Genomic DNA, 72,089 nt, shown 5'->3' on the forward strand with positions numbered 1-72,089 from the left:
AAAATGAACCAAGTGTAAATTTAAACCACTCACCCTAATTATTGCTGCATTTCCTCATATTTCATCTTTCTTCCGTATCTCTTATTTAGTCTTTACTCTGGTATGTGGCAATGTTTCCTTTGCAGGTTTATTGAAAAACAAATGTGTATGACTTAACAGGCCTGTACCACAAACCAGGCCTATAGATTACAGGTTACATATACATAGGATTAATGAACCTTAGCTAATGGTTTGTGCATTCTTAGTTTGCTGACATTGTTAATGAATTCCTGACTTGACCTCGTTATTAAAGCTGGATTTGCATGATTAGCCAGGAGCATAGGGACGCGATTTTATGAATATCTCATCTCCTGCCTTTTAGCCGTTTAAAGCAAAAGTTAGAAGCTTTATTCGTGGCCCTGAGCAGTAGAGGAGAAAAATACCAACAGAAAAAAATAAGAGAGTACAGTACCAATTTAGGAGATTCGCACTCCACCATTGGTCTGATGGCAACACCACACACCACATTTTTCACTTTGGCTTAGCAAATGCTTCTTGGCACTACTATTACTGAAAGAATACCTGTTGCACAGTATGCACAATGCAAACTAATTTATTCAATGTGCCTTAAATAATTTAACAGGTGGCACAATCATATTTCATCATAGGCGTGCAACCACATGATAAAGTATAGCCCATATCAGTGCACACATTAGTGATTTGTGATAGAATCCATTTGCGCACACTGTTGACTTCAGCAGCTTCACACTGATGTGCATTTGGAGAGCTACAAAGAGGACATTGTTTCATTTTGGTGGTCTGTTTCCATAGGCATAATTAATAACGATATGCTTGCTTGTCATACATCATGCAAGACAAACAAAAAAGAAAATCTCTCTTCCAACGTGATTCCAACCATTATGAATTATTCTGTATCCATCTACCTGGCTCAGAAAACACATATTAGGTTACTATTTTGTTTTCAGTGAGCCCAAACATCCCCATCACTCATATTTGGTCACCTATTCAACAAAAAAACAAGACTGTTAACTCCAGGCAGTGTTCATCTCACCCTGCTGCCATGGAGGAAATGATAAATGGGCACAATAAAACCTCTTATAATATTGGCATCATAGTAGGTTGTGAGGCCATCTCTCCCTCCTGTGCACTGGCAGTGACAAGCACTTCAATCTGACTCTGTCAAGGCTCGCTGATTGGCGATGGTGTGATTCCCCTCATTCAATTACTTAGACAGGGATTAATTTACACCCATGCCCACCCCCCTAATAAATAAGAGTTTTGTAACAATGAAGACTTCAGAGTAACCTACCGCTGCTGTTTACTTAGCAGAGTACGAAAGGCAGGCATTTCCCTGGGGTGAACTTTATGACTGTAGGGTGTGCAGAGTGATTTCCCTAGGTAGCAGTGTGGTTTACAGGATCTGACCAAGCTCTGGCCACAGGTACAACGTACTGTTTAAGCTGTGATATAGTCAAATCTGGAGGGACTGGTGAGGAGCTCTGTCATCACACACACCATCACTCTGGTCTGTTCTCAAGAAATAGGGTCAGTGGCAGCTACTCATAAAAAAAAACATAAAATCTCCCACATAACCACTGGCCATAAGGATTATAAAAGAGCCTTCCCATGTTACGAAAGGCCATGAGTACATATATGTCAAAGCATTAAAAAGAAAAGCTTTATGCTCAGGTTGATAACACACAGTTATTACTGGACAGAGATTATGGTGTTGTATCTCGTCAGCCATGAGCATGTTTTTATTGCAAAAGTACACGTGATGGACACTCATGACATTGAGATCAATTGAGTCAACACACTAACATCTATGAGTAAGCGATCTCTCAGCTGAACAGAGGAAGGAGAAGAGATCCAGTCCAATATCTAGATAAGATGGTGACCATGGATGTCAGTCTTCTACAAAGCACATCAATACTGGAGACTGGAGAGTTTTTTATTGTATTCTCAAGCTAGACCATAACTGGCAGCATTATAAAGGTAACTCACATCTATTTTGAGAAGTAATAGAAGTAATTCACATTGTGCTATACTGACATATTTCATGTGTGCAGGTGGGATGCCATAATCCATGTTTTTGAGTGCCAGAGACAGACTGAGGCATCATGGACTCCTGGATCTTCCCATCATCGCCCCCAAACCTGTCGGAGCCCCTCATGTACGACAGCTTCATGCAGGGCAACGAGTCGAGCGTCCACGGGAACTACACCGACCACAGCTTCAACAGGACCAGTACGGTGGTCATCACCTGCATGTACTTCCTCGTGTGCACCGTGGGACTCTGCGGAAACGCCCTTGTCATCTACGTCATCCTGCGCTACGCAAAGATGAAGACCGTCACCAACATCTACATCCTCAACCTGGCGGTGGCCGACGTGCTCTTCATGCTCGGCCTGCCGTTCATCGCCATCCAGTTGGCACTGGTGCACTGGCCGTTCGGTCCCGTGCTCTGCCGGGTGGTGATGACCGTGGACTCCCTCAACCAGTTCACCTCCATCTTCTGCCTGACGGTCATGAGCGTCGACCGCTACCTGGCCGTGGTGCACCCCATCAAGTCCACCAAGTGGCGCAAGCCGCGCATGGCCAAGATGATCAACCTGGCGGTGTGGGGCGTGTCATTGCTGGTCAACCTGCCCATCGTCATCTACAGTGGCGTGATCACGAAGCACGACGGCTGCTTCTGCACCATCGTGTGGCCTGAGCCTCAAGAGGCCTACTACACGGCGTTCATGTTCTACACCTTCGTCCTGGGCTTCTTCCTGCCCCTCATGGTGATCTGCCTTTGCTACTTGCTCATCATTATCAAGGTGAAGTCCTCAGGCATCCGCGTCAGCTCCACCAAGAGGAAGCGCTCGGAGAGGAAGGTGACTCGCATGGTGTCCATCGTGGTGGCGGTGTTCGTCTTCTGCTGGCTGCCTTTCTATGTCTTCAACGTCACTTCGGTGACGGGCACCATCAGCACCACTCCCATCCTGAGGAGCACCTTTGCTTTTGTGGTGGTGCTGGGCTACGCCAACAGCTGCGCCAACCCCATCCTCTACGCCTTCCTGTCGGAGAACTTCAAGAAGAGCTTCCAGAATGTTCTGTGCCTGAAGAAGGTGGGCGGGCTGGACGAGATCGAGCGCAGCGATAGCCGGCAGGATAAGTCTCGCATGATGAATGATCCCACGGAGACCCAGAGTACTCTGCTCAATGGGGACCTGCAGACCAGTATCTGAGAGAAAGGTGATGGACAGGCAGAGATATACACATACACACAAACACACACACACTCACACAGCCTTCTCTCTGAAATTGGAAATGGTTTCTGTCAACTATCAACCTCTATGAAGTCACATCAGAGGAGACAAAACACTTCAAAGAGGAACGTGTCACTTTATTAAGGAGGACAAAGGCCCGTTAGAAATTAAAAATTGAAAAGATGTCGAACTGCACTGTTCCTCTCTCTGCCTTTATTTTCACACAGTGACACATTGTTGGGTTTCCCTGGCTGTAAACAAATCCATTGTAACATAATCATAAGTTCATACAAATGTGTTTGCTCTGTGCTGTATTTCCCTTGAAAGCTGCACTGATTGTCCTCAGTGTATTGACACTGAGGGAAGGCGGATGGTGAAAGGACACTAACACCTACATGTTCCCCTAGGCGACATGGATTTTCCCTGGAGACCCAGGACTACATACACACTTTCCTTTACAGCAGAGGTCATGTGCTAAGTTTCCATAGTTCTGTATTATGTAGAAATAATATCATAACTGTGTGCCCATGTGCTGTAAAACAATAACATCCTGCAGATACAGTTGGCAACCTTATCATTTCTGTATTTTTGCTCATTCGCACGTTGTTTTGCTGAGTGGTTTCACTGTAGATAGCTGTGTGGGACGCTCTGTTTTGAACCTCTGAAGTGTATTTATAAATCAGTGATGATTTTCTCAGTCACATAATGTAATGAATATCAGTTCAATGAATTAGTGTGTTCTGCAATACAGCAGTCTCATTTCTCGTGTGAGCACTGTACAGTTTTATTTGTGATACAAATGTGAATAACATTGTTCAATCAGTGGCTACACTTTAAAGTGTAATATTTAGTCCCGTATCACTTTATTCCCACTTCATCATAGTTACATGAATAATTATATTACTTTAATGGTACTGGCTTGGCCAATATACCAAGCCAAAATCTAACCAAACTGCTGCTAGAGTGTATAGATATTAGTTATACTACTTTAGGTAATCATTTTTAAAATGTTGTGGTTGCTCTTCTAAGTTAAGTAGTATTATATACAGTAATGTTACTGTATACCTACTCCTGCTGGTTGATTCTGTTGAGTACTGTATGTCATGGCTGTAAATTTAGCACTACAGTTATTTAACATATCCAACAATGTTGCTGTCATTGTTTGCAGCTGTTACAGAAACTCTTAACTGCTATAATCCAAAAAATGCTAGGCTGCAAAACTAATTCAATAGCCAAGCATATGCTGAGTTATGGCTCAGCATCGTGTTTTTGTGTCACCTGAGGACATAAAACAGAATATTTGACATATGATGAGCTCATTCCTGTTTCCTATCCGCCTCCCCAGGGCTGTACCGTGTGTCAGAGGTCAAAGGTCACCTGGTGACACACAGACCGCTGTGTCCCTGCAATTGGGAGGCCAGATTTCAAGCTCGGGCTTTGTCCCCAGCTGTCTGAGAGACGTGAATTTGAGAAGGGCTAGAACACTGATCCCCAAGGGGCTCTGGTGTTCCTTCTAGTTATCGTCATCACTGTACTCCACAACTCATCCTGCCGTCCTGTGTGGCTCCCTGTCTTATAGTAGTAGTAGTAGTTTGTTGACTATCTGTACAAGTTGATAGACCTTTACCCTAAATGTGCAGGTTCATTCAAATATATGCCAAAGCCAGTGATAGAGATTATGATTAATGTGCTATGAACCCCCGCAGCGCCCTCAGACCATATCTGTGTGTGTGTGTGTGGGTAATTATACCGTTAGATCTCGACATAGCCAGCCTTCTGCAAAAATGCAACGTACAATATGTGTGACTGTTGCTAATAAAAACATTCAAGGCAAGTAAGGAATCTGACGGAGCCACTCTAGGCATGTTCTTCTGAATATGAATATGCTATGATTATGACACTGCACGGAGTCTCAGTTCAGACTCCACCAGAAGTGAGTGCATTGCGAGTGCTCAGCCATGACTGATCTAATTCCATATCCAATATCTGTCTCGGCAGTATTGCTGAATTTGTTACCTGGGCTGTAACATCTTATTACACAAAACCAGTGGAAGACGTGGCACACCTCCAGTGACCTATATTTCCATAGCAACAGTGACCAGGAGACTTGGTCCCCTGGAAACATTCATTAGCACCGTAATAATAATAATAGAGAGGCAACCTCTGTGGACATGAATTATGAATGTAGGTATTGCTCAGACATCTGAAGCAAAAAACAAAACATTGACAGGATGTATCAAGACCACCGTCCACCGAGCTGTGAACCCAAACACCTCATTTACATTTAGCCTAACAAAATATATATATAGTATATTTTGGTGTTAATGTGCAGAGTGAAATTTAAGCCAGAGCTAACTAGACCTCTTGCTTTACTCATGGTAGCAGATTTTACAGAGAATAGGGCAATGCCATTGTTAACTGTTAATAAATGCAGGCTGAACATGAAGTTTACCATCCAGCTATTGTAGAATTGTTGCAAATTGTTGTGGCAAAGTCCTTGATTACAAATATGACAGTTGTAGCTTTTTTAAAAATAGCTGTATTGCTTAATCAAGATTACATCGCTGACTTTCTACTTGGTGTTTTATTATTTTATTGCATTAGTGTGTGTTTTTCCTTAGGGTTTCCTTAGAAACACTTTCCCTGTCCATTAAAATACATTACATTCTCATGTGTGTTCCTCCAATCCCTTTTCTAAATGACACTAAAACACCAAGTTTGATGAGCAAATACTGTGGTATCGTGTATAGTTGTGCTGAAACTAAATAAAGAATAAGCGGCTTACAGCAAGTCATCTCTTGGTGCAGTATTGCAGTGCCACTCCATATGGAAAGCTATTTCTGCCAAAAGGAAATCTTTAAATAACAGGCCAATTAATTTATTAAAAAGCTGTTTAATTAATGTTGATATGTTTACATTAATTTGCCAAGATTTAAGAAAATATTGTCATATATTTAGCATTTCCACTTTACCATTCTTTTCAGAACAATTACAAGTCATTACAAATCAAATATATAAGGTCAAGCTGGTCACATGTAACATGGCAGGTAAAATGCATGTCAGCTAACTGCTGTGGAAAGAAAGATGGAACATATTATAACAAGACATCCAATATGGTGTATTATCGAGCATAAAATTGTATTTTTTGATTGTGAAATAAATTGTGAAAAGTCCCAATTATGAAGACATTTTGTAATGTGTAGCTCCTTCTTTGCAATTTTGTTAAAACGTCTCTGTATTTTCCTTTACCATATTTATTTCTGGCTGATATGCACTGACATACCCACATAAAGGAGACCTCCTCATACTGCTAAGTTTGGTGGTTTGATCTTCCTTTTCAGTCCTCACTGTGCTTCCTGGTTTGACCACAGAGTGGCACCACAATGAAAGACATAACTACTGCTGCTCTGTGGCCAAAAATACAACACTCAATTGTAGTGGGCAGCCCGAAAGTGAAAACGTCTATACCAGTGTGTAGCAGGATATTGCTGAGAAAGAGCCACTGTTCTCAGTCTACCAACCCTCAGTAAAAACAAGGCCCTACTGCCTTTCTTTTGACTGGTTCTGCAATGAGAACACCTTCACAGTTTAAGTCCTTTTCTTTCAAGCAGACAGCTTTAAGAAGCACACATGGAGTTAGTGGAGGTCAGATATACTATAGAACATTAATTCTGGCAGCTATATGGGCTTAATCAGTCACGGTCAAGGGAAGGATGTGAACTAGAGAAAAGACAGTGCAAACACATTCCAGTTTTGTTCTGAGTTTAATCACTGAAACGGACAATGAAGCTCTCCTCTTCCTTTTCGTTTCAGCTGCGTCCCTGAATGTCCTTGGGTGGCCTTATCTGCTCCATGATACATCAAAGCCTTGGTGCGACCATTCCACAAGTCTGTGATTTTACTGTCCCAACCCCACCATTTCCCTCCGGCTCAGGGTTCAAGAGGTTCTGCAGCAGACCAGAGGATATGCATGTTTGTTTTCAGTTACAGAGCAGCTAAACAACCAGGGGTTGCGGCATTTATGTGGCATTAGTTTGTGATAGGTCAGGGCCCCTCATCTTATACATGAGTGAATAACTTTTTTTTTTCAGGTTTTTTCCATTTTTTTTTTACATACACAATCAGTGATATTCAAACAAAATAGACCACAACACCCTGGTGTGTATGTGTATTATCTAAAGTCTGACTTGACAGCATACTGATTGAATAGAGCACTGGGTTTACTGCACTGCAGAGGCAAGACACACCACGAACCACACTGGTCTCCACCAGCCACACAGTTGCCATGGAGAAGATAACACTGATGGATTCAAAGCCGGGCTGTGGCCGCACAGTGCCCATGTACGTGCAATTTGTTTTGCCCTCTTAAATACCTCCCTCGATCGCCCTCCCACCCCCAACTACAGTACAAAAATCATGATCAATGGAATCTTAAGACAAAAAAAAAAGATAGGCAGCAGGCCTCGAGGCATTACTGAGGGCAATCTTTCACAAATTTTAAGATTATCGGATTATGCCCTGTCGCATGCGGTGTTGTTAAGCGGGCTTCTCTTTGCACTGAGCATTCAAGGTGTTCAATGAGGAAAGACCACAGCATTCTCACAAATACAGGACCTTTTCTGAAGGTAATGTATTCAGTGTTTTCTTCAGAATGCCCTAAGAAACCCATAGCTCACATTCAACATACAATTTATCAACAGCTAAGGTGAGCCAATTTAATCACCACCATCATTATACCAACAATTCCACAAGAATGAATGAATAATACGCCCAAAAACATTTTTCAGTACCAGGACAGCAAGGGACATATGACTGTACTGCAAAAACAAAACAAAAAACAAAACAAATATGAGAACATGGACACTGAAAAAACAAAACAAAAAAAAAAACAGTAAACAAAACTCAAAATTCAAAGAGTTGCTAAAAAAATAGATATTCCCTGCCCTCAACCAGACTTAAAAACAAAACAATCAACAAAAGAAAATAATAGAACATGGGCACACTCAGGTCCAAGTCGGTTTAGTTTCCATGGCAGCGCTTCCCCGGCAACTGGCATAGGTAGCGTCTCTAAGCTCTCCCATGTTTTCTTTTCTCTTAAAAAATAGATGTATACTAGATTCATACAGTATTTCATAACTAAATTCACAAATGATAAGAATCATAACCATACCTTTAAAAAATGTTCTTGCAAAGTTTATAATACGTTGATTTTGTTTAGTTTACTTTTTTTGCATTCAGTTCCATATGCATATGACAATAAACAGTTTGTCTTCCATCATGACTAAGTTAAATGCTTGGTCAGTTGAAACGAGAGCACCATGGGAGAGAAATGGGGGGGAAGGGGGGAAATGAAAATACTGCAATAAAAATCCAGATGTGCCCAATCGACATGACTGTAAGTCACGCTCAGACTCTGCCCCTGCAGCAGGAAGGGGGGGGGGGAGAGAGTGAGGGGCGGGGCCTCTTCCCTCTGCCCAAGCCTGGAACTGACAATCCCTAACTCTTCCTCCTTCCCTCCTCTTCCTCCATTCAGTTTTGTCAAGTAGATGCCGAGAAGTAGCTCAGTGCTTTTTTTTTTAATTTTTTTTTTTAAAGGTTGCATGATTTCACGCGTCTTTGTTTATTTTTGTCAACTCTACCTCCCAAGTGGGAGGAGCAGACTGGTAGTCAGAGAGTTTCAGGTAGGTTTGTGTGTTTGTGTTTCGTCCTCTGTCCCCAGTCCCTTGACTCTCTCGTTAGAAGCGGTGTTCTCCGTGGTCAGCGGTCACTGGGTAAGGCTACTCGTACTCAAGGAACTGTTTGTGGTAGAATAAGAGATACCTAAAAAAAGGAAAAACAAAAAGATTAGATTCAGAGTGTAATGTCTGCACCATCAATCCTTTGCAGTATTGATAATTTCTCCGTCTTGTTTCCATCCTTACCCTTCACTATCCAGCACATCCTTGATGCTGGCCTTGGTGATTATGGCGTCGTCACATTTGAACCACTGGTCCTTGTGCTGGCGGATGAAGCTGGTGTAGTGGCCACTCTCTAGTGTGCCTTGGTGGTTCACCACCGCAAACAAGGAATACCTGTCAACGCAAGACATAAAGAGGGTGAATGGTGCATCTAGAAAAAAATGCAATAGGCCTACAAGGCTGAAAGCATGTGCAAGAGACGAGCAGTTCAATAGATCAATACGACAAGAAAACACCTATGGCCCAATACCATACGCAAACTCGACAAAAGGTGGAAACAAAAAACAATATACCTGCATGGTATGGTGAAATTTATCTAGCCCTCCATTTATTTATTTATTATTTCATTTTTTCCCACAATTACACTAAAGAAAGCAGAAACTCTCCCAAACTGTGGACACCGATTTTTTGGTCAACACCCTGATGAAGGCCAAGAAGGCTGAAACACTTTGGTGGCTACTTTGATTTCACCACCTTTGTTTGACTTTACTTTGACATAGACTTCCCTCATCCCTCCCCATACGTGACGCGAGTGCCTTGATTTATTAAAAAGGCCAGCCCCTGCAAGCTATCAGTGTTATTTAGACAGTAAATTCCTGGTAAATGTCCTGGAAAATAAAAGCTATTGTAAGTGCCATGGATGAAGAAAACTAAGCAGCTTTTAATAGGCTTCAAATTGATTTAATTTGGGGAAGTCACAGCAGGATGCTTCAGGTCATTAGCATGTGCTGCTGTGCTAGAGTGAAAACAATTATTAAAGAATTAATCAAGGAGGGTATTTCTACTGTGATGTCAGGCAAAAGTGCTACTGTGCAATTGCTGACAATGGAGCTTTAATAAATCAGTTTTTGTTTGCCATAATAGAGGTTTCCCGAGGTACTTACTTATTGTCGTTGTTTAATACATCAACTGTCTGTTGATACTGCCCATTCATTCTGCTCTCTTTACTGTGGGAGAAAGGATAGAGAGAAAAAAACAAAAGACATAATGACCAAGACATTACCATTTGTAATGTTGCATGCCTGTGTAAACAATGCTAAATGCATCATGCAAATCCACTAGGTGGCAGGAGCGCCCTATCTACGAGAGCAGGAAGCTTCCCTGCCTGTACAAATCCATTGATGTCTCTCTCTGAACATAGCTGAATGGATGCTACAGCCAGGGGTGGGGCAGCACTGCTGCTGCATGCTCTACTGACACTAAGGAATATGTATAGGGTATATTTAGTAAAGCTGGTGAAGAGCATAGATGCATGGATGCGTGCTTGTGCGCACACTGCGAGTACAAAATGTGTATGAGCACATGCAAATTTAAGAACCATATCCTAGTAGAGCAGCTACTACAGAATATTTAGGAAAATCTTTATTTTCCTCTCTGGATGTAGTAAGGGTACACTGGCTGTACAAATTAAACATATGGATACAGAATCCGAAGGGCTGCTGGGTAAACAAAGTCACTGCTGGGGGAGGCTCACCTGGAGGCCATGAAGGGTGTCATGTCCAACTCTAGAGGGAAGGACACGTATGTAGTGATCTTCCTCCGCAGTTTAGCAGAGTGCTCAAACCGCTGGAGATGGTCAGAGAGGGAGGATGAGAGGAGAGAGGGGGAAGGGGTAGAAAAACAGCGAGCGAGAGAGAGAGTGCAAAGTGGGGGATGGGGGAAGAGAGGAGAAACATATTTAGAAATAACAGGCATCATCATCACCCATCTCCTTATCACATACAAAATATTAGAAGATTACTAGCAAGAAGTGGAAATGCATGTTTCTGACCCTGGCAGTAAATCACACATTTAGATAGTCATTACAAGATACTAACAGGCGCGGATTGATCCAAGACAATCCATTTGCAGCATGTTCCTATGAATATCATAAATAGATTATAGGCTTCCAATACTGTATGATAAATAAAACATGGAGTTGAGGACTGTACAGGTCATTAAAATCCTATCCCTAGGTCTCCTGGGACACAGAGAGGTGAGCATGGGCTACACTATAGAAGCCTCTGCACCAACAACTGAAGCGAATTATGGACACACACCTACGCACAAGCATAGTACCAGAAGTCACTGCAAAATCTGAACTGTGCTTCCATCCTATTTAAATAGCATACGTAGGGCTACACAATTTATCATGTATCATCACAAATCACAATATATTTATCTATTATGATACAGATATAATTACAATAATTGTTGAATTCAGATTTCCTAATTTCCTTTCGAATGCCCACTGCAGCCATAAATAGTCAATATGTTATAGAATATTTATTGTGATAAAAGGAACTAAAAAGTTCCTGTTCTTTAGTTCCTGAAATAATTGAGATTAATAATCATTGAAAAACATCTAGTAATGGGATTTTGTTTTTTTAGCCACACAGCCCTATTATACTATTATACGCTCCCTTTTTATCTGCAAGTTGGGAGTGACCACTGATAACAGTGGATGTGTGTATGATATAAAGCCAAATGTATCTTTCATAATCAAATTCTCATTCACTGGCAGATAATGGAACTGTAATGTCAGTGGGGATAGGTAGCATGCTGTCACTGGCTGACTCACTTTGAGATGGAAACACGCTACAATGGGGAGCTTCTTCATTGTCAGCTGTTTGGTGGACTCCTGGTAACTATGGCAACCGCCGCATTTGATTTTGGCACTGCTTCCTAGATGCTCGGGCCGTGTAAACCTGCAGAGCGAAGAGTGGAATGAAAAGAGAGGGAGAGGATATGCAGGAGCAGAGAAGATAAAGGCAAGAAAGAGCCAAGAACAAGTGTAAACAGAAAGAGGAAAACATCTTATAGTTATGTTTATGTAAGGTTTGAGGCAAGCTCAGTTCAACAAACCTATTTCTTTGGTAATGTTGTTCAAGCCCTTTGAGCATGCCTTTTGCACTCCACCACACCTGTCTAGTCTATTTGCTGTGACATGAAGGTATCTGAAGATATCTGCGGGTCTGTGCATCTGGCTACAGCGTGAGTCTGCCTGCTGAGTGCTGGTGCAGCCACTGTCTGTCCGTCAGTCAGTCCGCCCAACCCAGAACCCTGCTGGTAATGCCAGCGCCTGTATCACCACGGCAACAGCACCAACCAGTCCTGTGCCTTTAAGAGACTTGCTGCAGCAACTAGGGGTGTGTGAGGGGCTGCAGTAAAAAAAAAAAAAGTCAGGAGGAAAGAAAGCGAGGGAAAGAGAGAGGGAGGATGAGAAGCATGCGAGAGGGAGAGAGCGAGGGCACGGGGGAAAAGGAATTAGGTGTGGGGGGGGGGGGGGGTGAAATAAGATAAGGAGGAGAGGAAAGAGGAAAAGAGATTGCAAACATGAAGAGGCAGAGGAAGAGGCATGAGAGGTCACACCTGCTCTGCCAACCTGGGGATGGTAGAAGATGAGATCCAGGGATAATAGGGTTGTTGTGCCTGAGCAGACAGCATATGAGACTCCTTGTAAGGGTGGAGGGAGGAATAGAATTAATTTGACTACAAGTGGAGAGGTTTGATACTCATGAAGTTGGAGAGGTGGAGAGAGGGATACAGGGAATGAAGAAGGATAATGTATTAGAAGAAACTGACAGGCAGATGGTGGCGGTACTTCCCTTCCTGTCCAAATGTTACAATGCCGGCTAAGATGATTCATTTTTGAACTATTAACTAACACAGTTCTGTAACTAACTATGCTATTGTACGCCAGCACCGAACAGCATAGTTTGGTTAAATGTAACTAAATAAAACACCCTTTTCAATAACAGAAAAAAAAACAAAAAAAAACCGACAGGCAGGCAAAGGGCAGTCTGGATTGTGGCAGCTGAGACTGAAGTCGTACCTGCGTAGGCAGTCTGTGAGCGTGGTGGACCCCGACAGGTGGCTCTCTCCGTTGACCGTGCTGCCGTCGCCTCCGGGGCTGAGGGGCCAGAAAGGCGTGGACGAGCCAGGCAGGTCCAGACTGATATCCCAGAATGGATCTATCGTCGTGGAAACCCCGCTAGAGAAAGGCGAGAACAGGGAGGGTATCTCTAAATAAGGTTATGAAGTTTAAAGAATAATGTGTGTGTGTGTGTGTGTGTGTGTGTAGATGTGTGGGCAGGTTTGTGTGTCATATATTGTGATGATGAGGAAAGGATGATGACAGAGGTGGTAATACATAAGCTTAAATCCACACAGCCTTTCTGGATTCTGATCATGTTTATGTTTAAGCCTGGTGAGAGAAGCAGTGTGCGTATGCACATAATATACACACTGTTCTTCCAGGCCCATTTGCAATTCAATGGAGTGTTACATCAGAGAGAATTGGCTTTACATAAGGAATTTGTAGTGTTGCGCTTGGATGATTGTGATGGACTGCGGTCCAGGGAAAATGGAGGCTTCCAATGCAGAATGCATATACGCAAACATAAACACATAGGGGATGGGCTCTTATGCATTATAAACATTGATTAGATGAGTCATGGTGCTGTAGTTCCCAGTGGTACCAGCAGGTGGCTACTAAAGCCAGGGGGCAGGGGAGTGGTGGTGGTGGTGGTGGGAGAACTAACCCTGCAGCATGGCACCAATATACGCCTAGGTACCATTTTTGCTCAAGGAACCTTAGGGAATCCATTGTCCTTTCTTTAATGCCTTACCCATAGGTCACCTGTACTCACCATCAAATTTGTTTTCGGATGATGCAGTGCTCCAAACTGGTCGGAATGACCATGATACATAGGATGGCTCACAGGCTAAAGCTGAAGTATCAACACAGCCTGTCAGTTAGCAGGGTTCCCATACCTTCTTAAACATCAAATTCAAGGACTTTTCAAGGACTTTCCAGGCCCAATTCCCTCAAATTCAAGGACCCAAACGGCATAGTTTGAGACACGGATCAAGGTTAATTACTGTTACAACACTGAGAATATTCGACTTCAATCACTCATGCACGCACGTGACCGTCGCACTTTCTCGAGGCAGGTGGCACGTGAAACAAGGACGCACAGACGGCGAGAGACACACATGCAGACAGTGGAACGTAACCTTTTTACTAACATTAAGTAAAAAAAATATCAAAAGAACTTCAATTTCTATTCTTGCACAAAATATATAAATTCAAGCACTTTCAATGGCCCATGTCTATTTATGTCGATTTTCAAAAACTTTCAAGGCCTTGGTTTTTTTTTCTCAAATTCACAAACTTTCAAGGATTTCAGGGACCCGTGGGGACCTTGAGTTAGATGGGCTAGCTACATCAGCAGTCTCTCCTTACACTGTGGAGGCAGGTAACACTGAGCTTGGCTTGGCTTGCCTGGTAGCCTGGGCGAGGTGCTTTGCAGTTCAGTGCAGCGTGCTAGTGTTAATGTGACAGGACAGCTCTAGGGGGCAGGCAGGCAGCGCTTGGGTTGTGTTGCTGTCTAGACAATCCCCCTCCCAGCAGCTCCGCGGGGACCAGGCCTTTAAATAAGAGCAGTGGAGAGAAGAGGACACAACCACTGGCTCACTAGCTCTGGGAGGAGGGGTGGTGTCCACACCGATCAGCCCACTGCAGTCCAATGAGAGGGCACTGGGAGTGGTGAGAGGTGACGAGAGCATTGGAAGACAGTAGGGATGGGTGGATAGATGGATGATGGATGGTTGAGTAGATGGAGGAAGGGAGGGAACTAGGGCATAGGAAGCACTATGATGCTCCGTCAAGCTGAATGGGCAGCAAATATCACAAGTGGGCTTTTTTTGGCCACTTCTGGCTTTGCACTTTCAAAAACACACCCACACAGACACGGAACAAGCTCTTACTGGCAAACTTGACAGGTAACGTCTGATTGCAGGCCCCCAGTGAAGATTTGGTCAATGATGCAGTTACAGTGGTTTGGATTGTTGGCCTTTTTCCCGTTGTCATCTCCTGGGGATCACAGGGAGCAGAAGGTATAAATACACACACACACACACACACACAGACACGTAAACACACAGATTACACCGCAACCTCTTTAGCACCTCTGAAGGACTCTCTCTCTTTCTCACTTTCCCATTCCCTTGCAGTGGAGCCTGTCTGGCACTTAATTCCCTGGATCCTCTAGAGCCAATCAGCGCAAGTCTTACTACAGGGTCTGTGGGTGAGTCAGCCTGTCAGCGCGCTGCAGCAGGGCCTATTGACATTCCCCACACTGCCTGGTTGCTGTCCCCTTGGTACACGCTATTGTCAGTCTCCTTCAGTATGTTTCCAGTGAAGTAAGGCACTGTGCATTGTGGGTAGATCTGAGGCATAGCTCTACATACTGGATTGGAGCCAGTGTGTGCCACAGTCCCCATCACAGTCCTCTCAGTCTCTGTCCTGACACTATTCTTTGCAGTTTGTGATTAGGTCAGACTTGAGTGAGCAGCAATCCTATGGCTGACTGGACAGTGGGGATTCAGAGCATGCACAGACAAAAAAAAAAAAATCTTTACCCTAGAGTAGATTTCTCCTCAAACTGGACATACTGTGGTTTTTAATGAAATACCTTTCTGTCCCTAAAAGTGGTGTACACACAACGAAAAGTGTATTATCTGTGGATGACCTGTGGATGATCGGTTAAAAGGAGAAGTGAAGCTTACGGGTGGTGTCCCCTTTGCAGTGCCGGTGCAGCACGTCCAGCGCTGCGATGAGGAACTCGTGGGCATCCTGCTGCTCGTAGCCCGCTAGGTGGCGTGCATGAGTCCACACCAGGTGCAGCAGCCGGAAGGGAATGTGGGGCGAGCGATGGCCCGAGTAGAACTGGAGACCAGGGAAGAAAGATGGGAAGGGGGTGGCAGGGGTGGGGGCCGGGGCGGGTAGAGTGTGGTTAGCCTATTTTTCCAGGTGTTACTGGGTACAGTACATTTCATAACTTTTCAGCCTTTTTATTCAGTCTCGTAGCTACAATATTGCACGTTGCTCATCCACTATTAATTGCTGAACCAAAACATAGATCTTCTCAGACAGAGGGGAAACAATCATTCATGTTTATTATATGACTTCTTTACTGCTCCAACCCACGCCTCGTCAGATATGAATGATTTCCACCGCACATCACCTACCAGCGCCAGCTCTAATGACAGGACATCCATAGAGAGGGGAGGTGTGAGGCACGAGGAAGAGAAGACAAAGTGGTTGGAAAAGGGGAGAGATCAGAGCAAGAACATCCATCTGTAAGTGCTGCTGAGTCTTTGGGTTGCCATGGGGATTGGACTGAATGACAATCCAGGTCAGGGTCGGGAGATGTGGGGAAGAAAGCAACCGAGCTGAGGAGAGCGGAAGAGCTGGCAGGGTGCTAACACTACAATGCAGCACCAGCCACAGCCCATTAATGCCAGAGAGGGCTTTTATTTCTCGCACGTTTGGGTGCAGGCATGAACACGTCGCACACACCTCTCGTTAATCTCCACAATTCTCTGTGAAGTCTGATTGAGCTGTGAGAGGGGAAAACATGCCACACTGACGTCTGTTTTGGATGTTACAGACTCTGCTCCTCTGCAGCAGTTTGAAGGAGCTTGACAAACGAAAGACGAGGAGGAAATGGGGAGGGTGGGAGAGAGAGAGAGAGAAGGGGAGAGGGAGAGAGAGGGAGATAGAGGGGTTGATCAAAGTAGGCCACACCTCTCACCTCCCCAACTGTGAGAAGCTGTGTGTGTTTGCAGAGTCAGGAGAGCTTTTGTTGCCGATGTAGAGGTGGGTTCAAAAAGAAGGAGGGTGGAGGACGAAAATAAGTGATGCGATTAGAACAGGTAACTGAGTGAGTTGGGGACGAGGCATAGAATGACTTGGTAATTATAAATGTGTGTGTTAGGGAGTTCTTAAATAGAATCAATTCTTTCACCATGTTCTATGAATGACCCTGACTTCATTTCAGACACAGTTGAATACTCAATAAATTACTGCCTCCCTGGGTGATAGAGGTGAATGATTGCCTCCTTCATGTGTTATACAGCTGCAGTTCAGCCAATTGAGACAGGGCAGGGTTGTGTGCATGTGTGTGCGTGCGTGGGATGGGGTGTGTGTGTGTGTGTGGGGGGGTTATCATTGATGACTCAACCCATTATAGCACAACTCGCCATCTGTGGGCCTATATATACCGGGAAGTGAGAGGGCGTAAGAGAAAGCGAGGCAGTGTGGGAGCAGACAGGCACCTAGGCAGCCATTACATAACATTCAGGGCCAATGAGTTTGTTACTTGTAAAATGCTTTACTGTGGAGAGTTGGGATGAAGAGCATAAGAGGACGAAGGCATTTCAGGATAATCATTTATGCTCCCACGGAATTAGTACATGCAGGAAACTTTTGTATCAAAGAGTGGAGATTAAAAGGCTAAATAGTTCTGCAACATGACATGTATTCCAGGCTCCTTGTAAATACAAATTTGCTCTTGACTGATCGGGTTCAATAAAGGTTAAATAACTGTATTCTTCTTGTTCATCTGTGGGGAGCTCTGTTCATTCCTTTCAGGCAGGGATTTTTTTTGCCTCCTCTCTCCCTCCCTCCTTGGACTTGACAAAAGAGCGCAACAGTGACTCAGCCTTCTGCAGTGGGTTACACTTGGAGAGAACATTCTGTATCATATGGTGGTTAAAAACTCTCAAATCCTGGCTCAGTTTTAACCGAAACATATAGGCTTACACAAACCTATATGACAAGTTGAGACACACATACACAACCAGCGCATCTTACCTCCTGAAAGAGCTGCGACATCTCACACACCAGACAGGAGTTTGATTGCATCTCGCACTTGTGTCTGTCGGAGAGAAAGAAGTCTCGCAGCAGCGGTGTGTGTGTAAGGGCCTGAACGATACAGTTCATGAAACATGTGTTGCCCAGGTTTATCAACCCTCGTAAACCTGCAGGACAAGAAAAACAGAGAGAGAAAAAGAATAAAAAGAACAACATCAATGAATATTAATCAAACACTACAGTGCCTCTTGATTCATACTGCTGCCAAAATAAGGGATTTCAATCACTCACTTAAGATCAGACAACTCTCTCCCTCTTTGGATTGACAGGGGCTTTTAGCTGTGGCCAACTTGCTTATTGGTAATTGAAAGTTAACCACAGAGAGCATTAATGAGTCAGTAGCCAGCAGAACTACCCACAATCTGAGTCTCTTTCCCTATGGAGACTTAGCCTAGCTTGCCTATAACAGTTTTAGTCTACAGCTACATGGAAGCTTAAAGATCATTTCTATATTGTAGATTATGGATATGTACCAGGTTGGCAGTGTGGTATGCTGGCACATCTTAATATGGCTGGATAAGTGTTTAACATAAAAGCCGCTGGCATTTTCAGATTTAATTTGTTGTGCAGCTTGGAAGTTAACAATGTGGTGCTGTGTCAGGTCTGCCTGCAAAAGTGTGTGCCTGGAGCAGACCCCAAAGCTGTGAATGGATTCGACGGTCAGTTAAAGCGCGAGAGGAGAGCTGTGGTCCCCCAGTTAGAGCCAGAGGAACAGGTGAGACCCAGTGTGGTCCTGGGTCCTGTCCAAAGAGGGCAGGTTTGGTTCTGGAAGAGAGTGCTCAGCCAGGGCTTAAACACTTCAGACTGGTCCTATGTGTGCGCACATACGCACACATAGTCTGCTGCCTAATCAGGGCTACCAACCAAGCTGCTTAAAGACATAAGGGAGTGATGGATCGCAGGAGATAGTGAAGGAGGGTTGAGATGGAGGGTTGGGAAAGTGGATAAACACACACAAAATAAGAGAAACAGTGAGGAAGGGGGGAAGAAAATAAAATGACAGACTGCTGAGACAATGAAAAAAAATGGAAGGAAAACAAGATCGAGGGGAAACACGTAGAGAGAAATATAGGCCCGCTGTGGTGTGCATCTATCAGAAGGAGGGAACGCTGTGTTATGTCTCTCCCAGTGCAGTGCCTATGGGGCTGTCCACTCCTGCTGACCTCGGGTACCCTACTTAAACGCATGAGTGACCCCCAACTACACTTGCGCCACAGGTGCATGCGCTCACACACAGCTATAGAGAATCCCCATAACACACACAGCTGTCTACAGATGAAAAGCTGTGCTGATTGGGATGTGTGGACTGAAGAGCACAATCTATTGCCCACCTATGGTACAGTTTGTAGTGATTTTCCTCCGCTTTGGATTGTGCCGTAGTAATTCTAGCTCCCGCTTGGTAGGCTCCCATGTCGTGTATTTCTCCCCTATGCCTGTGGACATGAAGAAAGACTAATGTGAAGGCACTGAGATATCAGATAACCTTGTTTAAAAAGCGAGGTACTAGGACAAGGTGCATTAAGTTCTCTGACAGAAAATAAAATACTATACCTTGCAATTTCCAGGCTTTCCTCTGTTCCTCTTTGGCAATCTGCTCCATGTCTTTGTCGTATATGTAGTCTTGACACACAAAACAATATATTCCACCGTATAATAAGTCTATCGCTGGAAGCAGGAAGGAGGGAATGAGAGAGAGAAAAAGAGAATGCACAATAATTAGAAATAGATTTTTCAAGCACAACAATAGACCTTGGGTTTTATTTCACTGTCCAACCTTATTGGTGCAGCCAGCCTCAAGACAAGTGCTTTCTCTACCCTGCATTTTATACTCACGGCTCTCTATTGATTGGGGCCTTTTTGTCTTTCCATCTCATTGCCTCGCACTGAACAATTACAAGAGATGTGAGGGGAGCAGTGATGGAATAGGTGTATTTGTCTCTCACCCCCCACCTGCGCTTTCAACTAACCCACCACCCCCTTCCATTCTCAAACTCCACAGCAACAATACCTCGGTTCTGTTGCCGTGACAACCTATTTTTAGCCAAACTGGACATTTGTCTGTTTTTTGGTACTACCCGCAGTGAGAATATGAATTTAAACAAGGGGCTTAACATGGCAGAGAACACCTAACACATCGAAGAAGAAAATGTGAATGGTGTATGTTATATTGTGGCCGTATATCCTCTTGAATTGCCATTATTTGTGTGTGTGTGTGTGTGTGTGTGTGTGTGTGTGTGTGTGTGTGTGTGTGTGTGTGTGCGTGTGACGAAAGATCATACAGAGCAATAGATCATGCAGCAAAAAGTGCTTTTCAGAATGAGCTAGCTTTGTACCTCACATAAAAAGGATGGCCTTTTCATGTCATCTTTATCTACACTGGTTAACCAACCACATTTGGTAACAGTGAGGGAAATGTTGAATATGGTGCTCATCCGTGGCCAACCAGTTTAGAGAGAGAAATGAGTAGCATAAGTGGCAGAGAGAGGAGGAAGATGTAGACTATGACTACTCCATAAGACAGAGGCAGAAATCCATAAATCTGGCTCACTGAGTGGAGGAGGAGAGGAAAGAATGAGGGATGGAGAGGTAGAGGGGAAGAAGATGTGAAGGAGTTCAGAGAAGTGAGGTTGCTAGCAGTCTAGTAGACTGGGGAGTTAGGATTAATTTGATTAAAGGTGCAGAGGAACAGAGTGCCAATGCCAGGGAGGCTCCTGTGGAAAGCTCAAAGCTAATTAACACTGTAGAACCCTACACTTGGTGTGTGTGTGTGTGTGTGTGTGTGTGTGTGTGTGTGTCTGTCTGTGTGTGTATACGTCTGCCTGAAAGAGAAAACACAAGAATCAGGCGTGTGTGCGCATGCTAGTCGCATGGGAAAAAAAGTCTATCCACATCTACACATATGCAGTGAAACTGATGCAATGCTTAAAACCCATTACAACCCTTCAAGACGATTAGCTTTAGCTAGCCACCCTATTGTCTCGCCTATGTCCACATTTAGTTATCCTTCTAGGGATGATATCAAATTCACACTCATTAGCTCCATTGTTTTATTTGGGTCCCATAATTAGCATGTAAGGTTGAAACTCTGCTTTCTGGTAGCTGTGGATTAGCGATGTCTACCCCTCCCTTACCGCTGTATGAAGGGGAGTAGAGCGGCTTAAACCCATGACATTTGACTGGCTAAGGCGCTCCCAGTAGAATGGTAATGTGCTGCGGTTAGAGTGAGGTTCAGCTCCCTGTCTGCTGTAGGCTAAGAGGAGGAAGTTGCCCAAAGTAGTGCTGTAATCCCTTACTGATGATGTCTGATACTGCAGAGGTCCAGGAAGGGTACATGTGAATGTGAAGACTGATGTGATGGGACTGAGCCTATTGAATCTGCCTTGGAAGTGCATGGACTGTATGAACCCTTTCTATCTATGACGCTTAAAGGATTAGTTTGCATTGTTTGACATTTCACATTTTCTGGCACATCTTGGTGATGATAACTCATGCTGACCTGCTGGCTCTATGTTGTATTTTGAGTTCTGACATTCCTATGTTGTATGGTCCTATATTCCTTGGGGGCTTGTGAGTGAGTGAGTGACTTACCTAGGTTGTGTCTCTTGTTTTTCGCGTGCTCGTGGATGTGTTTCTTGGTGAAACAGCCGAAAAAGACGCAGTAGAGACAAGAGTGGAGCCGGTTCAGGTGGGCACCGCACATGTGACAGATACACGACTTGGCCTGGACGGAAAGACCCAGGGGAGGGAGGGAGGGATGGGGGATGGAGGGAAAGCGAGAAAGGAGAGGACATTCAGTAAGCACTGCAACAGGACCGAACCCTGAGCGTTAAGAGGGGTAGAGTGGCGTAGCTAGATAGAACGGGACTTCCCTGCCTGCTGGTTCAGATATTTATCCTCCACAGTCAGTCACACAGTGCATGGGGACATACTTAAAACTGATATGAAGTACAGACCAAAGACGACCGGGCCTGCTGACAAATCCCATGCAGTTGAATAACAGCATATTTCCGCTTTGAATCTTTCACTCTCTAACACACATAGGCCATGATAGGATTTTATGCATGGCAGGCACACTGGGGAAGGCAGGCGGAGTGTGTCTGACACACACGCTGACAGCGGCTGGAGTGTGTGTAATTGGTTTGAGTACAGCACTCGGAGGTGACCGGAGAATTTGCGCATTAGAATGCCTCTCGTCTTTAGCAAAGCTGTTAAAATGAGCTCTGCATGGGCTGCACGGGAGAGCGTGATGTGTATGAGAGCGAGGGAAGGGGGAAGTGAAGGGGAGGGGGAATAAGCAGAGAGCACAGGTCTTCGCCTCGTGTGTAGATTATCTTTGAAGGTTTAACTGTATATTGTCGGAAAATGAGAAAGAGGGAGAGGGGGAAACTGAGAGGTGCTGTTGGTCTAACATGAACATCCATGCCAAACAAAATCTCCCATTAGCAAAGAGACAGGAAGAATGTGAAGGGAGAGAAAAGAGAGACAGCACAGAGAGCGGTACACAGACGAGTGGAGACATCTCTCAAAGGAAGAACAAGGGTCATGGTGAACATTCTAGCATTCCTGGAGAGGAATGCAATATAGCTGTTGTGTGTGTGAGTCTATGCAATAACAGTAATATGAAGACCCACAGAGCACAAGTCTACACAACAGAACTGTTCACGGACGTACAATAAAATACATGCAGTCTTTCTTTTAATGCACAAACCCAATCCCTGGCTCTAGCAGGTCGTCACTGTAAAATCATCCGGCAAGCACTCAAGCTAATGAACGCAGCAGCATGGGCCGGCAGAAAGGCAGACTAGGCTGGCTGTTTGCTCTGATGACTGAAGGTGTACAGTAGGCTGCTGAACCTGGAGCCTTAATTACTGTGGAGCTTTGTGAGGCAGCGCTGTCTGACGACTGAGATGGACACACAGCCAGTAGAGTGTCTTAGCAGTGGCTCTATTGGAAAAACAAACAAGTAAAAGCACAGGCTAACATGTGGATGTGATAGCCAACACAAACATTTGAGACCCTGGTCGGTAGGAAAAAAAACTACTAATGTGAGGAATACTTCACTCTAGTTTTGGACCTTCTAAAAATTGTACGGTGTGCAGATTGTATACTAAAATGCCTTGAATTGGAATTGAAAATGGTAGGCAAATGCAAAGCATTTGAGTGGTGATTGCACTAAGTTTCAGATGAACAGCCAATGCCATTTCCTTGCCTGAATAGGTCTGTTGGTAGTGAGAAAGTGCAGCAGAGAGTGGTCTGCATGCCTGCTTTGAGAGGGAGAAATTGGATAATGGTAGAGATGGAGGGAGAGAAGAGATAGAGCGGTCTAATCAAAGCCCATCAGGGTGCAAGCTTGTCACAATGAGTGACCCACTAGGCAGGGAGAGAAGAGGTGTTAAGGAAAGGGAATGAGATGCAAAATGGGAAAACTATTGGCTGGCTACATCTATCCATATTCACTTTCTTGTACACTGGGAGGAAACTGAGTAGCCTGTAAGAAAGACATGGACACACACCTAACTATCTGACATGAACCCAAGGGCCCTGCACTGTACCATCTACCTATAGCCATCTTTTGACTAGGAATACAATGGTAGAACCTGATACCATTTGGACAACATTGAAGCTTATTGTTCGAAAGTAATAAAAGGGTTTCATGAGATCAGTTTCACTTCCTTCTCCCTGGATGACACATGGCACAGAGCGGTTAGCTGGGAAACACAAGGAAACACTCATGATTAGTCATAAGTCAATCTCTGCAATGGGACAGCTATAAAACTGACAGGCTCATGCTGCCTATGTAGCACAATGAGGCAATGTCTACCTTACTAAACAGCCCATAGGCTAAGACCTAAACCTAAACACCCATTACAAGCCAAACCCTAAATCTGTGTTGTCTGGATTAGCTTCCATAGCCTTGGGTGTTGAACTGTTTTGAGAATAAGTATCAATGACTATAAGTGGCCTATTTTAAACAACCTTGGTGTGAATGCTAGGGTAATGACTGTGGGTGAGAGAGGTAATCGTGAAAGACAGTTAGCATTCATATTGTCCTGCAAAAAGAGTTGAGGCACAGCAGCCCCAGTTACCAATGATGGGTCTCTCCTCCCACTACACACCTCAGCCCTGTGAGCTTTAGACATGCTACCTAGACTTTTAGATAGTCAGCTAAGACAATGAGGATACAAGACAAGTACAAGATCGCACTACATGGAGCACCAGACACATACTACTGTACACACACTGCCACAGAGACAGGCAGCCAATCCCACACAAAGGGCTGTGTTTTGGCTGAGCCTCTATGGACGTGGGCTGGATTGTGATGACAGCGCAGTATAGGAGACATTCAGAGTCACGGACACTAAGCTCAGTTTTTATTCCAACTGTCCTATTAGCCAGCCAACTCTGTGTGTGAGAGAGGAGACAGCAGCATTTGGGGGGTGGGGTGGGGGGTCCTTTCCATGTGGGATCAATGAGGCGCGATGGACAGAGGAAAGAGACACAATGGTGACTAAATACAACCAAGATCAAGACTGACATCTAGACTCTTTACACTTGTAAGGTGGACCTTATCTCAATTACATGGTAGAAGGGAATGGAGGTCAAAGAGGGGACGAGAGAAAGGGCAGATGAAAGGAAAGATAAGAAATCTTGATACTACAGAGTGAGTCCAGATGAGACCCCAGATATTCTAGCAAAAGGTTAAAGGGGAGGCCACATCATGTGGAAACATACAAGGGTGCTACTGACCTCTTACCTCTGATACTCGATTAAGCAAGACCATACCAAAATCCTGACTCCACATCTTTTGTTTCCTCTCTCAGCCTATTCATCCTAAGGAGGGATGCTGTTGATTCCCACTCCTCCTGCATTGCACCAGGACTCCAAGTCAAAACAAGAGGGCCTGCCAATGCCGCGCCCCCCCCCCTCCCTCCCCATGGTTCCCTGGTGTCTATTCCTCAGTGTCAGCAGTCCTGCGTCTCTCCGCCCAGGGCTTTTAATGTCCTATTAGATCAGCTATTGATCAGCCGCTGGCTCAGATGACTGGAACAAGTGTTAGACAGGTAGCTAGCTCGCTATCGCGCTGCGCTAGGCTGCATCTCCATCTGGGATGCACCCTGCCAGGCAACCTAGGCTGGACTCCTTGTCCAGGGGAATGACTGACTGATGTACAAAGCTGTTAATAGATGGAAGAGGAGATCTGGGAAGGTACTAGATGGTTTATAGATCTCCAATATAGCAACAAAGTGAAGATCAGATATCATTACATGCTTGGTTCGGTCCACTGGGTCTGTGAATAGCCTGTTGATAATGATGACCTGGGTCTAATGACAATGAATCCTTTAACCATTTTGTAGGTCTAACTACACACCACATTTCAAAATAAAGTAACAACCTTGCCTCTAACGTTGCTTCTCCATCTCTTCCAGTATTCTTTGAATCTCACTCCATTATTCCTCCCTCAGCATTTAGGCTAATGCATTCATATATTCAAATGGAGCCAGTGTATGAGCCATAATGTGATGAGCTGTGACTGAGGATGAGAGAGAATGACGATGATGATGATGTGGACAAAGGTCTGGCTCTACTGAGCACGCTCCAGCTGCTGCAAAGAACAGAATAGAGAGGGGAGGGGAGGGGGAGTCAATACAGATTAAACCTCTGCTATATGAGAGCAGTGACTCACCATGCCGCTTCACACTCTATATGCTGTGGCTGGCTGAGACCAAACCTTGCTTCTGTACACACACACACACACACACACACACACACACACACACACACACACACACACACACAGTCGACAGAATTAACAATGGCAGACATGCATACCACACATTAATATACAAACGTTCACAATCTTTAGCTTATACTTAACATATATGACCACATGCATGATTGCGCAAGCATAGGAACACACTGACAATGTTACACACTTGCTTGCGCATTCAGACACACACACACACACACACATTCCTACTCCTCTTCTATTCTATATTTAATAGGAACAAGCCTAGGGAGGCTGGGGAAGGAGGCTGATGGTGATGCTCCAGAACTGTGCTGCCGACTGACCCCTGGGGCTGCAGCCTGTCAGGGCCTTGGCAGGATGATGTTGTAAACCCCCACCCCCCTCGCCTCCACATCCTCCCTTCCTCCCCATGACTAATGCCTGGCCTGTCATCCATAGTCTCACTGAGCAGCCCTAGACAGACACACAATATGACTCTTCCTCTCTTCTCTTCTCAGATCCTTCTCCATCAACTCATAATGACCTCTATTGACTACCTAAGACATGCCATGCGGTCTTTGCATGATACTGTATTCCCATCTCATCCCTATGAATCGATGTCGAGGGAAAGAAGAGGGACTGTGGAGTGTGTAATATGGCCCCATAACATCACACAGTGCTATGGGGACATTATAGCTGGAACCTGAGCCCCAGTCTCTGGAATCTAGCCACTTGTAAACTCCAGGAAAAGGGATAAAACAGAATAGAATGTGCATGGAGCGGATCTGAGCAGAGATGCTCATGGTGGAGTAGCTTTGATGCCATGATCAAATGGGTGCTTGATGTTCCTGAGGAATTTGTGTGAGCTGTGTAGGTTGGTGTGATTAAGGAGGGTTTGCAGCACATGTAATGGATCTAGATAGCAAGGTAGATGCCGAGAGAGAGAGAGAGAGAGAGAGAGAGAGAGAGAGAGAGAGAGAGAGAGAGAGAGAGAGAGAGAGAGAGAGAGAGAGAGAGAGAGAGAGAGAGAGAGAGAGAGAGAGAGAGAGAGAGAGAGAGAGAGAGAGAGAGAGAGAGAGAGAGAGAGAGAGAGAGAGAGAGAGAGATGAGTAGGAACAGTCTTTCTGTTACGGGAGAGGCATATTGTGCTTGTTGATTTCCAGAGGGCCCAGGTAAAAAATAAGAGGCTGCTGCTTGAATAGCTTTAGTTTTGAATCACAGAGAACTAACAAAAGCACAATGCAGAATTATCGTTTACTGTAATAATTACAATATGCCCTACAAGAATCATGCAACAACAGATAGCTCTGGGCTGGCTAGCTCTGTCCATGTAAACACATTCAGAGGCCTTCTGATGGAACACACACCAGATACTTAAAAAGCTGCTGTGCTGCCTCATAAAAGAGTCAGGAATAGGAGCAGGCAGCCTCATCACACAAGAGCACCAAACCTACATTTATCCAATTCACCAGTGGGTGGAATGAAACTATGGCATGCCGCATACACAAGGAGGAGACCAAGGCTGCAAAACAACAACAAGCAAAAACATTGACAAACAATGTATGGCGAGAGGGCAGATCATGCAGAGGGCAGTGTGTTTGTGTTTGTCTGCACAGATGGTTAACAGTCTAGCTCCAGCCGAACAAAAGGCTACACGATCATTTGTCAAACCTTACAGCTACCAGATGCCCTCAACCAAACCCTTCCACTGAAAGAGCACACGTATTCATACACACACACACACACACCCCGAATGAAGAGGGAGTGCTCATGTGACTCACACCCCAAGCACAGAACATTTGAGTGGTCCCCTTGGAGCCAAATCTCCTCCAATCAGATCACATGATGACCTCTTCTTTATCCCCCTGGCACCAATCATGGTCCATGGAGCCCAAAACATGAACAAATTACCTCCAGGAAAATCTATAAGCACTACCTATAGACTAGCTGTACAGGGAGACTATTAGTGCACTAAAGGGTCTTTAAAAGCGAGTATATATAGACCATTGCTAGGTCTAGTAATGAATTCTCTAGCTAGGGTGTAATGCCTTAATCTTCACCCTTTTCACAAGGGCAGAGAACCATTTTCACACAAAAAACCTAGTCCCCAGCGAGGCTGTCACTTGGGTCCAAGGCTTTAACAATGGGGAATAATTGAGTGTCCACACTAGAAGAGATTGATTGCCTCTTGGTTTTGGGCCTGGCCTGCCCCTGGAGAGTGATTGACAGCTCATTAGCCAGATGGTGGCACTAAGGGAGGGCTGGAGAGCGGCATCATTGGCTGGCTTGGGCCGTGACCAGCATGCTTTGCAGCAATGATGTCTTCCCAGTGCCTGGTGAACAGTCAAATGAGAGGTCCCATCTCTAGTCAAAGGGAGGGCTAGAGGGATGGGATGAGAAATGGTGGGCGGAAGGGAGAGATGGATGGGGGATCAATCGAGGGAGTGAACTCGTCCGGCCAGGAGAGGCAGACAGCAGAGGTGGATGCAGCTCACACACAGAAATGGACAAACCTAATCAAAACTTCAATTCATTCTCTCCCTCAGTCATAACCCAAGTTAAATAACAAAATATATAAGCTTGCACGAAAACACAAAAGCACAGTGGTCACTGCATACATACTGCTGCAGCAACCCCTCCCAAAAAACAAAGCCGCTGTCTTGTGAACCATGTCCATGCATTTTTCATGAGGCTCCCCTCCATTACTGCTCTAAAGGCAAAGTTTAACACTGTCAAATTAACAAGCCTCAAGCAGCATCCTACTCACCCCCTCTAACACCAACCTCACTTTTGGGCCCATGTCAATATCTTATCTACTTGACCAGGATTGCTCCCTAGTGGAAGATTTCTAAAGCAAAGCCATACACCAAGCTCCAAGTCTGTGCCAAACAGCCCTTTTCCGCAAACATTTCCCCTCCTTTCACCCTCTCTGATCCGAAAAGACAGTGTGGCAGAACACATCCTGCACAGCCAGTGCAATCAGAGGATGTCAAGTACATTACAACCCCATGCTGTGCTGTTTAATAAGCTACTGGGATAGATATGAGGCCTGGAACAAAGTACAGCCACAACACTCCTGAATGTGGGTATGGGATTTGTATGGGAGGCTATGTTATCAGAGAGTAAACAATAATGGTGGTAGCATGCGAGAGGGACCCCACAAGGTGACAAGCCAGGCCTGAGATTACTCTGGGAGGAGGTTATAGACCTGGTCCCATTTGTTTAGCCTGAGTCACCCAGCCACAGCCATGCTGACTGACAGACTGAAAGCCACATTAGACAAGGCCTGGGAGTGAAAGAGAGAGCGCGGGGGTGGAAGAAATAGGCCTGGATGAGGGCCAGAAACCAACGTCTGACATCACCCAACCCACTGACTGTTCTACACTGAGGCAGTGGGATGAGGAAAAAGGAGCAGAGAGTGGGAAGAGGGGAAAATGGGAGGATTAGATGTTTGGCTATGAATTGCTCCGGATCCCAAAATGCAATGCAAAACACTATAAATAGGACACGATATTATAGTATTGCAATTTCACAATGGACTGAATGCATTGTGCATTTTTAAAAGAGGGGGTATTATTTTTATTTTACCATTAGTAACAGATTTATCTGCATATTAACATATTAACAACTGCAATAAAATTTTAAAATAAAAATTAACTAAAACTAAACTATCACGATTCGCAAAATATACACAATACAACATCATACAATATTGCTATTTTTAGCATAACCTTAATGGGATAATCAAGAGGCAAGGAGAAAGGGGACTGAACTAGGTTTGCAAATAACAAAAAAGCGAAAGCAAGAAGAGGAGAAAGAAAAGGCGTGGGAGTGAGCACAGAAGAGGAACACGCAAGGTTTGTGAAGAGGCTGGAGGGATAGATCCTGATGCTTCAAACGTATGCTGATGAGTCAGGGAGCAGGCCTGTGATGTGATGGAGACTGATCTGACAAGAAGATCTGCTCACAGCACAGGAATCAGCTGCTCTCTCTGGGATGGGCCATGCCTGAGTGTATTTAGAGTGTGTTTCTGTATGTGTGTGTGTGGTGGGGGTGGCTGAGAGAACAGGAGGGAGAAAGGAGTGGAGCGTCAGAAGGAAGCAAATGTGTCATCCTTGACAATAAATATATCCACCCTTCCCTACCTTTGAAATTCTCAGCAACAGCCAACAACTGCTTTCTCTCTCATCCTCCTCTTCTCCCTCATCACAAGCAGTAAGGGGGTTCTTATTGAGGGGGTTATGGTTCCTCTGATCATATGAGATGATATATCAAAACAAGAGATGGGGGAAAAAAAGTCTAGTTCAGTCGCCTCTCTAATCATGACCCATTCGCCTTTAATCAAAGTGACAGAGACTTCTTCAAAGCAGCCACCGCTGTAAAACTCTGTCACCCCCCCCCCCCTCCTTTTTTATCTCATCCAATTTCCACTCAACGTAAGATAATGGCTCTGGGTTAACTGCCTGGCAGATTTCTTCGTGGTGGCGGTGTTTCGGTTGCATCGGCACCTCTTCCTACGGCTAGTAAATAACAGTGAGAACCGGGCAGAGGGCTAGAACTGAGGAGTCCATCCTGCTAAATGGAGGAGCACACAATATAAATAACCATGACCTTCATGAATATTCACGCCATCTCTCCATCTCCTTAGCCATTCAGAAACTATAAATTATGAATAGGGCTGGAGTTGGGATGGGGAGAATAAACTGAACTGTAAAAAAAAAAAAAAAAAAAAAAGGGGGGGGGGGGGGGGCTTCCATCCATGCGCTGTGCTGGCATGTTTCTGTGCACTTCTGCTTAAGTGGCACTGGCCAATCTGGTAGAACATAAACCTCAATTAAGAGAGGAAACATCAGAAAGCTGTTCAGATGAAAGCCACTCCCAACACACAAACTATGGATACGTGAATAGATTAAGGGGTGGAAGTCAGGGGTGGATCAATGGTCTAGGGCGCATACCATGTAGCTGCGGTGTCCTGGATTCTAACCTTTGTCACGTCATACCCCTCTCTCTCTCTAATCTTTCCTGTGTCTCTTCACTACAGATTGTCTAATAAAGGCAAAAAACAATAATAAAAAAAAGATATTTAAAAAAATCAATTAAAAAAAAAGAGGTGGATGTCAAAGTAAGGAACCAAGAGATGGAAGGGGGAAGTAGCCCAGAATTACAGTTCCTCCTCTGCAGTTCTGAAGTGGAAACTGATTTCTCTTACATGAGGTGTACAGTCAATAACTACCCAGAATCCCCTCCGGCTACAAGGCACGGCCGATCAAAATCTTTCTGCTAACTGACAGCCCTTAACATCAGGTGTACCTCAACCAGAACAGGACATAATGAAACACAGAAGCACAAAAGAAGTGGGCAGCATCATGTAAGAGTCATTAGCCTATCATTTAGCGCTCATTACCACAGCCAAGGACAGAATGCTACTGTGCATTTGTTTATTCTCACTATCTCCCTCAGTGGACCATCTTTACTGCACTGCTCGATTTGCTTTAATTCTTCTGTCCATGGGGCATTTTGTGCCATATACAAATGGCACTGGAATTTAGGTATAGTTCGTGTTTGTGTACAGAGGACAATAACGCGTTCAACTCGAGGCATGAAGGAATCACAGCAATATCAAATGTGTCTCCAAACTCAATCCATAATTTACAGCTGACACTAGTGCACCAGTTCCAATGAACATGCAACACACATAGTGAGTCAAGCCAATACGGTATTTCAACTAGGACCAACATGCCAAAAAAAATGATCACTATTAAAACTGCTGTGCAGCTCAAAAACCTATATCTCCTATTAAAGGATAGGAGATATGCCAAGCCACACTGGGCTGCGTTGTCGTCACTACAAACTGATAAATCTGGCATTTATTCTGCCATTTGTTCCCCACCTGGGACTCTGGATTGTGCATGCAGAGCAGGTGACAGATTTTCCACCAATGCTCCTGCACATCGACTGGGAATTGATTTTAGCTTGAGGCAGCGAGGATGACAGCTTGCAGGGAGGTTGTTGAGGACAGACTAGAGAAAAGGAAAAAAAGAAATGAGAAAAAAAGAGGAGGTGGAAGAGAGAGCAAATTCAAGATAAAAGGTAGGAAGAGGCCGAGTCTGAATACACTGCCAAAATGCACCTTTTCTATCCTTCACTGAATGAAAATGTTCATTTTCCCCTCTATCCAGGTGCTGCATCTCTGCTAAAATGCTTGCCATGTGTTTGCCACTGTTGAAGCCCTATAATGCTATTAAGACCACTGCAGCTTGTGGCAAGCTGCAGTGGTAACATTCATACAGTACCACCCAATGCTACTGACATCTACTCAAATGATTATTCCCACACAGCGAGGACAGATGCAGGATTTCTACATGCACCTATTCCAAGGTGAATGTTCAGATACCAGGACGTAATGTAAAAGGCTTCTTAGCCAGCTGGCTCATCATCATCAGTGTTGGACACAAACCAAGACCGCCTCACTTCAGGACAATACACTGCCTATGTGCTACCAGAGCAGTATTACATCTGCTCTGCATGTCATATCAGAGAGATGGAAAAGAGGCTGAATGCAGGGGGTGTGAGCTACAATAACAAGACTCCTACTCCCACAGCCATCCCCTGCTGCAACTGGGAGTCTTTACCTCTTACTCTTTAGCCATTGCCCACTGTTTGCTCCTTTCTCTGTCTGTATTAGTAATTCCCTTTTCAAAGCATAATTTAAGGCAAAACTAAATTTTACAAATGTTTAAGGCAATGTCTGCCTTGCTGCACTTCTAATATAAATGGACCAAAAGAGAAAAAGAGACTCTTTCTTCTCTTTTCATTTGGGTGACCGCCAAAATATAAAAATATGTATGAAGGTAATTACAATCTACTAAGTCACTATCAGATACAGAGCTGGTATTACACTGCAGTAATACAGTGACAGAAACACAGCTAGGCCCAACAGTGACCAGCAGTAAGTACACGGTTCCTTCACATGCGAGGCCACAAGTGCATTGCAATGTGGTGGTGTTCTTGAGAGGAACTAACCTTAAGGATTATGTCAGCTAGCAGGCTCTAAACTGGGCGCTTGGTGTTCATGCAGTGTGCCACAAAGTAAGTGAGAGGTGCAGAGATGGCTGGGGCATGGTAGAACGACAAGCCAGTAAAACTATATCCACCATATTGCACGGTAGAGTCATAAAGAGTTTTTAGTCAGAGACAAATCTTGGGTGGAAGTCTGGCTGTTCCTGCTAACGCAACGGTCATGGAGTGACGTGTGCTTGTCTGGGATGGAAATAAAAGTAATCATCACTTACACCAACACTACATCACTATTCAACCACCGGGGAATCACGGAGATATGTCATATCAGGTTGACCTATGCTTGATTAAGCTTTTATCATTCTTTGCGCGTCTGCTGTACACACACACATTTGAACTGGCTAAGAGAAAGCAGGCTCCATTGATTACATTCCCACCAGGCAGCTATCAAGTTTGGAATCACTGAAAATATCGATATGGGAACTTCCCCATGATCACTCCACAAATGAGTTGAATGTTTAAGATACACTACTCAGACTCATGGAGACAGGGGTATGAGATATAGACCCATGTTGAATATTTGACCTTGAGCAAAGACAATGATCACCCTTATTCAGGTTGCAGTGAAAGAGGCAAACCTTTGTCACATGCTGACAAATTTGCCTACCTCTATTTCTTTGTCCTGTTTGCATAACACACAGCTAGATAATTCCATGAATCATTATGAAAAACAAGACAGTAGTGTTTGGTTGGCAGAGACGATGCTGAAACAGTGAGGCTTTCAAAACAGAGCAGAGTACAGAAGGGACTCGGGACAATGAACCTGAATTCCTCTAACTAGCCACAGAGCAGCACAAAGACAGAAAGGAGCTGTGTCCCTGATTTATCAGGGGAAGCTCAGTGGCAAGTGCCAAAGCTACTAGGCTTGCAGTAAGTAACATCCAAAAGCTGAGAACATCTCTAACAAATACATTTATCTACATGGTATCAAGTATTTAATACAGGAAACTTATGCCATGCAATTGCACATTATATTGCCTTTTTCTGTGGCCTACAATGTATGAAATTATTGTTTTGGCTCATTTTGAAATGCACATTACCGTCTCAAAAAGTTACCAGCCATTGTGGCGCGTGACCCTTACTGATTTATCCACCAAAGATACATTTTACCTGCATTTGGCATTAAGCATTTGGCAAGTGTTAATTTTGTGCCCTGGTGGTCCAGTTTCTTACATTCTGCCTGACAGGAATTCACTCAAGGGGGGGCTTAGTCTGTCACAGAAATAAGAATGATCAGGTGCATGTGGTATTGCTCAATTCTCTGAGCCTTTCACCTCATTCCCTTCATGCTCCTGGGATTGTTGAGCGGTTGCAAACCTGGCCTGTGGGTTACTTTTGGGAGACGTTGTGCACGCAGCAGGCTTCAAAGGATGCGCAGATAAATTACTTTTGAAAGAAGACTCAGACTGTGGGGCAAAAAGCAAAGTTAATCATGATGATGTACCGAAGGAGAGTGTGAGCGCTGTGTTAAAAGCCAAAGCTTGTCACTACAAACTGTATAAACAAAAGGGTCATCGACCATCCTGCATGAGTTATTTGCTTTGACAAGCCCCAAGCATTCTCAGTAGGGCCAAATGTAGCCGAGCTATGGTTCTGGACAATCTGCTCACAGTCCATCCTCCCACCAATCGATCTTGCCAGCTGTAACCATCCGACACGGCAGATACAAGGATGGGGACAATTTCTTCCAGTAGGCTAAATAGAGAACATCTAATATTCAGACCATTGAATGAAATGGCGCTGAGAAACATAGGTGGGAGAGCAAGCAGAGAGAAAGCAAGCCAGCATTTGGTATACTCATCTGAACTCTACTTATGTCTGTGCAAGGGGGGTGGAGGGGGTGTTATGTATCAACTCACCAATGCTGTCCATCCCGCATCATTCTGAAGCACCTATTTCATCACAACGAAATAAAAATGTATGACACATGTAAGATGTGCTGGGATTGCCAGTGACAAAAATCAAGTAATATACAAATTTACAGTGCAAAACCCACAATGGAGATTACAAAGCTGATAGATCTTTCAGAGTGAAAATCATGGCACCAAAACAAAAAAGACAACTGCAAATTTGACCAAAAAAATGTTGAGAAAGGTCGGCAAAAGTACTTGAAGTACGTCAGTTTTATTTAAAATAGAATTTGCAACACAGCACCATGAGGTTTCCGGCACAGTGTAATAAAGAGCTATTTGGTGCTGTGGGCCGAGTAACGTTAGGGTGTGGGATGAGCGCAGAGAGAATTGGCAGGAAAGGGTCATGGGCTGACGCCCCAGCATCCCAACTCGTGAGTGAATGAACGATGCCGGGGAAACACTAACCTGGAGTGCCCAGGAGAGGACCACTAACAATTGCGGCGGCCCAGTGTGTGTGCGTGTGTGTGTGTGGACACAATGGGCGAATTTGGTCGGGTAACGTTAGCCAGTGGCCACGATTCACTTCAAACCTAAGTTTAGCCATCCAGCTAACTGGCTTGCTATTCAACATCTAGCAAACGGACCAGCTCAGCTGGATCACTGGCTTCCAGCACAAAAATTAGTTAAAGAAGCTTAGCTAAAGTTAGCAAAGCGAGAGACATCCGAGGGAGATTGTTACAGTTAAGTTAGCTTGCAAACATCTAACCAGTCTCCGCAGTTCCACAAGCAGAGTCTAGCTAGCTACCGGTAACTAGCTAGCTACTACTGCAAAACAGTTTCAGCAAGACTGTAATTTGTTCAGCCAGTTCAGTGGTTGTGCTTCACGTGGGTCGTCATTTACACTCCAGTTCTGCGTCTGTCTGTGCCATATTTAATTTTTTGTTTAACTGTTTCTGAAGCTAACGTTACAGTTCCTGTGTTTTTACCTTTCGTCTCCTGGTCTCAGCAGTACCACTCCAAACAAAGCATTGGTATATGACTCGTAGATTTTGTTTCCAATTGTCCACCTTATAACCGTTCACATGGGAGCACCCGGCCGGACTCATGACAGATGCGACATTCAGTTTTGATTTTTAGTTGATAATGAAAAGTCTCCTGGAGAATTAAGTTAGCTAGCTAGCTAGCACGAACTATCTGTCCAGAAATGGTTTCCGTTTGGAAATGGGACAGTCGATGTATATCCAAAATGCGCTTCGGGCATCTGACAAACACGCTCTTTGATTAACTAGCTATACATTTGTTCATATAGCTATCTAAGACAATTATCACTTGATTAAAAGCTCTATTCCCGTTACTGTTTTGACAGTTGCCTTTTCCTATAACGCTAGCTCCACTTCCACTCTCACGATTTGTTAGCTTTCTTTCTGTAGCTAGCCTGCTAACACTGAACCACGGGCTTCACAAAGCCCGCCCAACGTACACCGTGATTTGCCAACACAAAGAAGTTACGTCACGACGTTGATTTGAGAGTACTTTGGGTGCGCATGTTTTGTAACCTAGTGTCTTCCGTATGGTTGAATTTGTGATTTTCACACGATGACGTTGCCCTAACAACGAAACACCTCCCATTCAGGATAGAACTGGAATATAAAACTGATCTACTATTGAAGCCATCCCTCTCTGCAGCAGGTATGTTGTTCTGAATGGTGCAAAGCTGTGCTTTTTCTGAAATAGGCGTCAGTGCCGAGAGAAACTGCGTTGTTATTGCCCGTACCGTATGTCAATCAGGCCTGATTGCTATTTTCGCGTACCGCCCTTCCACTGCCCCATGCAAGTGTGATTGTCTATAACCATATAGTATACGGTAGACCCATTTTAAGCTTGGAAGTTAGTTCAGTAAATGAAATGTGAAGAATGTAAACGAAATGTTTTCATTTTTGCATAAGCAAAGTATGATTTCCCATGCGCTTGTTTGAGATTATAAATAGTCAAATAGTTCACCCCTTTAGTATAATCAATTAAAGCCTACCACCTAGTGGTTATCCATTGTATTTTACAAGTGCATTGGATGACGTTGAAATAGCATGCCAGACTCACTCAGCTCAAAATCAGCTTGGCTCAGTGAGGACATGATGGTGGTAGTGCGGGTGGGGTGGAGATAATTGTGATGGAGTAGGTCTACCTGAACTTATATGATTCAGACCAAGCAGCTGGCCTGAGTTTCCTCTTGACTTTCTTCTCAGTGTACACCTAGTCTATCACAACTATCCACCCCCACACTACCACCATCATATCATCACTGAACCAAGCTGACTCCGAGCTAATGAGTCTGGCATGCTTGAGAGCTTTAATGTGGCTCTCAAGATACAAACTTTACTTAATTCCTTACTCACTAAGATACTTTTTTTTCGATTTTATCACACTATATTGTAATTATGTACGATTGTCATTAAGGGAGACACTCCACAAGCCCCTAGGGGTTTCTTTGGTCTTCCTTGCACATGCTCTTAATGATGTTGGTATACATTATGGATATTTTGTTTGAACTACTCTTTTGTGCTAAATAAATAATAATAAAAAAAACTGTCTACTTGATCAGGTTCTTGTTTTCAGAGAACAGAATGTGTTGTTCATGCATCATTAAAAACTGTCTGTTTGCATGCCAGTTTATTTATTTTACCTAAAAAATATATATGTTTAGAAACTATAGCCTGCACTCAGCACTCTTTATAACCTGGTTCCAAAGGCATACTGCCATTCAGTTTATTTTGGGTTGCTGGAGTAACTATCAATAAACTGCAGAAGAAGAGATACATTATGACCAAATATGATCAATTACAATTTAAAACCACTGTAGAACCAAAAAGAGGCATTATTGTATGGAGCATTAGAGGGATTGTAATACCTAACTACGTAACTGAACTACAGTAAAGAACCATTTGTGAACCACAGGACCAGCAAAGAATTATCTGGTTTGATATGGAAAGACAAGATGTTACAGTGGTCTACATGGAAGAAAAAAAAAATCAGATAACACTGAGGAAATAAGAAGAAAAACAGAGTGCTACTCTCTGCAAAGTGTCCAAAAAACTTCAAAAGAAGATGCTCTTTGGTTTGGAAAATGTAATTGAACATATTTTTATTTTTTTTTATTTATTTATTTTTTTAATGTTTGAAGCTCCCTGATGAAGGCCAATGCTGAAACACAGAGTGTTTTTAAATGTCCCTAGATGAGCCCATAAAGTTTTCCAAAGAAGAGCGCCTTGGGCTTTTGTTTCATTCAACACTGAGGAACTATTTATGTAAAAGTGATTTATTTTTTAATATATATATAAAATATAGTTAGTATACTTTAGAAAAGTTTAATTTTGCCACAAAGAACCCCTCCCAAAACAGTTTCTTTATTTATTTTTTATATTAAATAGCACATACTGCACATAACACAAAGCAGTGAGTTATTTTTCAAACTACAAATAAATAAAGAGATAAATAAATAAAATAATTATTCCCTGGGCACATTCCCCCAGACCAACTGCACAAAACTTTACATAGTCCCCTATAGTCCTGTAGGTCCAAAACCACGTATACTGTAATATGGGGTGAATCTTGTTGATAGTGGCGCTAACAGCCGTCCAAAGTTTACAATTTCAAAAATTATAAAAAATCAGACATATGTGCTACAAGTGTGTAAGTTTCTGATGATGTGAAGGCCCATGTGAGAGGAATCTGTTGCATACTGCTACCTAGTGGAAATTCTGCAGTTCATCACTCTGTTTTTTTCATTAACTCAAGTTGAACTCCTTCCACACCAGAAGTCAAAGTGACACCAAACCAGCTTCTAAATAATCTGCAGACCCTCAAATGTTTTGCAAGGTTTTCAAAAATAAGATAAAAAATAGCCCACAAAGTTTTCATCGCCACCTGGATGAGGTGTGAATTTTTTCAGAATTCTATCTGCAAAACTGAAATTTTAGTAAATGTTCCAAATTTTCACTACACTAGACAAAAGTGTAATTATTTTCATAACATGCCAAAACCTAAGAAAGGCAATATCTGATCTTCAAGGGCTTCTATATACGGAAGAGGATTAGGGCCACATGTGAAAAACTTATTTCTAAATTAGTTCTAAGTTAAATGTCAGAATCTCAGAATTCTGATTTATATATACAATAAGTCAGATATAAAAATATAAATATTTATAAAAGAAAAATACAATTTTTCACGTGGCCCTAATCCTATTCCATATCTCTATCAATCCATCATTCAAAGTAACATAATATTTAAAAAAATATATTAAAAATATTTAAAAAAAAACAAAAAAAAACACAGAATGTCTCAGGTGGTTGTGATTTTGTGAACTGTAGTGATTAAAATTCCTGTCTCCAATGATGTGCATAATCTTGCATCCAACTATCATTAAAACCATCATACAGGTTATGTGTGATAAAACTTTTAGGATTTTTGATGAAACTATACAGATGATATGCAAATGAATGAGCAGAGAATGGTGTTGCAATCTGCTTGAACAAAGGAGGCAGTACAAAAAAATAAAAGTAGATTGAATTTATTTTGTCAAAATGGCAGCCTGCAAGTTGCAGGCTTTAATTTTGATTTAGACTCCACACTATCGGTGGCAAAAGATTTTCTTGAACATTAAGACCACCAGGGACTCTCAAATTACCCCAGCATGCTCTCATAAAGTCATCTGTGAAAAAAACACAGGTGGAATCACAAGTTTGTGACCTGCCCATGGTGAGAGAGATGGTGTGATCGAGTCCTGGGTGGTGCAACAATAATGTGATACTAATGCAGCGCTATGTAATGTATGCTGGCTAGTTTATGTGAAGTGCCTGTAAAGGTTAAAAGGCATTAATTAAGCCAAACAGATTTTATTTTCTCTTCCTTTTTCCCCATTTTTTCCTCAATGGCTAAGCAGTTCCTCGTTTATTTCTGAGAAACAGATATTCCAGAAATATCAATCAATCAATCAATCAATCAATCAATCAATCAATCAATCAATGTTTATTTGTATAGCATGTTTTAGTGCAATGCATTGTACTTTACAGACAATAAAAACAGATGAATAATAAAATAAATACAATTAAATAAAACAATATGAGGAAATAAAACAAAAAGGTGAAATAAAACAAGGAAAATAATTTTAAAATCCATTCTAAATCAAATAGGCATGTAGTGCAGTGCTTTTAAAACAAGAGTTTTAAAAGGCATAACCGCAGAACAGAATTAATAGAATAGGACTGATAGAAGCATGGCTGTTTGGCCACTGTAGAATTCATTCAAAGTGTTATTTTCATGCGGTTTTCACTTGGGGGCAGTGCAGGTCCACTTCTGTGAGCTGAGTTTTCAGCTCACAGAAGGAAACATTTGCTGCTGTCATTATTTACAGTAGTAAAATAATAATGTGTCAATAATGTGTGAATTGAAAAATGTACATTAAATGATAAGGGCACTTTAGATTAGAACTGAGTAATTAGTAATTGGTCTACAAACCAATTGGCAGGGTGTATCAATGATGATCTTCACCTGTTTGTCTCCTTTGAGCTCATGTGCACATCCTGTCAATGTTCAGCATTCTGTTAAATCTCTCAGATTTATCCAATTGTATGAGTCCCAGTTTAGTCTGTCAAACATTCAGCAAAACTTTTTTAAACATGATACAATGAATGTAAAAGTTGGGCAAGTGGCTTTGGGCTGTCCAGCAGAAAATGTGCTTATGTTGAATTAATCTGGTATTTGCACAGCACACACTCACAAGTGGCTGCAGTGGGCTGATGTCTTTATGGTGTTTGCACTGAAATTAGGCATCTCAGTGCAATTACGTTTTTTATTCTATGCATGTATGAATAATTGGGTAGACATTTTCACAGTCTCCAAGCAACTGTCAAATGATGTATAATAATATTTATTATTACATTCATAGAGTAGCAAACCTAAATGAAGAGTGAGACAGTGAGAGAAGGAGAACATGATAAATCTGTTATTGCCTCCAAAAAGTTGAAATCAAACTTATCAAAACAGAGCTTTTTAATCAATAACTACCACCTGTCCATGCATGACAGTTTGGCACAATGGGTGAAAGAAATGTTGTTGCTTAGGAGGACATCAGTTTGTCTATTTTAACAAGTACGCTGTAATTGACAAAGCCTCCTTGATACAGAAATATTACGTGTTAACTGCTGTCCAAACAGAGGAATGAATGTGTTTTGAGTCTATTTATCATGCACTGAATGGATGGACAAACATTTTCTTGTCTTAGCCAATTGGAAAGCTTTTTGGGGACAGGCCCTCAGCATATTGGAGGATGTTTCATAAACAAGATCCTTCCAGCAAGGGAACAGCACGTTCCCGATGCATCCTCTAATTCCATGTAAGCAATTCACACGGGTAGTTGGGTATTAGTCAACACTATCTATCTGTGGCATTCTGATAAAAGCCATCCTAAATGATAAATATAACTTATTTCAAGTTTGTTCAGGCAGAGAAGTAGAGTTTTATGAGGTTTATGAGCTTTGTAATGGTGCTGACCAATTTAGTTCAATCTGAAATGAAATAACATGCACATTAACTGGGGGTGAAGACTAATCTCTAATGGCTCCTAAGTGATTCACAGGTCCAAGTTTATAGTAGTTCCCACAGAAATAGACACTGCAGCATGGAGCACATTAAGCCAGACTGTGGCATTATGGTGGCATTGACTCACGGACATAATTTTACCTTTGGCTGTGCAAGATCATAGACACTTCAGCAGATTAGGAGTTCATTCAGTTGTTAGTTGTTGTTTAGCAATGAGGGGCTGCATATTGTTCAGTATATTGAAATGTTTTTCTGTTTTTTCCTTTGAGATAACTAAAAAGGAAGATCTATCTGATATCAGCTAATCAAGAGGTATTTACACATGAAGGAGTGTGTGGTCATCCACCATGTTCTCTTCACTGTAAAAATTACATGGAAATGAATGAAGAGATGGCAAATTAGTCTGTTGAGCACGTAATTAGCTGACTCATTCAGGAAAATATTTGAACACAATACTCTAAAGCTGTGTGAGCAGATGGGAAAGACTCCTGGACATTTCAGAATAAGAGGAAGATTTAATTGTATTGTCACCAGAGTTATGATTGTTTTATTTGAAAAGTGAACTATATACAATACTTACTTAAAATAAATACAATATGTGCAAGTTAAATGGAATATTGCATTATGGACTTGGACAACAAGACTTAATCAAACTCCAAAGTGTGCCTGTGTGTGTGTGTGTGTGTGTGTGTGTGTGTGTGTGTGTGTGTGTGGAGAATGAGAGAGGTTTTGGCTATACTAGATCGGGGTCTATAGGAATTTTGGTTTGGCCATAGCCATGAATGTCAGCATGATGAATGATGAGATTTATGTAGATTACATTTCTTAAGTGGGACTTGGGTGACAAATGATATCCGATTGCCACATTTCCATGTCATGTTGAAATGCTTTTGCAGCTCCTCTACCATGGTAGTTTTATAGTTGTATGAGCCAATCACACCAATGTCCCTCAGCTGGAATGGAAAATTTCCCTTCTTTGACACACACACACACACACACACACACACACACACACACACAAACAAATTAAGTGCTTGCCCTGCAAACAGCCTCTGTTTCGCCTGTGCTTAATTGATTTATTTGAACAGTCAGTGACTACACTGTTTGTTTAAAGCTTGCCTGACTCCTTTTCAGCAATAACACCAGCTGTAATGCAATTATCCCACCAAAGAGGCTTGTTAAAAACAAAGAGCTTATCAAAGCTCCATAGAGCTGAGCATTGAAGTTCTAGGAAATTTGTATGACCAAGCATACATTAATGAGTGTGACCAAGCTCTAAGATCATTCAGTGTGAAACTGAATGATTCCATGAATTCTTTTTGTCCATAAGTGTGGCTTCGGATACAAGACAAGATCTATAGCCAAGCATTAATCACTGTGACTTCTGAACCTTGTAAATGAATGGGAGACCAAACAGACAGAGACAAGCTGCTGCAGTGCTGGCTCTTTTCACATCACTCACTGCTCTAGAGTGTGCCTTGAGCCCACAATGTGAGTGTGCTGCTGCTGAGTGCCGAAGGATATCATAGGCAAGCCAAGGATGATGTCTGGACATTATGACAATTGGCTCCTCTCTCAAATCAAGACGTGGTCAGCTTAGTCCTTCAGCATTAGTTTGGCTGATATTATTTTAGCTGATATTATTGTAATTACAATTATGAGAGGTGGATTCCTGCCTGCATGTATGTTTTTCCCACAAAGAATAAACCCCAGTTATCCAGTCATGCCAAAACTGGCAAACATATACAGTTTGGAAGGTTGATAATTGCAAAATGTTGCCTCAGACATATAACTCACTCACTAATAAAAAGTGATGGTGCATACTATACTATATTATACTATACTATACTATACTATACTATACTATTACATCCTGTTTCTGTATTATTAGATAGTACATAGGCGAGGGTGAGGGAAGAGATGGGAGACAGAGACAGAGCGAGGATGACATGCAATAGAAACCATGAGTGAACCCATGACATCATGTGTTGCCACCAGGATCCCCACAATTTGACATTTTTAACACACCATAAAAGTCAAATATACATATTTTTATAGCACAGGAAAGGTTGAGAAAAGGTGGGTTGAAGGAGGAGGAGGTGAGTCACAGACAAAGTGCAGGTCAAGCAGGGCAGGGTGAACATGGGGGTTGGCTGACCAGCGGAGTAAACACCACTGTGAACGTACAAACCTAATCCATTTTCCACACACAGGATTTCATTAGATGCCCATAAGGCCTCAGATATGTGTGACTCAGAAGCATTGTTGACAAAATCAAAGATGACAGCAGAATGAATGATTATATGAGCAGCTGTTTCCTCCTACTTTATAAGAGTACAATAAGACAGTACACAATACTGATACTGAGTATACTGTAAAGTCAGTTGGTGAAAGTTTATTTCCAAGAGACGTCTCTTTCTGAGGAAAGGGAATCACATGTTTTACAGCATGATCAAGGTTCACAGGAAAAACATTTCCTGCAAAGCCAAGGAGTCCTTGGCTTTGCACAGCTGAGCTGAAAGTCATTGTCCTCGTTGTGTGCACAGTATTTAATAGGGAAAGTTTGCCTTGACGGGATGAATATCAGATCAATGAACAGCTTCAGTGAGTTACTCTGTGTTAGATTATCCTTGACTTCAAGTGGAGCAGTGTGCTAAGATTAGACAGCAATGCAGGAGGCAGGACATCTGCATCCTGCCAGCGCTGTGCCACAGACCCAGGAGATGACATGTCTGATGCAAGCTGTCAGCAGCCGCAATCACGTCATCATGGAGGCTAGGTGGAGCGGGGGAACTCACTTGGGGAGTGCTACGGAGGGGTTCAAAAGGAAGTGAACCGAAGTCACCCAGACCCCAAGCACAATTCAGAAGTCCCTGGTTAGTCATCATGAGGCACATGTTTAGACTGAGCTGCAGATGGGATTCAGATTGCTGACTCTCCGTTTCACCTCTGGAGTTCATTTATGGGAATTTCTGTTAGGGACCAGAATTCACACAAACCTTCCTCACCACTTTTTCTTCCCTGTGACTTCATTATTCTTAACTTTAAGTAATCATTCTTTTGCACTGGATGATATATATATATATATATATATATACGTTTTGATAGTTTTGTATAGAACTCAGATAGGCGCTTGCTATTGAGGAGGATTTTTGACTGAGCCCTGTGGAAGGTTATTTCACAAGAAAGACTAATGACAGCCAGTCTTTTCAGTGAATCAAGGCTTTCATAACAACCATAGAACTGATGCAGACAGTAACTGAAAATGTGCCAGTCCCACTTTGCCCTTTTTTGTGAAAGATTCACCATGACACTGTGGATTTACAACAGGATTTACTTCAATATAAATAGGTTCTTCTCTTCTTCTCATCCTTTTATGCAGCTTTTCCTGTTATCCCTCTTCTAAAACATATCAAATCATCCATGCAGTTTTTTTTATAAGCCTCAGGCTACATGTTGAAGAGCAGAAAAATATCCCATAGTGCATGTGGTGAGAAAAATAACTTAATGGATTCTACCTAGTAGCTGTAAGCTAGCATTATTGGGCATGAATGAGTGTTTTTGACAAAATAAAAAAAAAAACTGACCTACATTTTGCGGAGACCTTAAAACTGCTGCACGCTTATGCCATAGTTCTTATGTACAGCACCCATGAGACAATGAACCCCAAGCAGCCTCGCCCCCCTCTCCCACCCATTCCTGTTCAAAGAGACATTTCCAGAGACCTAAAAGAGATTGCTGGAGGACACAGAGCTAAGTATGGAAGAGCTGGGGAGTGTGAGTGTGAGATAGGGAGTGTGTATTGAGTGAATGTAAATTAATAAAGAAGACATATTTCTATAATTACAGCAGTGGCACAGTGAAATTCCCAGCTCAAGGAACCCAAGCTGGTTCACTGATCATTTTTTTTCTGAATGAGCAGAGTAATTTTGGTAAGCCTTCTGGGTCTTATAATATCTGTTTGCTTCAAGGAAAGATAATTTTCACTCATTCACTGGCATGAATAGAAAATATAGGACAACACTGACATTTAACACTATATTTGACAAGGTTCTACCTTCAACAGGTTTAGCTTTTGTATGACCTCCCCGGGCCTCCAGTGACTGGCTTTTCCTAAAGTGGTGTTGTTATTCATCCTTTCACATAATTACCCTCTAAGTCACATAAGTGATCAGAGAAAAGGACAAATCCATGCTAGCCATATTTAAGGTGGTTAATAAAATATACTGTATTTTTCTATTTTGTTTTAGTTTATTCATAATTACCAAGGGGTGGAAGCAGAGTTTCCCCTCACTTTTCTCTTAAAACTTTTGGGCAACAATGGTGGTGAAAGAGTCTGGGAACGGCAAGCAGAAAGCTGACAGGGAAAAAAAATCTAATCTGTTTAAGACACATTTGCGTCTATATATAGATGCAAATGTCTGTGTGCGTATCTATATATATATATATATATATATATATATATATATATACGTATATATATACACATATATATACGTATATATAGAATCATGTATATCAGAATGTACATTTAATAATGCAATCTCTTTTCTTCTTGCAGCTGTGGTTACCTACTGCTTTGCATGCTTTTGTTGCCATATGCAGTTTGGTTGCCATATGCAGTTTGGTTGCCATATGCAGTTATATTTACAAGGACAGTCACAACTTAAAAAAATAGTTTTAATGTGTCGCACATGACTAAACATTTTTGACCATTAGTATAGATCTCTCACTGAATCATGATATTTTCCAGCTAGTCTTAAGTGAATTATATTAATGCATATTTTAATAATAGTCCTGAGTAACCCAAACACAAAGTTCATCATAGGATACGATGGCATTGGCCACAGTGTTCACTCAGAAGCAAACATTTCCAACAAATTAAGGCAGAATTAGAATTCTCACCAGCTGGAGCTTTCCATTATATTTTTGGAAATTTGTTAGGTCTACAATGCATTGATTTGTCTTTTATGCATGGTTTTTAGATAGATAGATAGATAGATAGATAGATAGATAGATAGATAGATAGATAGATAGATAGATGTCTTGTGCTCTTTATTCATGCATCATTATTTTGAGGATTCAGGCCCCAGTATGACATTATAAAAGAGTTGTTACTCATTTTATTTTCTGTGAACTCCCTGAACCAGTTACACAGAAAACTGTGTCTTTTAAACTAATGGAACAGTTTTGGTTGTTAACTGTTTGCCTTGAACTGTAGAGACAAAGTGAGATGGAAGGCTAGCAAAATAAGCACTCAGCCCTGGCACATAAGATCATTTGAGCAACAGATTGCTTGATCCTGAAATATATGAGAATTTTCTGTGAATGCCATGTGAATGGCAAATTCGATGAAATGGCCCGTTTCAAATGGCCTGCTATCAAAGCGCTACCATGGATTTTTTTTTATAGCCAGACTAAACCAAATAACCATTATCTTTGGAGATATAAGTCCACAGACAATAAAAATGAGCGGACGGTTAAATCCAAGCTTGAGGAAAGAAGAGAAATGTAGCCCTACATTTTACAGGCCACTAAATTCAATTAACATCCACAGATTTCTCTTTGAGTAGGGGAGACTGGGGCATATTGTCACACTTTTTACTCATTGGTGTATTTCTCATTAATTCTCAATAATCTTAATAATTCTCTTACTGAGATACAATATATATTTTTCTAGTTAGGTCTTATCTAAAAAATGGCATTTTTACATTTTGAATAATTTGCTGGAAGCAAAGGTTATTACTGATGAAATACCAGGTGACAACTTGTGACAACTTATTACACATCAGGGCGCATCAAAATGTCTGATACAATTTATAACAATATGATATTTTAATGTAGGCTACATGTAATTTATACACATTGTGTGTGAGGCCACTTACTGCACAAGCCAAATGTTTGTGGGTTCAAGTACCAAAATAATATTCATTCAGAGTAGAATGAATGTGAAGCTATTTCTAACCAAAGAAAAAAAACAAATTTTGATTTTTGATAGTTTGTTTGTTATGACAACATAAATCAGTGTGACAACATGCTCCAACCAGGCATTCCTGACCACGATCCCTTCTCTGAGCACAGAGCTTCACTAAACCATTCACATTTATTATCGAGTTATAGCTGACCCTTGCTTTTATTTGTCACAATGTATAATTATATATGTAAAATAAATAAGAAAAATGTACTTTCAGGTATCAAAATTGTTCTTATGTTAGAGGGTTGTAATAAACATAGGTAACCTTATTAATTTATTAACAAAGTAAACATTTATGTAATAGGACTTTTGGCTCTAAAATATTTAGTTTCAGAAATGAAGCCACTGACACAACTTACTCATGTGACAACTAGCCCTGCTCTCCCCTATTGGTGGCTTATTCGATTTAGGCCCAAAAACATCTCCTAGAGTAAATTATATGTCTGCTCTCTGTCTCTGGTGATATTCTGAACTTCCGAGGAGTCTAAATTGAGCATATGCAGACAAGTTGTTGGCTATCATATTGGCATCCTCTAATATTAGAAGTTATCAATAAAAAGGCAGTAAGATTCACCTTAACTGAGATGCTACAAAAGTACTACAGACATCTGTTGCCTCTAAATTTCCAGCAGTTCATCCCAAGAAGTAACAGTAACCTGTGACAAAACCCTCCATAAACTAAAACTAAAACTGAAACTGAAAACTCCAACTAATTCAGAGAAATTACGGACAAACTGGGGGGTGGGGGGGGGGGGGGGGGTTAATTCAGAGGGGAAGAGACGACATCAAAAAGAGACCAGAATAAATTCTAGTGAAATGACAGTTTAGATGATGGGAATTAATAAGGTAGAAATCTCCAGGGCCTGGGGGAAATCACTAATCATCGTTTCCTTTCACTTTCAGAGTTTGTGTTTAGAATAGTTGATATCTTACTGTCCTGGCTAACAATTTACAAGAAATAGTGGAAAGAGGCTAAATTATAACTTTTGGTGTTGCATAAATGACAGAAGCTTTTCTCTCTCTCTCACACACACACACACTCCCTCTCTCCTGTTTATCTGTCGTACTCTTTCTCTCCTGTTTTATTTATTTATTTATTTTTTGTCATGATCAACTAAGCATGATCTTAATTAATTCTAGTTGTTCATTGTCACATGTGCCAATTAAATATCTTGTGTGTCGCACAAGATATTTAATTGGCAGAGGTTCAAACCGCAGTTAAAGCATGACCTTTTGTACGCGTTTCCGCAGTCGACTCTATCCAGCCTTTGTAATCTATCTCCAAACCAGCGGTCTTAATTCCCAAGGCAATGACTGAGCTCTTCCAAACAACAGCCTGTTCAGAACAATAACTAAATTAGTTGATTAAAAAAGTAAAAAAAACATGGCATGAAATTGAGGGGGATTTATGTAATGCTTCAGGGAACATCAAAAAATCAGAAACCTATTAAATCTCCCTGAGTGGAGGAGCAGGTTACAGGAGGTTGTTCTCTGCTGCTGTCATGATGCATTTCTGTTGCTGCGATGAAAGAGCTTTGATGAATATCAGTGCAGAGTTTGAATTACATAAGAGGGAATTATGAAATGTTTGACAAAAGCAAGGCACAAAAAAAGGTAAACAAATTTGTAATCATATAACACTGGCAGTGTTTTCGTTCAAGGTGTTGCCCAGAATAATAAAACATAGAGTTTAGAGACAAAAATCATCCACTCGCAAACATAGCGTTTCTATTTTTTTATTAGAATTTCAGTAATTTTATTCTCATCCACTCAGTTGTGCATGACTGACAAAATTGGCAAACATCATTGTGATTATGATTTAAAAAACATGTTTATATTAATTATTGAGTTTCAACCAAACAGCTAGATGAAGGCAAAGACTTATGATCAACATATTCTCCTGCTTCAGAGTTATGCTTTTCATATTGCCATTTTCTCAGATAACCTTTCTGCCTCGATTGCAATGCAATGCAAAAGAATGAAAAGCAGCTTGAATATTAATTGTGAACAGTGGTCTTGGGATGAGGATCATGACGTCTGTCTTTAGTGCAGGTAGGTGTTACAAGTTAAACAAGATTTTCAGTTATTACACGTACAAAAGGCACAGAATTGTTAAAGGATCTAAATGATTCTGTCAGCTATAACTATAACCTTTACTTTTACCATTTTACCACTTTTTACCATTACTTGTAATTATAATATCAGCTACTCTTTTGTTTGCCTGTCACAAGGCGAACGGCATCTTATTTACTCCTCTGCCTAAGGAATAAGGAATTAAATTCTGTCTTTTTTCCTTTTCCTTACCAGTGATATCAGTTTCCGGGCCAATTGGTGTTCCTGTAGAAGGACCAAATGGGCAATACACAGTGAATCACTCAGGGAGATATCTCTGATTCTGACTGACATGACTGAGTTAACAAGGCACTTCCTGCTCTCAGCTGGTAAATGGGTCAAAATCACTCAGAATGTGTCAGGATGATGCAAAAATCACAATTAATTTTTTTTAATTTATTAAATAAACCATAATGATAACTATGTATAACCTATGTTTACATGCACATGTTGATTTGATGATTTGATCATTTTATTTAGGTTTACATGACCATTGTTGTAGTCTGATAACATTCATGCATTACACACATTACACTAATAATGTGCATGTTATTCTATTCAAATATGGTCAATTCTTTGTGTGGGTTGATATTGGTGGAGGTGGAGCATGATGTGACCCACTTTTCAGGACTCTGTGTCAGAACTTTCCCCATGACACAAATGGTAAAAGAAAACACCTTGTGCTACATAATGCCCCACACACTCAGATCTGGGTCATACGTGATTGTCGGTGCTGTGATGCTGAAAATCACACAGAGAATTAGGGAGAACACAAAGAATCATTGTTTTTGTGTCTGGTGTCATCACCAAAGCTACGCCACACAGCTGGAGGTATGAGAAAACGTTCCATTAACTCCACATCTAAATGTTCACAGAGTCATTCTCGCTAAGACTGCACTTAATTAGTTCTTCACTGGCTGAGTCGTGGCGGTTGTCTCTCTGCAGTGGTGGCTAATGAGAATTTGTCCCTATAGTGCTAATCAGGTGTGTGTGTGTGTGTGTGCGTGGTGTGTGTGTGGGTTGGGGAGGGGATCAACTGCTGGATCTATCCATTAATGAGGACATACAGCTCAGAAAATATGGATCAGACAGTAGGGGTTGAGAGACCAAGAAATAACACCAGTTCCCTTAAAGGCAAATCAGTGAGCATAAAGATTTACACAAAAACAGCAAGACACATTTTGTGTCTTTTATAAAGACAATTACTCCTCTGACAATTTGCAAATGTGATGAACAAACTGCATCGCCGATACACTACTTAATCTGTGATGTTGCTTCATCATGGCTGGTTACTTTACGTAATCCTCCTTTTCACTGGGAGATGATAAGAGATACAATACATAATGCAGCCAACATGGTCTTTACCAATATTAACTTACTACCAGGTATCAATGGTCAAACATTGAGTAAGCCTTTTATTGTAGCATCATTTTTGCCAGGTTAATGAGGCCTAAAATGGGGAAAAAAGAGGGTGGGGGCCGCTGGGTCACTGTGGCCTGATATCACAGAAATATGGGTCAATGAGTGGGAGAAAGGCAGGTGACATGAGGGGGAAACCTGGGTTTATTATTAGCAGAGCCACAGTATTGCTGCGGTATAGGCTTAACTCTGTGTGTATCTCATTCCTGTTTGTATTGTGTTGATACCCAAATGCAAAGACAAATAAGCTGCTGCATCTGTGCACATTTATTGCATTCAAGGGGGGCAGAAAGGCAGGAAGCTTCAGTGATGTTTAAAATTTGTTTGACGCATGTTCACCTTTCCAGATTTTTTTTTAGGTCTTCCCACCTTGTATCCCACTGTTAATCAATATTTGATGTGAAGCAGCCATGTATGAGGACAAGGAAGAGCAATATACCCAGAATGATGGGTATGACCTGAATACAACTCTGACACTGATCTACACAATAGACATATGACTCACTGCACTGCATTAGCCTATATATTTCTGCTCATCCTGCACATTGCAACCACGTAGTGTTTACACACGTTTCAGTCTGCATGAGTGCCATGTGTTGAGTCACGCTTGTAGACATTGGCGGCTGTATTTAGATATAGATACAGGTTGCTAGGTATCGAGATGTGGAGTATTTATTCCTAGCCATCACAGGCCAAATTTGTATGTTCTACGCATTAGTGTCAGATAAATAAATGACCTATGGCCTATATAGAGTGAAATCTAGGCTATATGCTAGTCCAAAAAGGAGAAATGGGAAAGTGCATGTTAAGGGTTTCATTCCAAAGAGCATCCTTTTTGGGAATACATATAGTCCTTCATGTATGCCAAGATGATTACATTCTCTAAAATGCTGATTAAGAAAGACTCTGGGTAGCACTCCCGTTTCTTCATCATTACTTTTTTGAGGAGTCAGCACTCAGCATGAATTATTAAACTGACTGGAGCACATTCTGTCCTACAGCTTTCTAATCCTCTAACATACCAGTACCATTTATAATAAAATTGCTTAAATATATCATAACAGTGAGTATGAAATACTCACTGTTATGATATATTTTAAGCAATCATTTTTTAAACAAGAGATGTTGATGTTAGTCTTAGTCATTTTAGAGTGAGAATGCATCAAGTGTAATCAGAGAGCTGTCAGATGTAAAAACTTGACCAAACCAAACTGTTTGAAGCGGTAATATCCGAAGAAGAACACTTCAGGTAATTAGGAAACTACTACTGAAGTATTGTGTGAGGTGATAAATGAAAGTTTCTTCGTCTTAGAAACACATCACTACAAACTCCTGTCTGGTGTGTCCGTCCGCCGTCGTGTACTCAGTCAGCTGATCCTTGATGACGTAAATTATCTGCGCCGCAGAGCAGGGGACGTGATGGCGGTGGCTCAAACAAAGCAAGAAAAGGAGAGCGATGATTGCTCTTTGTTGCCGTTAGTTCATGATATTATCAAATGGTAAGAATACCAGCAGATACGTGTGTGGTAAATGTTTATTTTGTGGCTTGACGTGGCAATCCTGTTGAATGTAAACAATCGTTTTGCTAGCTTGTTGACTTGTTAGCTAACGCTAGCTGCTAGACAGTAACTAACGTTAGCTCAGAAACAGTATTCCTTGTGTATGCTAGATGTCTAAAATTGGATTAACATATGTCCTTATTTGTCTTTTTTTTTGTTTACATTTCTTGAAGCATGGACAAAGACAGCCAGGATGTCCATCAAGAACTAGCCAAGCTGAAGGCAAAGATCCAGGAGGCACGGGAGCAGATCTCCAACATGCCCGGGATAGACAGCAGCCCGGCGGAGCAGCAGCAGCAGCTGGCCACGCTGCGGGAGCAGGTCCGCACCAAGAACCAGCTGCTGCAGAAGTACAAGAGCCTCTGCATGTTTGACGTGCCGAAAGCGTCATGAAGCTGAAGGCTGCGTATCTGCACGGACTGTAGGGAACCCGGAGACATTCAAGGTGGATGAAGGACGACATTTCTCTTTACATCCTCACCCATGGAGGAGCTAACATAAGGGAATCAAGTGGGCCTATATGGACATTGATGGACATTTAAATGAGCACGGATTTCATACTTCTGAATGGCTCTGTTGTACGATGTTATTGAGCTTCAGTCAATGGCCTTATGCGATTTATTGATGCTACTATATTTTGAAAAATGTAAACTGAGTTTGTTTGTTGTAATAACCACTTCTAATTATTTGGTGTTTTATTTCCCCTTACCTATATATTTTGTAATAAAATAAAGTATTGATAAAGATCATATTAATTTAAGTCCTTTTTTGTCCAGCACATAAAACAAATTGGATTCATTTGACATAAAGCTGTGACCACCAGTTGCATTGTTCTGGAGACATTATGCAGTTATGGGGCATTTCTACTGTCAGTATGCAGCTGGCACATTCATTCTGTGTTTTGTTTTAGACTTGCAAGAAAGTAGACTAAGTGAGTTATAAAGAATCCAACAGCTGAGAAGGGAAGAGTGGCGATGTTGTGCCCCAAGACTGCAACATTGTCAATAACTTGAGTGAAGATGCACAAACGTTCACAAAACCTTTGTGTAAACTAGAAACACCAGTGTATCCAGGGAGAGTGTGTAGATTGAAGATCTTTGGATTAATTGCACTCAAATTGCTTTATAGCCTATTTGACAACTGTTTTGGGATGACTAATAATGAACATGATGACATTTCATTATTTACATTTTTCAACAGATGGGGGCAATGGGGGGGGAACCCGCTGCAGAATGAATGTTGTGTGCGCCGTTACTTGTGCACCAATGTAACTTGTCTTTTGCTTGAGAGATGACAGAAGAATGACAGACAATTAAAGTAGTATTAACACTTTTATTTTATCTGTTTTATGCAAAAGTAGACGTTGACGTAATAAATATACATTCAGATTTGTTCATAATGCAACAAACATTCAAGTTCCACCCTGTTTGAAAAAAATAGCAAAATGTAAACAACTTCCCGCAAGTAGGACCGCCACTCTCGGCAAGCTATACATTCTCAGTAGAGGCAGATTTACAGCAGAACATCTGTCTTTCTGGACTGACGCTACATCACTACATAGGGATATTAGCTGAGGCACTTTCCATGCTCCGTGTGTCTCAGCACAGTTTGGATCACACACCCACTGCTGCCCGAGGTGTTGCGACAGTCGACATCCCCGACGGCAGGTCTTATTTTACCCTGTTTAAGGTCGAACCTCAGTTTTTGCAACTTCACAGCAAGTCTCCTGCACATTGGCAAAGAAAGTTCTCAGCAGATGACGCAGCCCCTCTCTTTCGCTTGGCTGCCTCCTATAGCTTTCTCCTTTATGTACATCAAGTCACTGTGCACGCTGGGTCTCCGTGCAAAGGGCGCCACAATCCCATATGCGTCTCCGTCTTTGCACTTCTTGTTTCTGAAGGACTTTCTGTGGAGAACCTCGCAATACTGCAGGGAAACTTTGCGGTGGCGGTCGGGGCTCATCTCGTTGGGCAGCTTGGCCATGGTGAAGAGAGTCTGAAACATTTGGTCTACATTCGTGTTCCTCTTTGCCGAGATCTCAAAGTACGCGCACTGCTCGTCTCCAGCGACCAGCCGCTCGATCTCCTCCTCCTGAACCTCACGGTAAAAGTCCCGGTCACACTTGTTGCCGCAGATGACGAGCGGGACGTCCACGTTCTCCTTGGTTTTGTTTTTCAGACAGGACTTGGTCTCGTATATCTGGCGCTTCAGCCGCTGCACCTCCTGGAAGGAATCTCTGTTATCCAGACTGAACACCAAGATGAACACATCACCTGAGAGACAGAGAAGAAGACCGAGTTAATACCACGATTTCATTGCACAACATTTAGGCATTTAAATCTGACCCGTCCACCCATGTAACAGATATATTGTCCATAAGGCAACATGCTATATGCTCTGCGTGATTTCAGAGCTCAACTCACCGGTAAGAATAGAGAGCCTCCTCATAGCGGGGAAAGGATGATTTCCAGATGTGTCCAAAATGTCCAGCTGGTAAACGTCTCCCTTGATGCTGTAGAATTTCCTGTGAAAGTCCTCAATAGTAGGTGTGTACTGGTCGTCAAACCTCTCGTTCAGAAACCGAGATATGATGGCTGTCTTGCCAACTTTAGTGGAGCCCAGAATCACCATCCTGTGGCAATTCTTGGCCGGGATGTCGAGCTCGTTCTCAGGTGGGGACATTTTCTTAATCATGCTTGCAGCAGCTGCACCCAGTAGTTGATGGTGCTGTGGCGAGAAGTCGTTTATAATTCCCCTTGTGATGCTACGGGTGCGTTTGAAGCCTGGAAAGAGCAGGCTGGATATTTATGGGGGAAGGTTGCCGCGCCTCCCCAATGCGTCATGCGTCACGCAAAGGCTTGGGGAGCTGGAGCAGACCTGAAATTATAATGTTACTATGACTGTTTTTTGCGTCAGCCTGTCTAGATCTTATGAGCAGACAGACGAAAGATATGGGGTTGTTGAGATATAATGCTCAGTTGGTTTAACAGCATTTAAGCAACGTGTTGTCGTGCGTAATTAACGCAAATTAATTGCCAGTAACGTGGCTACAATGCTGTTTATAATCGTGGCATTTTTATTAACTGCTGCAAGAGTTTATTAGTGTATTTCAGCTTCTACGTATGTCTGTATTAAACCATGACGTTAAACAAAACTGCAATGACATTAAACAAAACTGTGCACCATCTAATCCACAACAACGTGCATCATCATATATAATTTTTAATTTTGTTGTTGAAGAACTAGAGGCAGCCGAAACAGCAGACGAGTATCAGTCTCTATCCCTTTCCTCCATGAGGACCAATTACTTTCCATCGGGACAAAGCGACTACTGGAGTTTGGAATATGAGATTAGGGGAACAGAGGGGGGCGCAGCGGCGCACTTGAAAGTACAAGAAACATATGTTCAAAGAAAAAAAAATGGTTGCAGTTAGACTCCTCATACTTCCAAGGAACAGATATCTTGAATAAATGTTTTCTTACATACACAAAACATCACAGCATTTCTTTGTGTGTAAGTCTGGACATTAAGAGGGTTGATTTATTATTGCAATTGTAATTTATTATAGCAATTGTATTATGGAAAGGAAATATTCTGACAGAGGACGTTATCCAATGTTTCTCTGACCATAAACCTATGAAAGACATGAGAAGGAAAACTGACTGAACCTGGCATATGAGGATTCATGAAATCTGATGGACTCATATTATCCGCCAGCTAAGCCCAAAGGTGATCGCAGAGGCAACCAACAGCATCCAAAGGTCACAGTGAAACCAGGTGAAGAACAGCTGGGCAAAACTCTAGTCCCAGGAAGCCAACCAATCCAATTTGTATTGACTTTCTTGTGTGTGTGGATTGAAGAACCCCACAGGCCGTCTAAAGATAGAGCCTGGCGTTTGTGACTCAAACTCTGCTCATCCACTTTACCGCCTTGACTACTCATGGCCTTTCACTTACATCCTCACCTGTAATGCACCATAGAGACAGGAGATGGATGATGTCAGTGCCTCCCAGCAGATTGCATATGACATAAAGAGATCAGATGTTTAAAGGGTATTTCTAGTAATTAAAATCAAATATGCTTCCATGCACCAGGACCTGGTTGTTATTAGTGCCAGATTAAACACAGACAATACAAAGCATTGAACATTGTTCAAGAAAGGTCAAATAGTCTTCATATGGGAACCAGGAAGGTGAGAATGTTATTAGTCATTATGAAGTGCCAAACCACATAATGATGGATAGTGTATTGGTAGTAACTAATTTCTGGATCGCTATGTAAAACTGGCGCACATTTATGTAAGAGAAGATTAACTTCTCAGCTGGCTCTGGCTTTTGTGACAGTGATGTTTTCATCCCACTGATAGTGGAAGATGGTGTTTCCCAGGAACTTCACTTAACTGTTTTGGCAATTGTGTCATTTATTTTCAATGGTAGAGATGGCTGGGACTATTTAATGAAATCCCTGTTTTCAGAGCAGTCTGTGCCAGATTGCTGTCAGTGTTTCAAGGTTCCCTCTCTCTGCCTACTAATTAAGCTTCAGCCCACGCATCAGATTGTACACAATATCTACAATAGTCCTGAGACACAGCAGGCCTTGTGTTATGATATTTGCCTTGCTTTTGTGTGACATCTAAAACTTCCCAACACTGATGACCTTTCTGAGTTCTCTTTGGGGCATTGGCGATGAAATCAGATAGGTGTACTTAAGCCTGGGTGTTCGAGGCATAAGCAGTGGGTTTGTGTAACAAGGGCGGAGTGGACTGGTGCTACACCTTCGACCATTGGTCAGTATTTAAACCAATGTGTTCCCAGAGATGCATATAACACAACACGTGCAGAATGGCTTTTCAGCAAGGCATTGCTATAACGCTGTTTGTACAAAAACAGAGGTGGAGGGAAGATCATAAACATTCACAAACGTAAGTAAATTAATATTTAGTCAGACCTACACATTTTCGTATTGTTCTTATGTGTATTGACCACTCCGGCACAATTGGCTGGCTTAAGATACTATTGTTAGTAAATAAATTAATTGCTATTTATTCCTCCCTGCACAATGCAGAATAGATTTGAGGAAGCAACGCTATATCCAGCACACGTCCAGAGAAGAGAAGTGCATACAGGTAGGTAATACAAAAGGCCAGTGCATCTAAGAATGCAAAACAGTGTCCAGAAATCAGCCTCATAATATCAGTTTTTATGGCTAATCCAAAGGCATGTTTTTCCAGAAAATTGACAATTCCAAAAAATATTTTTATGTTGAAATTTGCGCTTTTTAAATTAACACATTATTCAATTTCTTTGAATAATTGACATACAGTAAGTATTACATGAAACCCTGATATAATGATAATGTATCAGTATTTGATGACTGTGCCATGCAGCTGTTGTAAAGGAGTTTCAGCCATTTTAAAAGTAATAGAAACTGGAGCTAAGTGTTGCAGTTCTGATTCTGAACAAGTACCACATTTACATGAGCATACTTTAACTGAACTTGTTTGACTTTGTAGATTGCTGAATGTGATTACCTTTACTGTATTTGTATCACTCTGTAAAGCACTTTGAATTGCCCCAGTGTATGAAATGTGCTATACAAATAAAGCTGCCTTGCCTTGCCTATGATGAATAAATAAATAAATAAATTCAAATCAGTATGTATTATCTTTCTGCAAGGCAAAACCCATTAACTAAATTCGGAATCATTTCCTCTGTAAAACAACAACCTGGAAATTCAGATTCAGCATAGAATGCTGGATGGAAGACTGATTTTTTGAGGCTGTGATACAAACAAGCCTTGGCAAGATCTTGGCCTGCAGAGTTATTTATTTGTTTGGTTAGAGGGGGAGAAACATTAACATTTACTATGCATTTTTTGTTGAACCTCAAGGGTGATGACACTGACCTTGGCTCCTCATACTTGCCTGAGAACCAGCTCATGGTCGATCCTGAAAATCACACACACACACTCTCACATGCGCATGTACAAACATACAAAAACAGCAAAACACACACCCTTGAGCACATGAACGTTCACATTTCAAGCTATCTCTTTACTATTTTGCCGTGCTTGTGTTCCACTACAGGAGAACGTGATTGCCACAGTGACTATTCTGTTACATAGCTGGACCCCGACACATGTACGGTCCTGGCAACGTGGCCCTCAAGCAGAGTAAACACAGCAGGACCAGCCCAGTCAGGTCACGGCCAATCATGCACATTAGTCTCATTTCCCTCTCAGCCTCCATGTTTGCCTTGATCAATTAGCGAAGACAGGACAGGACAGGCTGGGAAAAAAAAAAAAAAAAAGATGCCGTGGCCTTCCGTGAAAATACAGTACGCTTCATTGTTGATGTGAAAACAGATAAGTGTTGTTTTGGTTTTCAGTATGCACACTGTTCCATGCACACTGAAGCCATGTTTTACTGTTACGAAACCAATCCCTTGTAAACAGGGATTAGATAGAGACAGTGAATTTTCTCCTTATTCTTGTCAATGAAAACATTTTAAAGGGTGAGGACGCAACTGTGACAGACTTGGGAGTTGCAGTTTAAGAGAAATGACCTGCAGAAATGCCGTGTTTCTGCTGGTAGGAGCTTCAGATATTTTTATAATGTTTTGCTGTTTGGCCTCATCTGCAATTTTATGGATGACGCATTGCGTGGCTGAACGATAAAGAAACAACAGAAGAAACACTTCGGCTTTTTTCACCACCAGCGCTGACGTACTCGGAGAGCAAATATGCTGGAAATGCTCAAAAGCAGACAGAATAGTAACAATTTGACACTTTATCATCACCACCTTTCCCTGTGATGACAGGTCGCACATGCGAAGCAACACATGCGTAACATGGTTGACACATACTCGATTAGCGTGAATTCTAATTAACAGCCATGTGTGTATGTATGTACTGTTTGTATGTATGTATCTGTGTGTGTGTGTGTGTCTGTGTGTTTGCATTTGTCTATGTGAGCATGTAAAGTGAGTGTGTGAGTGTGTTGCATGGCTTTAGGCTGCTGTGATTCGCTTTGGCCCGGGTCACAAGGCTAGTGTAGACCAAAATGTGAGTGGATCTGTGGTAATAGACCAGAAACTTCAGACATGGTTAAGATATAGCAACAACACATGAAGGCGCCATGCGAGACAGCCAAACTTTACAGGCTGATTCCCCGATGATCTCCCAGAACTTGACCTCATCACCTCATCTCATTCTCTGGCAGAGAGGATGGAAGAAGCAGTTCAATATAAACAAAGAGTTTTTTGATTGTTTTATATAGTTTTATTTGATAGTTTTATATTCAGCTATTATTTAACCGTATGACCACCAGAGAAGGTAAATTATGGCAAAGAGCGCAGAAAAGTCCACCATGCTTAGTTAAGATTACAGGGACCGGAATCTTTTGCCCCCTAAACACACACACACACACACACACACACACACTCCCACTTGCAGAATGACACGTTACCAAAACCGTCATCCTACGCAAACTGTTGACAAGCCCTGGTTCGCTTGTAATTGGGCAGTGTGAACCTGGACAAAACAAACACAACCATACAACAACATTAACTTTTCCACTGTGGTTCGGACCAAAGAAAATTAACCATAGGTGTGATAACACCCTAAATCACAGCTTTAGTCCAGTGCAGTTAATGAGGCTTCTGGCCTGCAGGTCTGATCAGCCACGTTCAGCAGAACAGCCCAGAAAATTCCCAGAAGTTCCAATTTTTTAAATGTCTCTCTCAGACTGATTATAGGTTGATTAAACTATCACATTTCTATCTCTTTCGCTCTGCAGAATCGCTATTGTTCAATTTAATTCAGTGACTGAAAGTGTGCCAGTGTGGTGGAAACAGAGAGAGAGAGAGAAAGAGAGAGAGAGACTGGTCGTGTGTGTTGAGTGGATGGGGGTTTATACTGTGGTTGGATGGTTGGTGGCGTGAGACCTGGGGAAATTGCGTGTGAGGCTGGGCCATCTTGCAGGTGAACCGTTGAAAGAAACACAAGCCTGCAGTTTCGGATACAAAGGTCTCCGGTATCACAGCCAATCAGAGCTCTGGCTTCAATCCCGGTTTAGTTTGCCCAGCAGCTGTATGTTTTGATAAACCAAAAATCTGTTAACATCTATTATTGCCTGGGGCATGCAATCTGATCTTGGACTCTCTGCCTGACGTTCAATATGACGCTGTAAATATGATGTGGAATGAAATATTACTTGGGATGTGTTTTTTAGATTTCTTATGTTCCTGAGCTGTGTGTTGGGCAATGATTTCATCTCACTGTCCATCGGCCATGCAGAAGATTGATCCATCAATCTCATTTTAGCCTTTTGAGAGATGATGATGGTGGAACTCTTACAGGAAGACAGGACAGGCTGTTAGAACCACTCACAGTGTATTTTCTCTCTGTGAGTTACCAGAAATTATCTGGCATCTGTGCCAATGTCCTGCACCGAGTGGACTGGGGTTCAGAGGGTTCTCCTAACCTGACCTGTCTGGAATTCTTCTGGCCAGGTGGCTATTTCCCTAATGGACCCATCAGGTGGAGTGAATGTACAGGCAAAAACATCTGATTACGGGGAACAGGAGACCTGGGCTCACCCCTAACTGTCAAAAGGCTGCCATTCTGATCAATATACATGCTCCCTATTCTTGGAACAAGATGAGAGATATCAACTGATATATAATTGATGAGGGAAGAGGGATATCAACTTTCATGTAAAGGACAGCTTTCTAAAGACAAACAAGAGAACGAACGATTAGTGTCATTAAGTCATTAATCCAACCTAAATTTTAAATTTTCATCATCACATTCCCATTAGAGTTGTTTACGCCAACCAATATTGACTTAACTGCCCAATATCACCAAAACTAACATAAATTTTGTTTTAGGGTGGATAGAGGATATCCAGTTAATTAAATTATTCATGACCAGAGTTTTAAATGCAGCACTAAGCTCATTTTGTTTCCTTGTAAGTCTGTAGGCAAAGATCAACCCAGTGAAAAGGCACTTTTGGAAAATTGGCCATGGTTACCTAACTGTTTCATAAGGGGTTTTGCAGACTGGTATCGAAGGTCCTGGTCAATACCAAAGCTGTGTTACCTCACCAAGCAGAGGGGCTGGTAAATGTGCCCGCTGCTGCATGATCTTATAAATGCTCACCTTTAAACGTCAGTGAGCTGCTACCCTTTACATCATTAGGCCACAGAGGCAGAGAAAAGAGAGGGAGGGAGAGTGTAAGAGAGAGAGAGAGAGAGAGAGAGAGAGAGAGAGAGAGAGAGAGAGAGAGAGAAAGGAAAGAGGGAGAAAGGAAAGAGGGAAAGGAAGCAAGAGTCTTTGGCAATGATTGAATTTTTGATGTTCTTTAATATCCCCCTCACACACACACACACACACACACAAACTTTAATACCAAATATTAATAACGTTAGTCACATCACGCTCCAAGCATAGTTACATCAACGTTTAAACTCTCTCAATCCCCCCCTACCAAATATTACGTAAAGTCTCCTCCAGGCACCGGATAAGCTTATTTGCAGCAAATTCCACAGATGTAAATAAAGACACAATCATAAGGCGAGCGGAGGCTCTCCCTCTAGTAAACTGGGGAAAATATGTACTCAAGTTCAGCACTCATCCAATCATACTTATCTCTGCATGGCTACAAGTTTGAATGACATTCTGTACATTCCCTGTTGTGCTTGGATCAGCAGGTCTTCCTTTTCCATAGGCTCATCTAGTCTCTGTTACGGCACATGGAGTGAGTTGGGTAGATGGATGGATGCAAAACGTTTTGCAAAGTTACATGAGGTAAGTAGACTTTAAAAACTTTATCTAAACTGAGGGGCAATATGTGAACAAACTAGGCAGACATTATTTTCACTGAAGATTAAGAGGCCTTGAGCTAAGATGAAGTTGATCAATTCAAAAGCATCAAATGAAACCAATAACTTGCCCAAGAAAGAATTTAGCAACAAACTTATGTCTGCCTCACAGAGAGTCACAGGCTTAAAGATGAAAATTTCTACATTCACATCATCCTCATACATACATATTTACATATTTAAGGTGATGGCATCTTACAATACAATTACTTTTTGATGTTCTTTAATAAACCATATCTTTCTTGAATCAAAATGGCTGAAATAAACAACTTTTCTTTTTAATTTAAATAATGTAATGTAATTTCATTAAGTGACTCTTTGGATTATGTTACCATCACCTTAACAGCAGCTGAAACGGGAGGGAAATATAATCACAATATAAACTGAGTCTCTATTAAAACCTATAAATTCAGTTCAAATTCTCAACGGACTCTATTAACATAATACTGTCACCCATGGTTCACCGCTCCACTGCTCTATGCCCTTTTGAAAATGCCACGTTGTTCTGCATTTCCATGTTCCCAGCGTGCCTACCTGTGCATGATGTACAGTATGTGGCAAACTGCAGGGCTTCACATAGTTCTCATAGTTCTCACTTCTCTCCAGGTGCTGAGACTGAGAGCTCGACAAAACAGGATTTCGTAACGCAATATGAGCCACGGAAAATGATATGCACACACATGGTCTGTACTGCCCATCTCCTCTGTGTTTTTGTTTACGTCTGCTCTGTCTAGCTGGCTGCCATTTCGCTCTGTGTGATGCCAATTCAGCCAACCGCTGGGGAGGTTAGCGCTCAGTGGCCGGTGTGGACATTCCTACTGTTCAGCTAACGAGGCCTATATGCACGTCCTTTTGAACTAATCACACAGGAGAGATGCACAGGCATGCTCACTACACGGCTACAGTGGGCTTCAAGTTGGACACATGGCACAGCCCTCATAATAAGCTCTGATCTGTGTGTGTGTGTGTGTGTCTGTGTGCATCTGTGTGTCTCTATTTGTGTTGTTCTGCTTTGATTTAGCCAAGCCATGTATTTTTGTCCTCTTCTTGAGTTTGACTAGACATGTAAACAGGAAGTCATCACATGGATCACATAGCAAACACAAACAATGCAATGGAAACACATGCATGCAGACACACACACACACACACACACACACAAACACACCATGCAAGGTCAGTATGTGACGATACCATGAATTGGATTTGACAATAGCGAAAATTCAACACACCATTTTCACCTGGCTGATGAAAAGGATTGGTGAGGCTCACTTTTCTTGTCTTCACAAATCAAAAGATACTCAAGAGAGGTAAATCTCTTGAATCTTTACGACTTGTCAATCTGACTTTTTTGCCTACAAATGGAAAGTTTGTATCAGGTGCACATGAGAGTATGTGTGTGTGCGCTAGCGAGTGTCCTTCCGTGTGCCGCATTTGAACGAGTGGAAACACTGCATTGATGTAAGAGACTGCAGTGTGTTCAGTAGCACTGGGTCTGGTTAATGGATGGAGTTCTAAGTTACACCTGGATAATGTTTCCCTCATCGCATGCTAATCACACACACCTTGCTCTGCCAGCCAGGGTCATAGAGGTTGATGACAGTACTTCATTGCCAAAATATAGAGAGAAAACAGTATAGAACGTCTGTGCATCTGTGTGTACCCATGTACACGTACATATATACAGTACAAACGGATTTTCATCAGTGTATTTCTTTCCGGTTTGAATTCTCTGTGGTCTCTGTGTAGATAGAGTGTGTATTACATAATCTCCAGTAATGTTTGAATGACATTCAGTGGCAACGCGTTGCACTGATTGAGTCTTCGCCCCCATGCTCATGTTATTATGCTCACAAAAGGGAACACCAGAATCCACGTTAGTAATATAGCCTATGAGAGTCTAATTCACACATGAGGACATGAACAACTCTCTCTCAAAACTGTACATAAATATGAGTTCTGCAGTGGTGTCACAAATCTTCAAACAGCGACGGCTAGAGCCATCATGGAGATCGATTGGAGAATTGGCTGTATGCAAATAATGGCTAAATATACAACAACTGGACAAGAAAAAGAGAGATACCTGAAGAAGATTATTGTAGTGTGGGTGTAGGTCAGTTCAGTAATGTTGTAAGTAAAAGTGAATAGTCTGACGAGGGAGATATGTGCTATCTTGAGTGTCAGTGTCAGATAAGTTACAAGTACGTTTACTCCAATTAACATTTTAGTGTTAAACCCAATCTGGATTGGGTTAGTGTTACTTGGGACAGAGGAGTAATGCAGGCTTTAATGGAGCAAGTCAGTCATTTCAGATAGAATACATGCAGCCAATTCGGTGTGTTTTACCTACTGCCTTATGAATATTGACCCCAAGTGATTAGCCCAGTCCACATTCGATTGTCAGTTATGGGCATATATTCCCCCATATACTCCCCAAAAATGAATTGGAGATTCATATCTTGATGTGATCCTGCTTTTGTTCTGGTTCAACATATGCATGTAAACTGCAAGCTTTATAGTTAATACGGTGGTTTACTACATATAGGCTACAACTCTACATACAATGTTGTCATAACATCTTTACATCAGCAGTTCAACAACACGCCAAATTACTCCCATTGACAACCTGGAGGAGGGGTGTCACCATAGGGGCAATGCCGGGTTTCAACACCTTAACTGGCAGTTTCACACCTATTCACACCTCCACTAGTGACCTCAACGACTCTTGTGTGATTTCATGGTGTGAATCACCCACAGAGGTTAAATGCCGGGGAATCCCCCACCACTATGTAGAATTGATGGCAGCCTATTAGCCTAAAACATTATCGTGTGCGTGTTAGTAGGCTAGCTGTAATGATTTCTTTAAAACGCTGATATTTTGTCTGCACCAGCAAAAAAACTGCCAAAGACTGAATTACAATAATTCGGTTTCTTACAGGTTACATTTTAAAGAGGATTATCTCGCTTTATATTATAAAAAGGAGAAGTGGAGAGGAAATGTAAACATGCAACAATGCTAGAGTTGAGGACCTTATGGTTGAGTTACAGCACCTGGAAGCTCTCTATCAAGTGTCTGCAGATAGCTGAATGCTGAGGCCGCCACAATTGTTCTTAAAAAGTTACACCAAAACACCAAAGAAGCCATCCAAATATTTAGTTTTCTGTGACCACTGGTTTTACTTAATTACCTTTTTTTCTGGTTGGCCTAAATGAGCAATCTGTTGTCATACACCCGTAATGGCTAGAGATTGACTGAAACCCTGTTCCTATCTATAAATATTCTTCCCAGTAGTTTCTGAAAGCTATTTTTAGCTTGAATAGTTGGCCAGGCAGAGAGTCACTTGGGGGTTTTGCCTTCCTGAGTGGGCAAATACAAAGTAGAGAGCATCGGCTTTTGTGTTCAGCACAGCAAATTCACCCTGCAAGTTTACTGTGATGCTAAGACCCTCTAATAATGAAAGATATAAAGGACTAAACTACTCAGGCACTTAACTATAACTATCTTACATATAAAATAAGGCTTTTGTGTTCTTTTCACTCTGAAAGAACATTGGATTTTTTACCTAACAGCATGCATCATATAGCATCATGATTAAGTTCAAATAATGTATGGTGACAACAGGTCAAGGCAGTTTTTCTGATGCATTCTCTTCAGCACACACACACACACACACACACACACACACACACACACACACACACACACACACTCATAGTGGATGAGTCAGTGGTCAGTGCTGATTACACAGAGAAGTGAGTGAAAAGTGAATGGAAAGGTAGAGATGAGATTCTAATCTAGGAGAGAAGCAATCAAAGGAGGTGACTGAATGAGAGGGACATGTGTTCTTACTCATCCCATCAGCATAATTAAAAGAAAGAAAGAAACAGTTATTCACTATTCGCGGGTGGTGAAAATTGTTTGCATTGGTAATGTGAATGTAGATAAGCTATTTACTGAGGTTTCTGTGATAGAAATTGCATCTGTGATCACATGTACTTTATTCTTCAGGAAGGATTGACTGAGTACAGTGCATGTTTTCAGCTTTACACTCATACACTGAGTTCACAAATCATTAAGAAAATATTCTGTTTCTGTGGAATAGACTGTCCGGGAGAAAGCAGGCAAAAGCTATACGGTCTTTTCAATTTCACCAACGAAATGCCCTGCAATCATGAAATGGAGATTGTAACCATTTTTACTGGTGAGCCAGTCATCACTATCTTTAGGCTACTTAATGTGCCACAACTATGACTGGAGGAGCTCTAGTGAGATTCAAAATTGTTTGACAGATTGATACATAATAATATGAAATATATGAAATGTTGAAAAACGCTTTTGATATGTCTTAAATAATATATTTTGGTACTTTGTACTAAAGGTTGGTATTGCAAAGAATTCATCAACTTTGACACAATAAGTTGGATCCAGTTGTGACTTTCCTCAATACATTTCATCACAGCACCCACTACACACGGTCTGCTGATAAATGCAAGGACAGCATAATGTAAACATCAATGAATGCACACATGTACACACACGCAAGATGGGCATTGAAATGAAAGCAAACTGAAGGACAGAGAGAGAGAGAGAGAGGGTATGGGAGGAGTATAAACGACATTCAGATATTTTTCCACTTAACTTTTTCAGATAAAGGGAGAATGCAAGTGCTTTCTTCTTTCATGTTCAAAATGATGGATGTGTCATTTGATAATGGCCATAAACCAAGATAGATTCCCCTTTCATGGTCATGTTCGTGCTCCTGCATGGGGCAGTCGGTGTGAGAGACCATGTGACAACAAGGCAAGGGAACATAAGGCTGTGATCCCACAATCTGTGTGTAACTGCTAAACTGGAACCCTTGGGCCCCAAACAGCCATTACCACCAGTGGCAGCAGAGTATGTGCTGGCTAAATTACAGACCGGGTCAATACCGGCTGCCTGTGAGCCAAGCCACCGCACCACACTAATTAAGTATAATTGGTCCTAGCTGCTCTGGGTGCATTAGTGGATCACAGTCAGGTGAACATACAGTCTAGAGGAGGTGACATTCTGTGATGTGAGAGTACACACAGATGGACAGGTACACACATATAAACATGATGTGCAGACAGTGTATACGCACACACACATGCACACCCTCAACCCCAGTGCACTCGTCTACCTGAGCACTCACCTGAACCCATGAGCAAGCTCTGGGTCACACTTTAATCACATTCTCTATTCACCGTGCATCATGGTGCATAATTGATAGCTTTTGTGTCCGGGCTGTCCTCCATATCCTCATTTGACCATCCATGTTTATGGAGCATGATAGTGATCAGCATTTGCGGTTGACTAGATGAGCAACCCTTTGCACCCTGTGTTTCTCTGACCTCAGGGAACCTGCTACATCCACAGCGTTACTCGGTACTAAATGTCCTGGTGCATATGTGAATATATCTAGAAATCAGGAAACACTTGCCGTTGTTGTCACAGGGAGGACTTAACTGTTTGAACTTTCATTTCTTGAACATGGCTGTAAAGAGTTGCAGGACTAGATTTAGGCATTTAAGAGTAGTTGACATCAAAGATCATCTTTTGGTTGCTTTGCATTCTTACCTGGATAGAAATGTATATACTGTAAACTGTTGCTTTGTGTTTGCTTGAGCACCTCTGAATCTGTTCGACTGTTCAAAAATAACCAAACATACTAAAAATAGAGATGGATTGTGTAATACAACAATATGTTTCAAAGCTGTGATATACGTATATGTGTTACTTTTTCAATTATGGCTCCAACTCTCAGCACCTAAAGGGCCGAGAGTCGGCACAGCATGTTGTCCTCTAAACGAAAACGTATTAGTGTCGAGTAAGCCGGTGGAGAAACCATGTGTTAATGTAACGATATAGCAGACAGTGAACAATGTCTGCCATTATCATCTGGATTGCTCATAGCAAATTTCCCATCTTTTTTCTCCCTCTCTTTCTTCCCTGTACCTTCTGTGCTTCTGAGTGGTAAAATAGAAGTTACATAACCAACCGTATGAAAACATTTACCAGGTGGCATTCTTCTAATCAAGGCTGTCACTTTGATGTACCCTTACTGTGCATCTGCTTACTTTGCTCAACACGTAGTAGCTGCACAGCGCTCTGTCAAAGCAATTTTTTAGACTTTTGCTTTGAGGAGAAAGAGGTTATTTTCTTGTCTCACTACATTTCCATATGAAAAAAACGGAGAAACTGAGACTCTCTTTCCTTGTGCTGAAAAGCTGTTTATGAAGGAATACGTCTTTACAAAATTTGCCGTGCTGAATTAATTATGCAATTCACACCCTTTCTCCCCAGCATGTGGTGTGAATACATGTTGATAGGCAGCCAGGTGACGGCAGATGGTGAATTTTGAATATTCCAGTGTTCTATTACTGCCTTGAGAGCGGCCACCTTGTTGACACTTTTCCATGTACTATGTATGCATGGTCAGGTGGCTGGGTTTATGGTCAAGAACATATGTGTGCCATAAACGGGTTGCTAAATGTATATGACAAGAAATTCGCCTCCCACAGTCAATCTGGTCCCTGTTCCCAAATGTAATGGCTTAATGATACCTGCTATTCCACTTCTAATGTGCTAAATGTTATGAAGGCTAACTGGAGAATGGGAGGCGGGAAATATACACCAAGCATTTTTGTGTAACAGTGGCAACAGTTGGGTTTGCTTAGCAACGCTGAGAAAAAGCATTTTCCTGGCTTAGGGGAGAGAGAGAGAGAGAGAGAGAGAGAGAGAGAAGATTGATGCTGCACTTAAATGAGATTTGTGTGGCTACCATGTAAAACAGATGTAACGGTTAATCAAATCTAGCTGTGTGACGCCTCCATCCTCTTTCATTTTTCAATTTTCTCGGTGCCTTTGAAGATCAAGGAAGAGCGCAGTCTTTACATGTCATTTTGTAGGCGATTTTATTAGTGACAGCTCGGGAAGATTGGCCATTATATAACCATTTAATACAGGAACATCCCCTCCCCTGAACACTGCAGAATTACAAACTGCTCCCTCCAAGACCATGATAAAAAAAAACAAAAAAAAAAAACATTCTTCTGAGTATGATTTTGTGATGGGAAATTGTACATCTACTGAAATTCTCTAGGTGTATGTCATTAATATCTCTCCAGGGAGAGTGTGGTGAGTATGTACATGTGGACATACCCATGCGTACTGCACATACCCAGCCTTGCAAGTGTAATGTACCAAAGCAGAGTGTACTGTATACAGTACAGTACAGTGAGCAGAGCAGTAGTGCCCATGGTAGCTTGGCTCACACAGCAGTAACAGTTCGTCACTCCGACCCTGGGGAGTAAGAATGTCCAGGAACTGTACTACTCGTACGGTACTGAGCCCCTACAGAGCAGACGGGAAGACCCCAAGGAGACAGACAGAGGTGTGTGTGTGTGTGTGTGTGTGTGTGTGTGCGTGTGTGCGCGTGTGTGTGTGCGAAAGCCTGTGTGTGTCTGTGCAGTCATGGTCTCAGTAGTTCCCCTTTTTATTGTTATGCTGTCGAACAGATCCCAATCTGCCACTCCCCACCCCCCGCCCCCCTTTTACCAGCAGGTTTGAATAATTTCCTCTAACTCCAATCCTTTGGAGTTAGAGGAATCCTTTTATAGTGTGACTCAGATGATGTGTCCAGCATGGGAGGCAGAGTGCTCTTACTTTAAAAGGCCCTACGATGATGCCTATTTCCCCTCAAAGAGACACCTCTGCCACTTTACGTCACACAACAGACGTTACGCAGTTGTGTAATTGATTATTTCATGTCTACATTCAAGGTAACAAGTAACAATTTTAGCCAGTAATCAAAGAGAAACATTGCTGACTCATTGTTTGACTGAACAGTAATCACCTGTTGTTTATAACTCTCTACTGTTTTCTGTTTTCTTTTTTTTTTTTTCAAATGTTGCAAATAAGTCAGAATCCACTGAAACTCATCTTTTAATAAAAAGTTAAGAATGCTCCAACTGCAAAAGTTTGGAGTTGGAGCGTCTATCAAGCTCTCTCTTTCTCTCTGTTTATTTTTGTCTTAGCTGCCCCAAACCCTCACAGCTGCCCATAGCACGTCAAAACCTGGACATCAGGGCACCTTAATCAAACACTACCTTTGTGAATAGGCCTACTTCATCAATAGAAGAGGTAATCTGTCTCTCGTCACAGTTCTTGCTGGTACAATCAGAAATGGGTTTAACGATGACTCATATTTTTAAGAATCCGTCTAAATCTGTTATGTAATGAGCTATTTTTATTCATGAGCGTTTAACAATTGCTGTGTTGGTCCTTTGATTCTTCAATCAGCTAACATGTACTTTTTAATGGGTCAGGACAGGCAACCGTGAATTTAAAGGAAAAAAAATCTCATAAATGGAGAGTCTAGAAAGAAGCTCTTACTCTTTGATTCTGAGGGGCTGACAACAAAACCTGACGTTCGTTTACCCTTTATGTTTTAGATAGTAAACATTTTTTTCTGCTGTCAAACTACATTGTTAGTGCCCTGGAAATATCTTGACGTGGTGTCACATTGTCTATGTTTGACCAGTTATCTGCAGGAGTAAGAAAAATACACCACTAAACAACAAAATCGGACCATAAATGCAATGCACCTCACTAACAGCTGTCTAAGTGTCTTAAGGTGGATTTTTTCTTCAACCCACTCTCTAGCCTGTTCTCCACTGGCCCCTATTTCCTGTCCCTCCCAATCATCCTCATTTTCATTTTCAGTTCCCTTTGGGCCTGCATGTGGGTCTGTGCCAGTCTGTCTTTTAATAAATACACTGTTTGGACATGCCATTGATAATTGGGGCCAGTTAAGCTAGGCACACACTATAAGACTTTAGACTCAATTTAGCTGCCTCAGACAAGTTTTTGAGATCTCAGGCAAAATCCCCATGTCAGAGCCAACATGGTGGGTGAGACATGAGGGAGTCTGACCATCTCACACATCCAGGCATTTTCAAACATGTTTGATTTTGTCAGCAAAATCTATCTGCAACACCCTTGTAGTGTGAGATATCTAAAGACAGGTTTTGAGAATAGAGAATGGTGAAAACTACACAACAACACAACAGCAGCATGGCTCCCCGCAGAATGCCCATGCTGCCCAATCGCTCCCCTCCAAATTTGCCATCTCTTTTTTTTCTTTTTGCTGCGAGCTGCTCTTCCTTCTCAAGCTCTTTTGCACATTTTTGCACAATCAGGTGAAAAGTCATGTTTCGCCTTGTTTTGGTGAAGGTTATTTAATATGAGCAGTACAGAGAGGTGTTTGACAGTTGTGTAGTGTGTAGTTTGCACTCAGTTGCAGTCTCAGCTCTGGCGTGATAATTGGCACTCACAGACCAGATGGCGACACAGGGGGCTGAGAGGATGAAGGAAGGGACCCACCCTGTGTCCATCTCATGTCTCCCCATCCCCACGAAGAGGAAGCAAACTAACGGATGGGACACAAGTCCTGCTGGCCTTGATGTGGCTGCTACTCAAAGATATGCGCACGCCACGTGAGTGCTTCATTTGGGTTAAGGCCATTAGGCTCAGGGCTATTTACAGTAACAAAAATAAAGCTTTTCATAGCTTGTTTTGGAGACCTCCAGGCAAAACAAGTGTTCAGTTGGAGTCTTTCTTTTCCTAGAGGTCTCTTCAAAACCAGATCAAATTAAAGATGAAGCTCAACAAAATAAAGTTTATATCCAGATTTATTTATTTTCTGCAGATCATTTCCCTTTTGTCTGAAGAGTGAAAGGTACTTTTACAGAAAAATAATACATTTTTTATATCACCAAATGTTACCAGGTCTATGTGACCCTATAGCCTTAATCAAACCTGCAGAAGGACATACTTATGTAACACTAAATTGTTTTGACACTCTTGAACAAGGAAAAGGGACATTTCAGTCTGGAGGTCTTTGACAGTGACATCTTGCCTTCGTTTTTGGCTCAGTGCTGGTCGACCTGCCAAATGT

General features: G+C 42.1%; 4 protein-coding genes across 6 annotated transcripts; 2 read left to right on the plus strand and 2 right to left on the minus strand.

Moving 5' to 3' along the window:
* The first annotated feature begins 2,120 nt into the window (after nt 1–2,120).
* LOC139663860 (somatostatin receptor type 2-like) lies at nt 2,121–3,233 on the plus strand. The gene has a single exon (XM_071542625.1). It carries the CDS (start codon nt 2,121–2,123, stop codon nt 3,231–3,233), a length of 1,113 nt encoding a protein of 370 aa, XP_071398726.1.
* A 3,059-nt stretch (nt 3,234–6,292) lies between these two features.
* Nucleotides 6,293–35,975, minus strand: LOC139663859 (ubiquitin carboxyl-terminal hydrolase 22-like). Of its 3 annotated transcripts, XM_071542621.1 has the most exons (14): nt 35,555–35,975; nt 34,575–34,607; nt 21,501–21,633; nt 19,464–19,577; nt 19,244–19,345; nt 17,853–18,019; nt 15,764–15,923; nt 14,963–15,068; nt 13,026–13,184; nt 11,772–11,898; nt 10,686–10,777; nt 10,096–10,158; nt 9,176–9,325; nt 6,293–9,074 (listed from the first exon to the last, which is right to left on the minus strand). In XM_071542621.1, exons 1-14 carry the CDS (start codon nt 35,672–35,674, stop codon nt 9,032–9,034), a joined length of 1,569 nt encoding a protein of 522 aa, XP_071398722.1. In that variant the 5' UTR covers nt 35,675–35,975; the 3' UTR covers nt 6,293–9,031. The 3 variants fall into 3 exon arrangements, with proteins under 3 accessions (XP_071398722.1, XP_071398725.1, XP_071398723.1); XM_071542624.1 differs by lacking the exon at nt 34,575–34,607 and having other exon boundaries at nt 14,963–15,065; XM_071542622.1 differs by lacking the exon at nt 34,575–34,607.
* Nucleotides 35,976–52,056: 16,081 nt separating this feature from the next.
* Nucleotides 52,057–52,975, plus strand: med9 (mediator complex subunit 9). The gene is made up of 2 exons (XM_071542627.1): nt 52,057–52,166; nt 52,400–52,975. Exons 1-2 carry the CDS (start codon nt 52,087–52,089, stop codon nt 52,617–52,619), a joined length of 300 nt encoding a protein of 99 aa, XP_071398728.1. The 5' UTR covers nt 52,057–52,086; the 3' UTR covers nt 52,620–52,975.
* Nucleotides 52,976–53,572: 597 nt separating this feature from the next.
* Nucleotides 53,573–54,974, minus strand: LOC139663861 (dexamethasone-induced Ras-related protein 1-like). Its single transcript, XM_071542626.1, has 2 exons — nt 54,650–54,974; nt 53,573–54,499 (listed from the first exon to the last, which is right to left on the minus strand). The coding sequence occupies exons 1-2, from the start codon at nt 54,918–54,920 to the stop codon at nt 53,976–53,978; spliced, it is 795 nt and encodes a 264-aa protein (XP_071398727.1). The 5' UTR covers nt 54,921–54,974; the 3' UTR covers nt 53,573–53,975.
* Nucleotides 54,975–72,089: the final 17,115 nt, after the last annotated feature.

This window comes from Centroberyx affinis, unplaced genomic scaffold, assembly GCF_046629955.1.
Source record: "Centroberyx affinis isolate AG114_WGS23_722 - 3 ecotype Tasmania unplaced genomic scaffold, CSIRO-AGI_Caff_v1 ptg004137l_1, whole genome shotgun sequence".
Classification (NCBI taxonomy): domain Eukaryota; kingdom Metazoa; phylum Chordata; class Actinopteri; order Beryciformes; family Berycidae; genus Centroberyx; species Centroberyx affinis.

Coding starts and splice junctions, on each gene's coding strand:
- LOC139663860 (XM_071542625.1), top strand. CDS start 2,121: ATGGACTCCTGGATCTTCCCATCATCGCCCCCAAACCTGTCGGAGCCC.
- med9 (XM_071542627.1), top strand. CDS start 52,087: ATGGCGGTGGCTCAAACAAAGCAAGAAAAGGAGAGCGATGATTGCTCT. Junction 52,167..52,399: donor GTTCATGATATTATCAAATG/GTAAGAATACCA, acceptor CATTTCTTGAAG/CATGGACAAAGACAGCCAGG.
- LOC139663861 (XM_071542626.1), bottom strand. CDS start 54,920: ATGATTAAGAAAATGTCCCCACCTGAGAACGAGCTCGACATCCCGGCC. Junction 54,500..54,649: donor GAGGCTCTCTATTCTTACCG/GTGAGTTGAGCT, acceptor TCTGTCTCTCAG/GTGATGTGTTCATCTTGGTG.
- LOC139663859 (XM_071542621.1), bottom strand. CDS start 35,674: ATGAGTCCGGCCGGGTGCTCCCATGTGAACGGTTATAAGGTGGACAAT. Junction 21,634..34,574: donor ATGCGGGATGGACAGCATTG/GTGAGTTGATAC, acceptor CTTTCCGTCCAG/GCCAAGTCGTGTATCTGTCA. Junction 11,899..13,025: donor CTCACAGACTGCCTACGCAG/GTACGACTTCAG, acceptor TTCGCTCTGCAG/GTTTACACGGCCCGAGCATC.